The following is a 72,089-nucleotide window of genomic DNA, read 5'->3' on the forward strand; positions in this document are numbered from 1 at the left end:
ATTAATTAATTATACAAGTTAATAATTCAGTGAGATCAAGTGAACTGTATGCCTAGCTAGAAGCCGCTTCAGTTGAAGTGTAATTAATAATATGAATCCACAACTTACTCTTGACTAAACCCGTAGGGTCACACAAATAATACGTGAACGGATCAAGATTTAAAGGAATTAAATACTCCATTTATGGATATTCGGAATCGACGAATCTCGGTTCCAGTGGGAGCTGAAATCGTTAAAGGCAAATTATGAATACTCCGGAAACGATGATATTACCGGAAACGGAAATATGGATCGTATCGGAAATATAAATATTATCCAAAGTCGTAGATGTTGCTGGAAACGGAAACATGGTACGTATCGAAAAATATTAACGGAAATGGAAATGTTGCCGGAATCGGAAATATTGCTGGAAACGGAAATATTATCGGAATCGAAAATATTATCGGAATCGGAAAATAATTCCGGAAACGGAAATATTAAATATTTGTTCGAAACGGAAATTAATTCCAGAATCAGAAATATTAAATATTGTTCGAATCGCAAATGAATTCCGGAATCGGAAAATTAATCGGAAGCGCGTCGTACGTAATAAACATCGGACGAGCTTGCTAGACGCAAGGCCCAGCATGAAGCCAGGCCTGCACCTAGAAAGCCCATGCGCGCAAGGCAACACAACAGCAAGCCAAGGCACGCAGGCCCAACCAAGCAGCACGCAAGGCCAGGCCCAACGCGCAAGGCAACTGGCGCGCCCAAGCAATGGGCTGCGCGCAGCGCTGTGGTCCGAGCTGCTCCGTGCGCGCGCGCGCCCAGCGCCCCTCGTGGGTTGTGCGTGCGTGTGTGCATTGAGTTCGTGCATACGTCGAATCCTTAAGCAATTAGGATTAGATTAAAGATTAAATTTCCTAAAGTTACTAGAGTTAGTTGTTTAATTAAACAATAACTTATTAGTTTTAATTAATGTCTAATTCTAATAGGATTAGATTAATTGAAACCTAGTAGGCTTCTAAATCCATTATTCCAACCCTATAAATAGGTGATGGCATTCATAATTTATAAACACACAATTCAAGTATTCATATAGTATTTAGGTTAAAACTAAGATAATAATTTGTCACAATTATATTCGAATAACATAATACCTTAGGCTAAATTCTAGTTAATTGAATCTAAGGCGGATCCGAACCTGCTGTGGACTATCTACAGAGGGACTACACTTGGAGTCCTAAACTTGTTCTTGTTCGGTTCGGGAGCAACTAGGGAGGGCACGCTACAAATGTATGCATCCTAAATTATGCTAATAGTTATGTGGCAATTACACTACAAGAAATTGTACTATTAACGACGGGAAATCCCGTCGCAAAAGGCCAATACTTGTTGACTAACGACGGAATTTCCTGTCGGGGACCCCTCATAAAAGGGGGCCGTCGTTAATAGAAAATCCCGTCGATAACCCGTCGTAAAAGACATTTACAACGGTTATCCCGTCTTTGTTAGGTTTTTAGACCCGTCGCAAAAAGCTTTTGCGACGGGATTTTTGACCCGTCGTAATTAGGTTGTCATTAATGATACAAATTCTTGTAGTGTTAATTTGGATTCCTAGCTTTATGGTTTTTCAACATGAAATATATATGCTTTATATGTATCATAACCTAACAGTGGTATCACGAGCCTCTAATTAATTCCGTAATCAATTATAGTTAACATGGTTAAATTTTATAAATTTGCAATGAATTAAAGGGGTGATTAATTTCGTTTTTTGTAATTAATTGCAAATTCGTGCGATTATTTAATTATATGTTCGCAGAATTTTTGGCAGCTTAGTCAATAATGGTATAATTTTATAGTGAATTTCGCATGTAAACGGCGTTTTAAAATTTTGACTAAAATCAAAGATTTGATACCGAACCCAGAATTCCCAAATTCGAAGCCTAACTATGACTTTTCGGAGGTTTTAGTTTTTCGAAAGCAAAATTTGTAATTTTAAGATGTTAAATTAAATATTTGCGATTCTTGTTTTTAAGTCTTGAATCTATGATTGACCTACTGTATATGTTTAACAATTTTAATGCCTAAGCTTGTTAATTATACAACCTAATTTGTAATTGTAATTAATTTGTTGAAATTCGAATAATTTAGAATTTGATTTGTTTTTCATAACTAATTGACAATTTAATTAGGTATCCATGACTAAAAACCACCATAAAATTTGTTGAATTTGGTAAATTTTTAAATTTTATGACCTAGATTTGAATCCATGAAAATAAACATGATCGGAAATTAATTTGAATAATAAATTTTCGAATTTTCGCCCTAAATTTATGAAATTAATATGATTTATTAATTCGTCTATAAATTTAAATTAAACAGTTTTGATTTTTATGTAATCCTCTCATGAATCTTGCACGCACAAAGCAATGGACGCTAAGTGTTACCCTTAAGGGGAGTTTTATAGTGCGAGCATGCGACGACGAGCAAGGGAGCTCGTCGCCCATGCGGTACGTATGCAGCGAGCAAGCGAGTGGCACACGAGCATAAGGCAGTAGCCCTGCCTTGCGTCGAGTGCTGCAATGAGGCATGGGCGGATGGGCGAGAGGCAAGGCACACACGCGAGACGATGCTGCGTGCGGGCAGCGAGGGATGCCTCGCCCACAACGAGCGCTGCCTCGCTAAGCCAGCTGCTGCGCTACGACACAGCGAGCAAGCTGTTGCGCGCAAGCGTGGCTTGCTTGGCTTGCTGCGTTTGCGCGTGGCTGCTGCTCGTGCCTTGCTGTGCGATCACTCGTGAGGGGCGATGCTGCCTCGGGGACTCGACGGGGCATGGGCGCAAGCCCATGGCCTCGTCTTGACCCGATTGATACGCTTTGAATTTAATTTTAATTTTCAGTTGGAAAAACGATTTTAATTAAATTTAAAATTCGTAATTTAATTTTTTCTTGGAATTTAATTTTGAATAATTTAATTATTATAAATTTTATTTATACTAATTATTTTATTAAAATTAAAACCTTGATTAAATTTAAATAAATTAATTTAATAAACTGAAAATAAATTAAAGGATTCAAATAATAATTTATATGAGCTTTAAATTTTAATTAAATTTGTATGTTTCTGGTTAGACAAGGAAATACAATTTTAAGTTTAAAATTAGTAAAGCATGTAAATTTATTGGTTTAAGTGGGAGCGTTTTAGTCATAAACTCTTGATTAGGTCTACATTCCTTTGAGGTGAAAACAACTTGATTAGAATTAATAAGGATTGAATAATTGGTAGATTATTGGAACCCTTGATTAATTGATGCAAATATTTATGTGATGCATAATATGTTCTATTAACCAGTTGTGTGGGCCATTCATTGATAAATGAATGGGTGAATGGTATATTGTAAATGTACTGTTTTGCAGGTTATGAAAGTGACTAGTATGGCCCAAATAGGATAGAAAATATGGTCTACGTACCATTTATTTGAATGTAAAATTGATCTAATGCACCAAAGTTTTTATTTTAAAGATGGTCTGCGTACCATCAAATAGTTGTAATTAGTTTAAATTATAGCTTATCCTATTTGAAGAAAATGGTGCCTCCCATGGTAATATTCAAGACGGAGTTTCCAATCCATTTTCAAGACAGAGTTTGAAGTTGAAACTTCAAGATGAAGTCGGGCCATATATACTAGATCACAATTATATCCTATGCATGCTTTAAGTTATTTATTGCTTTAAATATGTCTTAATTATGCATGAGATTGTGGCTTGATTATGTTGCATGATTAAGGATTTTAGTTCACTTAAAATCTAACCAACATAGTAAGAGCCTTAAGTTCCAAACTTTAAAAATTGAGTTAAAAGGTGCCATGCCAAAATAACACTTACTTGGATAACCTTTACATCAATATTAGTACTCCATCCGTCCCTTAATACTTGACCTGTTTTCCTTATCGGGTCGTCCCTTAATACTTGACCTATTTCTAAAAATTGAAATATTTAACAATATTATATTATTTCTCACTCCCCCCTTATTAACCCACCTACCCCCTACTCCATACAAAAAATAATAAAAAAATTCAACCCATACTCTACCCCTTTACACATTTTCCACTAACTACATTAAAATAATACCCCACTATCTATTAAACTAATAAGTCAATTCAAGTCCCTTAAACTCTATGCCAGTCAAACCGGGTCGAGTATTAAGGGACGGAGGGAGTAATAGTTTTCCGCCTAAGCGATGTGTTACTTACTGATCCTAAAGGGGTAAGGTACACAAATAATTGTGAGTACATGTTAGTTTTGGTAATACTCAACGATATAAGTAAAGAGTCCTTTTATGTCGTGGAAAACGGGATAGGTTTACCTAATAAGTTTTTAGACGTGCCTATCAACCAAGAGTAGTTTCTAGACTATTAGCAACCGATTTGCTTACCTAAAATATTTTAGAATTGAGTCTAAATACATAATGTGCTTAATTCTTCAATGATTTAAGGATCTTGGATTCATTTTATTCACACCTGCCGGAACAATAAATTCGAATAAAATGCCAATGACTTGTTTAAATTGCATGATTGCTTTAATTGTCAAGTTATTACTCATGATAAATGTTTAGACTTTGCATGCTTCAATGTATGTTTTAATTATTCACTAGTAGAAAAAACCCTTATTGCAGCGGGCTTTTAGACCCCTGTTGCAGCGTACATCGTATGCTGCAACTGGGGGGCCTGCAACAAGTCTGAACTTGTTGCAGCGTACAAGTTCGCTGCAAAAAGTGATTTGTTGCAGCGGGCTTTTAGATGTACGCTGCAACAAGTGCCAAAAAATTGGCAAAATTTTGGACTTGTTGCAGCGTACATATAAAATCCCGCTGCAACAGACTCAACTTTTTGCAGCGTACATTTATTTGTACGCTGCAACAAGTCTGAATTACTCAATTTTTTGCAGCGTACATTTATTTGTACGCTGCAACAAGTCTGAATTTTTGCGAAATTTTTTTCCCTTGTTGCAGCGTACAACATATTTGTACGCTGCAAAAAAGCACTTTTGGCGGGAAAATTCTAATTTTGTTTAGGGATACCTAGAGTGCCTTGCACTAAATATAGAAACCTGTCAAAACAATAATAGAATAACGCAACCTGTATAACAAATATAAAAACAACAACTGGAGTTTTGTATATATCCCAAAACCAAAAGTGCACATACCGATACATTTAAATATATTTACGTTCCAATTTCAACGTACGCATACATTTTAACATAAAAGATTGTTCTATAACATCTAAACCAACACGATCAAGCGCCCTCAGGTCAATAATAAATACTTGGTGGTAAAAAACTTCGCCCATTGCTCACGAACCACATCAATTTCCTCACTAGCATAAGGCGCAGTCCTCGGAGTATAGACCTTACAAAAACAAAAAATTGATGGAGCATTAGATCGATTAAATGCAAATGAAATGTCACATTTTAACATTCAAGCAACTAATGACAATGTATTAATAGTCTAGAATACGAATCAATTAGTTACTTAATTACCTCATCTAGCCGGCCTTCATAGTCATGTTGTAACGTGACTATCTCTAACATGAACTTCATAACGTAATAGCCACACTCAGTTCCGCCGATTTGTTGAGCACACTGATTAAGAAACATAATACTTTATCTTGCAAGGCCAATAATTAATAAAAACAAAGCAAAAAGCTAATTAAGAAACATGTTATACCTCTATATGAATGGGTTTACACGACTTAAAACTCGTTTTATTCGGACAATGCCCACCATTGCACTTATAATTAAATATCTTGCACTGCAGTAAATCCTTTTAGAAAGGTAACAGTAATTTCCTCGATTGGTAGTTAATCCAAGAACGATTCACGGAAATGAGAGAAAGTGAGCAATTTAAAATGTACGTTTCTTATATCGACTTTTATGGTTGTTTTCGAGTATCAAAGTCGAATGGCAAACCGATTGGTGCTTGTGATTTCAAAATACAATGTAGTTTTGAGATCATAAAGCATTGAGCTTAAACGCTCAACTTTACCAATGGTTAACAACCTAATATCTTTGTCCATTTAATTCTCGAATGAGTCTAGTCCCTAGACATTTGAATAGATTGATGCTTAGAGAACTTTAGAAGCTTCTAGTAAGATCATCAAGTTGAAACAAAATATTTAACATATATAAAATGGTAAGAACTTTGTTGGAGTGACATTGGACATGTCTAACAAAGTATAAAAGTCAACACTAGAGAAGTCAATTCTTAAGACTATAAGAAAGGGTACAAAAAATAGGAAAGCAAGGAACAAATGAAAGGAATTTACGATTCCGTTTCTACCTAAAAGTTTATGTTTAAAGAGAAGTGAGCTAGCAATCAAACTTCCTTGGTATCATATACCGGCAACACTAATGACCTACAAGTGGGAAATGAAGCATGGCAATGCTACATTAATTGTAGGGTCATCTAGTTTGTTTTAAGTCCTTTCAAGGCTGGAACTTAATGGCTATTTTGTTCCATAATCAACATACCTAAACTTCTGTTTCAAACACAGAAAGACTCACATTCAAGAAAAACGAAAACAATGTTTGTTTTTTTTATTTGGATGAAATGGTCATTTACGGCTGAGTCAATATGCTTGATTAAAACAAACAAATCTTTAACAATAAGAACTTTACTAGGTTCAAATCAATCTCTTGATTTGAGTTCCACAAACCTTTAGCATTGTTGCTTAGACTATGTCAACAAGTTAACATTCAAAAGCTCTATTTTATGGACTTTTGAAAGTTGGTTGATTTCTAGATAAATTCAAGACAAGCTAGTATTACTTGTTGAAATTAAAGTAACAAGGGATATGAACTATTGTTAGAACGCCTAGACAATAGAGTTCAAAGCTAGAGAAAGATTTTATGACTTTATCATTTCACATGGACTTAAGTGAATATAGGTTTATTTACTCAAATGTGATATAAGTTTGAATCTGTTTGGCTAGTTCAAAGATTCAAAAGTATAAAACCCACTTGGCAAGAAATCATAAAGATCAAGGTTAGATCATGTTGATGATTACTTAAGTCAAGAATATATGATCATCAATGATTGTGTGTTGTAATTTCACGATCTAGCTCCATAAGATATGGCATATCTAAGTTGGAATGATCGAAGTCAATTAGTGCTTGATTCGATCAATGATGAATCATAAAGAATTTTTCTATAATTTCTAAAACAAAATGCTCAACTACCACCAAACTAAACCAAATTCGTCAAAGTTATTGAAAAGTAATTTCAGAATATCTTTTCAATAATATATAATATATCTAAAGAGTTGCTAAACTCAGTGGGAGCTTAGTGTTTGTTATTCAACAAACTAAGGCCCAAGAATAGATATATGTTTCATTGTTATTTATTCAAATGAGACACAAGGGTATTGTTTCTACCACGAATTTTTGAGAACATAATGTTTGTTTGCTCGAAATAATGTCCTTTTGGAGATTCGTATCCAAAATGACAAGTGGGAGAAAATAGACCTCGAAAGTATTCGAGGCAAACAACAAACATAAAACGGATATTCCGGAGGCTTTTCGAAGTTCTTTAGAAAATCCGAACACGTATTCTTTAAGGACATTAGAAGTGGCTTTAAATAATAGACATCTGTTAGAAGATTTTACAAGTGCTTCAAGGAGAACAGAATATTCAAAGGACTCTCAAAGTGCCTGTTGATATTCTATTGTTTGATGTTCTATACCTAAGTAGGCATAAAGTTCAAGTCACTGAAACTATGAGATTCTTCTTTAGATACTGAAGAAACATAGAGTTCAAGTCACTGAAACTATGAGATTCTTCTATTAGATAGTGAAGAAACCTACAACTTGCAGTCAAACTATTATCAAGATAAAAATGATACGTGACTTGTAAGAAAGCTATGACGAAATATAGATTCCCTAAAATGGTTTGAGGCCATATATAGACTTAATGTTTAATTGGTTAAAGGCCATAAAAAAATACTCAATGTTCTGATGACAAAATTGAAATTTTGTTGATTTGCAAGAATGATTTACATCTACTGGTTGCAAATTGGTTTTAAGGATAAAAACCATCAAACATGGAATTGTGTTCACACACAAAGCTAGATTATTTGCTAAAGGTTACAAGCAAATTCACGGCGTGGATTGTGTTGTAGCCTCATGCAAAATCGTAATGCTCAAGTCTATAAATCAAGCAATGATTGCATATTGGTACATATGGCAATTGGATGACAAAACATCTTCCTCAATAAAATGTTGGAAGAAACTATGTACATGGTATGTCATAGGATTTGTGGATCCAAATAAATACTTGAAAAGGAAAGCTAGCTTATGAAATCTAAGTACAGATTTAAGCAAGCAATTGGGAATTAGAATTGTATTTTAGTGAAACTAATAAAAAAATTTAGTTTCATAAAATGTACATAAATCTTATAGATGTATAAGAAGTTTAGTGGTAGTACATAAAACTTAATTGGTCTTATGTGTATCACACACATATCTCTCTATTGTGAAATAAACATTCAAATACTAATGACTTAGATTTGAAAATATTAATCAATGATGGACAAAGGCGAAACTTAGTGCATACTGGGTAATAAGATCTACTTACAAAGATCTTAGAATATTGTTTTAGATTAAGTAATGGCATTTACTAAATCAAACACGAAAGACTCCTTTGGAGATATTCGACCCATATGAATAAATCTAAGTAAAGAATGTTTGAACTATGTATAAGCATTTACTAAGTTAAACATCAAAGGATCTAAGTGAGATTCTTAAACTATATTATATGTCAAAGAATTTAGCTGGATTTAGTATATACTGAAACTAGATGAGCTAAAAGTTACATGAATAGAATTCAATTGGGAATTATTCTGCAAAAGAATTTATCATGTATGATATAATATGAAGATCGCCAAAATCGTATCGTATGACTTTAGGCATGACGAACATATACCAATCTCTATTGATCTAAGTGAAGATCAACTAGATTGAGATCAAGAATACTTATGGTACTTGAAAAGGTACGTAGGAATAGTTCTTGATTCAAGGAAATAAAGATATGCTTAATATTGGTGCTACACGCATAAACACTGGCAAATAATCAAGCAAGATCCCTTTGGAGTTAACCATTGGCAAGAACGAGCTATAGAGCATCGTGTTTTGAAATGGCAACATGGATTAGATACTATGAGTTGTTGCGTGGGAAATGAAATATTAATTTCTATGTTCTAAGATACAGCTAGAAAGTCTTCCACATATCCATGAACTGCTTGCATAAGCAAATCCAAACAAAAGCATCACTAGCAACCTATACAGTTGAAGTAAAAGTACTTATTGCCTAAGAAGAAATAAAACAGGGTACTTTATGTTAAGAGTTCTTCACTGAACTTGGGTAGATCACCTGTCTGCTGGCTTGAAGGTTCTTCATTACAAAATGCATAGAACCACTCTTGAAGCAAGAAAGACGTATGCTAACTTGATGGTTCTTCATTGCAGAATGCGTATAACCACTATTGTATCAAGAAAGACTAGATCACAAAATAAACATACTCAAAAGATCTTATCATCATATCTCGAAGAACATTCGACGAAAAGGATATTAAGATTGGCAAAGCATGGTAACTAAACCTATGCAACAAGTGAGAAACAACACTCACATTGTGGCACTGGAAATCAAGCATAGTTTTGAATTCCACTAATTGTTTTAAAGATGGGTTCAAGGCCCATGGTTGTAAAACATTGGGGTTGAACATTTATCATATATGAAATGTATTTTCATATTCCATTTAATCTTGGTTTAGTATTAAATGATGAGTCCCTTCAATATGACGATATATTCAAGATAGACTGTCAGGACCAATCCTGTGACTAAGAAATGTCTATCAAGTGAACTTGAATGTCAAAAGTTGAAAATGGTCCCTGGTCGGAGTTTTCTATAAAGATGGACGCATAGAAAATGCTAGACGACTAGAAGGCAAGATGACTAGTAGTTCTGTTTCTTGAACTATGTGGACATGGCAATGTCGCAATCATTTGCATAGATACTTACTTTGGGAAGACTAGTATCGGACAGACCTCTGGAACTTTACTGTAAGAGATGAAAATCTTTCATAAGTAAATTTCATATAAATTATTAGACACTAATCCTCAATACCTGAGTGATTTGAGATTACTTGTTTGAGAACTGCTTACTTTGACGTTGTCAACCGCCGCACCGTAAAAGGAGGCTATAACGGCAACGCTCGGTTAATCACCTATCAAACGAAGTCTAATCTCAAGATCGCAAGATTGAGATTGTCCTCCCATAAATCGGGATGAGATGCTGAAAGTTGTACAAGGCCACTCGGAGAGCTAGAAACTGTACAATGCATGGCCGTGCTCAGATGAATCATAGGCTATGATTATCTGTTTATTTGATCAGTTGAACTCTGAAACCGAGAAACACCTCTGGACATAATAAGGATGACAACTCTTACCTTATGTTCATGAGCAAGCATCAAGCGACAAAGGAATTAGGCAATGCACACTTGTTCCTAAGGACAAGTGGGAGACTGAAGGAAATAATGCCCTTGGTCCAAGTATGCATTCAATGCTAAGTCTAATAAATGCGGTTCAGTATTAATTAATTATACAAGTTAATAATTTAGTGAGATCAAGTGAACTGTATGCCTAGCTAGAGGCCGCTTCAGTTCAAGTGGAATTAATAATATTAATCCACATCTTACTCTTGACTGAACCCGTAGGGTCACACAAATAGTACGTGAACGGATCAAGTATTTAAAGGAATTAAATACTCCATTTATGGATATTCGGAATCGACGGATCTCGTTTCCAGTGGGAGTTGAAATTGTCAAAGGCAAATTATGAATAGTCCGGAAACGATGATATTACCGGAAACGAAAATGTGGATCGTATCGGAAATATAAATATTATCCAAAGTCGTGTATGTTGTTGGAAACGGAAACATGGTACGTATCGGAAAATATTATCGAAAATGGAAATATTGCCGGAATCGAAAATATTGCCGGAAACGGAAATATTGTCGGAATCGGAAATATTGTCGGAATCGGAAAATAATTCCGGAATCGGAAATATTAAATATTTGTTCGAAAAGGAAATTAATTCCGGAATCGGAAATATTAAATATTGTTCGAATCGGAAATGAATTCCGGAATCGAAAAATTAGTCGGAAGCGCGTCGTACGGAATAAACATCGGACGAAGCCAGGCCTGCGCCTAGCAAGCCCATGTGCGCAAGGCAACACAGCAGCAAGCCAAGGCACGCAGGCCCAGCCAAGCAGCACGCAAGGCCAGGCCCAACGCGCAAGGCAACTGGCGCGCCCAAGCAATGGGCTGCGCGCAGCGCTGTGGTCCGAGCTGCTCCGTGCGCGCGCGCCTAGCGCCCCTCGTGGGTTGTGCGTGCGTGTGTGCGTTGAGTTCGTGCATACGTCGAATCCTTAAGAAATTAGGATTAGATTAAAGATTAAATTTCTAAAGTTACTAGAGTTAGTTGTTTAATTAAACAATAACTTATTAGTTTTAATTAATGTCTAATTCTAATAGCATTAGATTAATTGAAACCTAGTAGGCTTCTAATTCCATTATTCCAACCCTATAGATATGTGATGGCATTCACAATTTATAAACACACAATTCAAGTATTCATATATTTCAAAGGTTAAAACTAAGATAATAATTTGTCACAATTATATTCGAATAACATAATACCTTAGGCTAAATTCTATTTAATTAATTGAATCTAAGGCGGATCAGAACGTGCTGTGGACTATCTACGGAGGGACTACACTTGGAGTCCTAAACTTGTTCTTGTTCGGTTCGGGAGCAGCTAGGGAGGGCACGCTATGCATCCTAAATTATGCTAAATGTTATGTGGCAATTAATTTGGATTCCTGGCTTTATGGTTTTTCCGCATCAAATATATATGCTTTATATGTATCATAACCTAACAAACTTTATGGATTGCTCTGGGATCCTTCAAAACTACTGAAAAAGAGTTAACACCCGAGTTCCAAAGAATGGTGATACCACCCGCGACTCCCACTAGGTCAACTGTATCAAAAGAATTGAAAGGTAACCCCTCAGCAATTTCTTCAGCACTGGACCTAGACACCCTAGTTTCAGTAATGATAGCCATTTCTGGACCATGGTCGCTCATAAGCTGCATAAAATCCCTGGTAAACCATTTTCTCGCCATCCCTCTAGCATTCCATAGCAGAATCGACATAGGGTGGTGAATTGGGGGGTACCCTTGCTAACTCTTTCCTCGTATTGTAGGAGCAATTGTTGTCCAAAATCACCATCTTCTTCAGATAAGGGCTGAACTTCTCGAGTCCGTTGCTCTTGATTTTTACTCCATACATTGTTTTCCCATTCTTCCTTGCTTTCCCCCAAGCACAACATAGGGACAACTGACTTTCCTCTCATTCCAGTAGAAATAGTTTTATATTGTCTGTCCCTGCCTCCCATTCCGCCATTCGCCAATCCCAAGTAATCAACAACATTTTTCTTTCTATTGGAAGCACGGGTTCTGGATCCGATAGAAAATGGAGTTCCCGTGGGAATACCAAGGGTGAGTACCCTTTTTTGAGTTGTGTCATCCACCATCTCAACAAAATCGCCGCCACTTCGCTCATTGCCTCTACATCCTGTAGATTTGCGATGTATGCTGGAACTAATCTCCCCGACTATTCTGGGTGCACCATCTTCATATCGGTCGTATAGTGTGGTGCTTTATCTGGATTAAGAATAGATTCCCTCATCAATCCGGGCCATACTCGGCCTCATTCCCCCATAATTCCCTGGTAATAGAAGTTTTTCAAATTTATCTTCGTCGACGGGTGGGTCAGCGTCAGTGGTGTCCTTGTTAATTGTAATTGAGTTCGCCTGGGTTTGGAGGATAAGGATTTGAAATGTAGGTGGAAAGGGGAAAGGGATATAATCCGTAATTCTGTTGGGTATTTCCAGTTCTAAGCAATCCATCTTCACTGGTTAGGTTTGTTGAGTTCGTATTTAGTGTGTGTTGAAGGAGTGTTGTAGCTTTCCGTGTTGGTGAAAACGGCTTGTTCTGTTTCAAGTGGAAGGTGGATAGTGGAAGGTTGAAGGTGAAAATTAGGTTACAAACTATGAAATCAAACACTTCATATTGTCTTTTTTCTAACCTTGACCAATATACTATGGTTCTAGGTTGTTACCTTTTTTTCTTTAGGTAGTGACCATCTTACATAAATTTACGACCCTTCATATGTATTTAATGAACTGAACCTTTAAGTGTACTTCCCGATGTTACAGCTTTCCAATGTACTGTTTCCCCATGTACTGAGCCCCCTTCCACTCGAATAATCTCTATGAGACCCAACGGATCCCCTCAAAATATTTCGTATTGTATTTTTCCTAACCTTGACCCGTATACTATGATTCTAGGCCGTTACCTATAACCTTGACCAGTATACTATGATTCTAGGCCGTTACCTTTTAGAAATTAGGCAGTGACCATCTTACATAAATCTACGTTTCTTCATATCTATTTAATGAACTGAACGACTAAGTGTACTTCCCGATGTTACAGCTTTCCAATGTCATGTTTCCCCATGTACTGTGCCCCCTTCCATTCGATGAATCTCTATGAGACACAATGGATCCCCTCAAGACACTTAACAAAATTGATAACAAACACATCCCTTAAAAACCATTCAAAAATACAAAAAGGAATATTACGGTGATATTGAAACAGTCTCTGAACCTTTCAGGAGAATTGAACAGGAATATTACAGTGATATTCAACCGATTGAACGGGAAACAAGTATTCCTAAGTGGATGGATCCAACAACGGTAGCTGTTGTCAGTGAAGGACCAGACAATCTAGCATCTGAAGTAGCATCCATGGTCAGTATCATAGAACCATATGTGTTCAGCAAACTAGAAAACGACAACAAGAAATCATGCACACTGGTTTGCAAGGCTTGGGCTACTTGGTTACATCTCCCCTGGTACGCACCGTTGCCCCAGCACGAAGCCTAGACGCATAGTCTAGTGTTGAGGTGGTTTGATTGTTGGTATTTCAGTTTCGTTGGTAGTTTTGTTTTTTTAATAATTTTTGGGGGATTTATGTTGTTTCTTTGGTTAATTGACTATAAAGACTACAGACACTTTCTCGTAAAGCACCTATTTCGAAATACTTACATCTACATAAGTGTTATGGTAACTGAAGTTGTTTCCCAGAGACTACCAAACGCATGTTAGGTAACTACCAACAAAACTGTAGTTTTTTTAACTAATCAATACTCTTAATAAAAGTTCTAAAATATCATTGGTTCTAGACGCATATGTTAATAATAAGCTCACTTCAAGAAGCATATGATAATAAATGATCCACCAACCTAAGATAGCAAAATTAACCACTTCCTCTGCGTTGGACATTACCTAGACGGATTGAAAAGACAACCATAACCTACTTTCTGTTAGGTTATGATTCATATGACAAAACATAAATCATGCGGAAAAACCATAAATCCAGGAAAGCATATTATTTACACATAATCATTTAGCATAGTTTAGATGCATACACTTTGTTGCGTGCCTTCCCTGGCTGCGCCCGAACCGAACAAGAACAAGTCTTTAGGACTCCAAATGTCGTCCCTCCGTAGATAGTCCACAGCACGTCCGGATCCTCCTTAAGCTTGACCAACTAGGATCGCCCTTAAGGTACTTAGAATTTTCGGCTAATGTAGGCAATTGTATGACTGAATTTTTGCTCACAAAAATCACTTTGAATACTTGAATTGTGTTTATAAATTATGACCCTAGGCACCTATTTATAGAGGTATGGAAAAGGAACTGGAATCCTATTAGGATACGAATTAATTAAACTAGAATCATAATAGAATTCTTATTTAATAAATTCATCCTTTTAGGTTTAGGAATTTAATCATATGTCGAAACCTGATAGCTTTAGGATTCGTATAGCACACAAACACACACACACGCACGCACAGCAGCCCACGAGGGGCGCCATGCGCGCGCGCAGCCCGCGAGCTCGCAGCCCATTGCCACGAGGCCCACACGCTGCAGCAGCCTTGGCGCGCGCTGGGCCTGCCTTGCGATGGGCCTGGCGCAGCCTTGGCTGGTGCGTTGTGGCGTGCTGGCTTGCTGGGCGATGGCCCGACTTCGTGTTGGGCCTTCTTCTGGCAGGCCTCGTCCGATGCTAATTCGTACGATACGCTTTCGATTAATTTCCCGATTCCGGAATTCATTTGCGATACGAACAATATTTAATATTTCCGATTCCGGAATTAATTTCCGTTTCGAACAAATATTTAATATTTCCGTTTCCGGAATTATTTTCCGATTCCGATAATATTTCCGATTCTGACAATATTTCCGTTTCCGGCTATATTTCCGATTCCGGCAATATTTCCATTTCCGATAATATTTTCCGATACGTACCATGTTTTCGTTCCCGGCAACATCTACGACTTGGATAATATTTATATTTCCGATACGATCCATATTTCCGTTTCCGGCAATATCATCGTTTCCGGAGTATTCATTTCTTGCCTGTGACGATCTCAGCTCCCACTGAAACCAAGATCCGTCGATTCCGAATATCCATAGATGGAGTATTTAATGCCATTAAATACTTGATCCGTTTACGTACTATTTGTGTGACCCTACGGGTTCAGTCAAGAGTAAGCTGTGGATTAATATCATTAATTCCACTTGAACTGAAACGGCCTCTAGCTAGGCATTCAGCTCACTTGATCTCACTGAATTATTAACTTGTTAATTAATACTGAACCGCATTTATTAGACTTAACATAGAATGCATACTTGGAGCAAGGGCACTATTTCCTTCAGTCTCCCACTTGTCCTTAGGGACAAGTGTGCATTTCCTAATTCCTTTGTCGCTCGATGCTTGCTCTTGAACATAAGGTAAGAGTTGTCATCCTTATTATGTCCAGAGGTGTTCCTCGGTTTCAGAGTTCAACTTATCAAATAAACAGATAATCATAGCCTATGATTCATCCGAGCACGGCCATGCATTTCACAGTTTCTAGCTCTCCGAGTGGCCTTGTACAACTTTTAAGCATCTCATCCCGATTTATGGGAGGATAATCCCAATCTTGCGATCTTGAGATTAGACTTCGTTTGATAGGTGATTACCTGAGCGTTGCCTTTATAGCCTCCTTTTACGGTGCGACGGTTGGTCAACGTCAAAGCAACCAGTTCTCAAACAAGTAATCTCAAATCACTCAGGTATTGAGGATTTAGTGTCTAATAATTTTAGTGAAATTTACTTATGACAGATTTTCATCTCTTACAGTAAAGTTTCATAGGTCTTGTCCGATACTAGTCTTCCCAAAGTAAGTATCTATGCAAATGATTATGACATTGCCATGTCCACATAGTTCAAGAAACAGAACTACTAGTCATCTTGCATTCTAATCGTCTAACGTTTTCTATGCGTCCAATTTTATAGAAAACTCCGACTAGGGACCATTTTCAACCTTTGACATTCAAGTTCACTTGATAGACATTTCTTAGTCACAGGAATGGTCCTGACAGTCTATCTTGAATATATCGTCAAATTGAAGGGACTCATCATTTAATAAACCACAAATTAAATGGAAAAATGAATTCTTTTCATTTATTGTGAATGATTAACCAATAATGTTTTACAAACTTTTAAACTCTAAAACTTTAAAACATTAAAAGGGATATCAAAGCCATTCTCCAATATGCTTGATTCCCATAGCTGCAGTGTGCGAGTTGTGCTTCGCCTGCGGCAGAGGTTTAGTCAATGGATCTGATATGTTGTCATCAGTTCCAATCTTGTTTATCTCGACTTCTTTTCTTTCAACGAACTCTCGTAGAAGGTGAAATCTACGAAGTACATGCTTGACTCTCTGGTGGTGTCTAGGCTCCTTTGCCTATGCAATAGCTCCGTTATTATCACAATACAGGGCTATTGGTCCTTTAATGGAGGGGACTACACCAAGTTCACCTATGAACTTCCTTAGCCATATAGCTTCCTTTGCTGCTTCATGTGCAGCAATGTACTCCGCTTCAGTTGTAGAATCTGCAATGGTGCTTTGCTTAGCACTTTTCCAGCTTACTACACCTCCGTTGAGGCAGAAGACAAACCCAGACTGTGATCTGAAATCATCTTTGTCGGTTTGGAAACTTGCGTCTGTATAGCCTTTAACAATTAATTCATCATCTCCACCATAGACCAGGAAGTCATCTTTGTGCCTTTTCAGGTACTTCAGAATGTTCTTGGCAGCAGTCCAATGCGCCTCTCCTGGGTCTGACTGGTATCTGCTCGTAGCACTGAGTGCGTACGCAACATCCGGGCGTGTACATATCATAGCATACATTATTGAACCAATCAATGATGCATATGGAATCCCATTCATTCGTCTACGCTCATCAAGTGTTTTTGGGCACTGATTCTTGCTTAGAGTTATTCCATGAGACATGGGTGGGTAGCCTCGCTTGGAGTCTGCCATTTTGAACCTATCAAGCACCTTATTGATATAAGTGCTTTGACTAAGTCCAATCATCTTTTTAGATCTATCTCTGTAAATCTTGATGCCCAATATGTACTGTGCTTCTCCTAGATCTTTCATCGAAAAACATTTCCCAAGCCAAATCTTGACAGAGTTCAACATAGGAATGTCATTTCCGATAAGTAATATGTCGTCGACATATAATACTAGGAAAGCAATTTTGCTCCCACTGACCTTCTTGTATACACAAGATTCGTCTGCGTTCTTGATGAAACCAAAGTCACTGACTGCTTCATCAAAACGTATATTCCAGCTCCTGGATGCCTGCTTCAATCCGTAGATTGACTTCTTTAGCTTGCATACCTTTTTAGCATTCTTTGGATCCTCAAAACCTTCAGGCTGTGTCATAAACACAGTTTCTGTTAAAACGCCGTTTAAGAAAGCAGTTTTGACATCCATCTGCCATATTTCGTAATCGTAATATGCAGTGATTGCTAACATTATCCGAATAGACTTTAGCATTGCAACTGGTGAAAAGGTTTCATCGTAATCCACACCGTGGACTTGCCTGTAACCTTTTGCAACCAATCTAGCTTTGAAAACTTCAAGTTTCCCATCCTTGTCCTTTTTCAGTTTGAAAACCCATTTGCTTCCAATGGCTTGGTAGCCATCTGGAAAATCGACCAAATCCCATACTTGGTTTTCAGACATGGAGTCTAATTCAGATTGCATGGCTTCTTGCCATTGCTTGGAGCTAGGGCTCGTCATAGCTTGTTTGTAAGTCGCAGGTTCATCACTTTCAAGTAATAGAACGTCATAGCTCTCGTTCGTTAAAATACCTAAGTACCTTTCCGGTTGAGATCTATATCTTTGCGATCTACGCGGGGTAACATTTCTAGATTGACCATGATTCTCACCAGATTCTTCTAAAGATCTCTGAGTTTCATCCTGAATGTCATCTTGAGCATTCCCTAGAGTTTGTTGTTCGACTCGAATTTCTTCGAGGTCTACTTTTCTCCCACTTGTCATTTTGGAAATGTGATCTTTCTCCAAAAAGACACCATCTCGGGCAACAAACACCTTGTTCTCAGATGTATTGTAGAAGTAATACCCCTTTGTTTCCTTTGGATAGCCCACAAGGATACATTTGTCAGATTTTGGATGAAGTTTGTCTGAAATTAATCGTTTGACGTATACTTCACATCCCCAAATCTTAAGAAAAGACACATTTGGAGGCTTTCCAAACCATAATTCATATGGAGTCTTTTCGACAGCTTTAGACGGAGCTCTATTTATAGTGAGTGCAGCTGTATTTAGTGCATGTCCCCAAAATTCTAATGGAAGTTTGGCCTGACCCATCATTGACCTGACCATGTCTAGCAAGGTTCTGTTCCTCCGTTCCGACACACCCGTTCCATTGTGGTGTTCCAGGAGGAGTCAATTCTGATAGAATTCCACATTCTTTCAGATGGTCATCAAATTCATAGCTCAGATATTCACCGCCTCTGTCAGACCGCAGTGCCTTAATCTTCTTGCCTAATTGATTCTCTACTTCACTCTGAAATTCCTTGAATTTGTCAAAGGATTCAGACTTATGCTTCATTAGGTAGACATAACCATATCTACTGAAGTCATCAGTGAAAGTGATAAAGTAGCTGAAACCACCTCTAGCATTTGTACTCATTGGTCCACATACATCTGTATGGATTAAACCCAATAGTTCATTTGCTCTTTCTCCAACTTTAGAGAAAGGTTGCTTTGTCATTTTGCCAAGTAAACATGATTCGCATTTACCATAATCCTCTAAGTCAAATGGTTCTAGAATTCCTTCCTTTTGAAGTCTTTCTAAGCGTTTCAAGTTTATATGGCCTAATCGACAATGCCACAGATAGGTGAGATCTGAATCATCCTTTTTGGCCTTTTTGGTATTTATGTTATATACTTGTTTGTCGTGATCTAATAAATAAAGTCCATTGACTAATCTAGCAGATCCATAAAACATCTCTTTAAAATAAAACGAACAACTATTGTCTTTTATTAAAAAGGAAAATCCCTTAGCATCTAAGCAAGAAACAGAAATGATGTTTTTAGTAAGACTTGGAACATGGAAACACTCTTCCAGTTCCAAAACTAGCCCGGAGGGCAACGACATATAATAAGTTCCTACAGCTAATGCAGCAATCCGTGCTCCATTTCCCACTCGTAGGTCGACTTCACCCTTGCTTAACTTTCTACTTCTTCTTAGTCCCTGTGGATTGGAACATAAGTGTGAGCCACAACCTGTATCTAATACCCAAGAAGTTGAATTAGCAAGTATACAGTCTATAATGAAAATACCTGAAGATGGAACGACTGTTCCGTTCTTCTGATCTTCCTTTAGCTTTGGACATTCTCTTTTGTAATGGCCTATTCCATCACAATAAAGACAGCTTGATGTGGACTTGTCCTGCTTTGATTTAGCATTGCCCTTGGACTTTCCACTTTTCTTGAACGGTCTCCTTCTAGCCTTGAGTAAATCTTTGGCTTCACAGTCCAGTATTATCTCAGCCTTTCTGACAAGGTGAACAAATTCTGCAACTGTTTCTTCTCTTGGTTCACTTAGGTATAGTTGCTTGAAGCGACCAAACCCACTGTGTAGTGAATTGAGCAAGATAGAGACTGCCATCCTTTCGCTTACTGGTGTTCCTAGTAGACTTAGGCGATCAAAGTATGAACGCATAAGATCCACATGGAACCTTAGTGGGACGCCTACCCTCTGTTTAGTGCGAAGGAGCTGAACATGTGTTTCTTGGACTTCCATCCTATAACACCTGTTGGGAGAACTAACCTTTAGACCAGACATTGATTCAATCAACTCATGGACGTTCAGGTCCCTGTCCTCCGTGCTTCCACGACAGATATCCCTCAGATTCTTGATGAGCGTAAAAGGTTCATAGGCTACAAACCTTCTAGCCCAATCATCAGGGATATTGTTCAGCATGAGACTCATAACCTTTTTGAGATCCGCATCCCAGGCGAAAAATCTCTCAGGGGTCATGTCTCTGGCATAGTAGCTTGGCATGGGATGTGATAGTACATACTCAAGTCCATTGAGTTTGACTATTTCAACTAGCTTAACTTCCCATTCAAGAAAATTTGCCAGGTTCAGCTTGACCATAAGCTCAGAACCCATGATGATGTTTTGATTGTTGTTTGCCATAGTTAAAACTACAATTGAAAAGAATAAACAAATAAATAACCATTCACAGTTTCTCTTAATAAACTTAAATTCTAGCATACATGCATAATTCAATGTTCATTAAGCATTTTATTCAAGTTATGTGTTCCGGCAGGTGTGAATAAAATGATTCCAAGATCCTAAAATCATTGAAGAACTAAGCACAGTTTGTCGACTTAGTCCTAAAACATCTTAGGTAAGCAAAAGCCTTTTGCTAATAGTCTAGAAACTATTTTTGGTTGATAGGTACGTCTAAGAACTTATTAGGTAAACCTATCGATTTTGCCACGACATAAAAGGACTCCTTACTTATATCGTTGAGTTTCACCAAAACTAACATGTTCTCACAATTATTTGTGTACCTTGCCCCTTTAGGACCAATAAGTAACACCTCGCTGAGCGAAAACTATTACTAGATTGATGTAAAGGATATCCAAGCAAGTGTATATTTTGACATGACACCTTTTAACTCAATTTTTAAGTTTGGAACTTAAGGCTCTTACTATGTTGGTTAGATTTTAAGTGAACTAAAATCCTTAATCATGCAACATAATTAAGCTTTTGATCTCATGCATTTTAAGACATATTTAAAAGCAATAAATAACTTAAAACATGCATAAGATAAATGTGATCTAGTATGGCCCGACTTCATCTTGAAGCTTTAACTTCAAAGTCCGTCTTGAAAATCTCCGTGGGAGGCACCATTTTCTTCAAATAGGATAAGCTATAATTAAAACTAATTACAACTATTTGATGGTACGCAGACCATATTTGAATTGAAAAACAACTTTGGTACTTTAGACCAATTACATTCAAATTAATGGTACGCAGACCATATTTTCTATCCTATTTGGGCCATACTAGTCACTTCATAACCTGCAAAATAGTACATATATATACAATATATACCATTCACCCATTCATTATCATGAATGGCCCACATAGCTGGTTAGTAAAACACATTATGCATACATAAACATTTGCAGCAATTAATCAAGGGCACCAATAATCTACAAATTATTCAGTCCTTATTAATTCTAATCAAGTTGTTTTAACCTTAAGGATTTGTAGACCTAATCAAGAGTTTATGACTAAAAAGGACTCCCACTTAAACCAATAAATTCATATGCTTTACTAATTTTAAACATAAAAATGTATTTCTAGTCTAACCGGAAACATACAAATTTAATTAAAATTTAAAGCTCATATAAATTTATAATTGAATCCAAAAATTTTAATTTAATTTCAGTCGTATTTAAATTAATTCATGATTTTAATTTTAGTAAAATAATTAGAATAAATAAAATTTATTATAATTACAATATTCAAAATTAAAATCCAAGAAAATAATTTAAATTATTAATTTTAAAATTAATTAAAATTACGTAAACTGGAAATTTCAAATTAAAATTTCAAAACAATCTAATCGCAACGCAACAATCCCACGCAACGCACGCCCATGGGCCACACGCACACAGCCATCGCTGGCCATGTGCGCGCAGCCCATGCGCTGCGTCGCATCGCTGCTGCTCACCATCGCAAGGCATCACGCGAGCTGGTGCTCGCTGCGCACGCCAGCGCTCGATGCACGCGAGCCATCGCTCGCTGCGCTCGCTCGCCAGCGCTCGATCCATGTGAGCCATCGCTCGCTGCGCGCCTGCCTTTCCCGCACGCGAGCTTGCGCTCATCGCACGAGGCAACAGTATGCGAGCTGGCGCTCACTGCGCGTGAGGCATGGACGCTGTGCGTAGCGCTCGTGGCACGCGAGCTTGCGCTCGCTGCGCGCGAGGCTCCGCATGCTTGCGCGAGGCAGTGCGCGCTGTGGCGCAGCACGCTTGCTGCCCACACGCGACTGCTGTGCCTTGCTTTCGCCCCTGCCCACACGCCCATTGCTCACAGCCCACGACACAAGGCAGGGTTGCTGCCTTGTGCTCGTGCACCATGCCCTTGCTCGCTGCATTCGTACCGCATGGGCGACGAGCTCCCTTGCTCGTCGTCGCATGCCCGTACTATACAACACCCCTTAAGGGTAACACGTAGCGTCCATTGCTTTGTGCGTGCAAGTTATATGAGCGAGTCGCATAAAAATTAAAATTTTATATTCAAAATTAATGACAAATTAATAAATAAGATTAATTTCATAATTTTAGGGCGAAAAATCTAAAATTTATTATTTAATTGATTTCCGATTAACATGGATTCAAGTCTAGGTCATAAAAATTTAAAATTTAACATAAATTTACAATTTTTATGGTGGTTTTCAATCATAGGTATCTAATTAAATTATAACTAATTATGAAAATCAAATTAATTCTAAACTATTCCAATTTTCAACAAATTAATCATAATTACAAATTAGATTGCATAATTAACAAGGCTAGGCATTCAAACTTGTTAAACATATACAGTAGGTCAATCAAAAATTCAAGATTTATCAACAAGAATCGCAAATATTTAATTTAACATCTTAAATTTACGAAATTTTGCATTCGAAAAACTAAAACCTCCGAAAAGTCATAGTTAGGCTTCGAATTTGAGAATTCTGGGTTCGGCCGAAAAATACAATTTTTGTCAAAATTTTAGAATGCCTTTTACATGCGGAATTGCCACAAAAATCACTCGATTAGGATGAGTAACGAAGAAACTGCCGAAAAACTGCGTACGTATAATTAAATAAACGCAATTTGCAATTAATTAACAATTACGAAAATTAATCACCCCTTTTAATTCTTGCAAATTTGTAATATTTAACCATGTTCATGCAATTTAGATTATGAAAATAATAAGAGGCTCGTGATACCACTGTTAGGTTATGATTCATATGACAAAACATAAATCATGCGGAAAAACCATAAATCCAGGAAAGCATATTATTTACACATAATCATTTAACATAGTTTAGATGCATACACTTTGTTGCGTGCCTTCCCTAGCTGCGCCCGAACCGAACAAGAACAAGTCTTTAGGACTCCAAATGTCGTCCCTCCGTAGATAGTCCACAGCACGTCCGGATCCGCCTTAAGCTTGACCAACTAGGATCGCCCTTAAGGTACTTAGAATTTTCGGCTAATGTAGGCAATTGTATGACTGAATTTTTGCTCTCAAAAATCACTTTGAATACTTGAATTGTGTTTATAAATTATGACCCTAGGCACCTATTTATAGAGGTATGGAAAAGGAACTGGAATCCTATTAGGATACGAATTAATTAAACTAGAATCCTAATAGAATTCTTATTTAATAAATTCATCCTTTTAGGTTTAGGAATTTAATCATATGTCGAAACCTGATAGCTTTAGGATTCGTATAGCACACAAACACACACACACGCACGCACAGCAGCCCACGAGGGGCGCCATGCGCGCGCGCGCAGCCCGCGAGCTCGCAGCCCATTGCCACGAGGCCCACACGCTGCAGCAGCCTTGGCGCGCGCTGGGCCTACCTTGCGGTGGGCCTGGCGCAGCCTTGGCTGGTGCGTTGTGGCGCGCTGGCTTGCTGGGCGATGGCCCGGCTTCGTGTTGGGCCTTCTTCTGGCAGGCCTCGTCCGATGCTAATTCGTACGATACGCTTTCGATTAATTTCCCGATTCCGGAATTCATTTGCGATACGAACAATATTTAATATTTCCGATTCCGGAATTAATTTCCGTTTCGAACAAATATTTAATATTTCCGTTTCCGGAATTATTTTCCGATTCCGATAATATTTCCGATTCTAACAATATTTCCGTTTCCGGCAATATTTCCGATAATATTTTCCGATACGTACCATGTTTCCGTTTCCGGCAACATCTACGACTTGGATAATATTTATATTTCCGATACGATCCATATTTCCGTTTCCGGCAATATCATCGTTTCCGGAGTATTCATTTCTTGCCTGTGACGATCTCAGCTCCCACTGAAACCAAGATCCGTCGATTCCGAATATCCATAGATGGAGTATTTAATGCCATTAAATACTTGATCCGTTTACGTACTATTTGTGTGACCCTACGGGTTCAGTCAAGAGTAAGCTGTGGATTAATATCATTAATTCCACTTGAACTGAAGCGGCCTCTAGCTAGGCATTCAGCTCACTTGATCTCACTGAATTATTAACTTGTTAATTAATACTGAACCGCATTTATTAGACTTAACATAGAATGCATACTTGGACCAAGGGCACTATTTCCTTCACTTTCGATAGTTACATACGTTTTTAAGACAAATGTAATTCCCACTCCGCAGTTACCACAATACATTAATTCGACCAGACTTAAAAATAACATAATCTGAATTCTTGTCAATTATCCTACAACATAATATTTAATTTATTTCTTGCCTGGACGAAACAACTCAAGTAACTTGTCATATCCATCGCCTTCCCGGGGAGACCCCATGCCGGTAGCTCCACAATGAGTCAGTGCTTTATCCATTTTACGAAACATTTCAGCAATATTGTGTGTCTTGATGGAAGAACTTAAAATACTACTAACCTTTGTGGGGTCGAATGCAAAACGAAGTGCCTTCATGAACATGAAACAGTCATGTTTGAAGGATGCGTATTTCGTTGTAGCCTCATCCAACCGTAGGAGGTAATGCTTGTCATCATCATAATCAACCTCTGTAGAGATATTACCTTTGATTGCACTTAGAAGTAGCCTTTTACGATCACACTTGTGGAGTACGACATCTAAAACGGGCTTCCATCCAAATTCTATGGCAAGAACTTGAAATGATTCATACAATCCATCTTCTAGTACATTCAGCTTTTCCAACTCTTCTTCGAATGTTCGCTTGCAAACTGACCCTTGGTCAATATCTTCCATAGTGGACATTAAGGTTAAAATTAGATGAAGTTTGAGCCTTCTTAATTAGGAATTTTCACAAACCAAAAGGAAGAAGAAAGGGAGTTTTTTCTAAAATAAAGGATGGAAAAAGAGAGTTGGGAAAAAATAGAGGAATACGGAAACTTTTAGTAAAGGTCTTTATTTCGCATTAAACACTCAACTACCCATTCGTATTGAATTAATTATAACAACCAATAACTATTAGGACATTCGGTAGTCCCGAATCTTGATGTTTCTGACAGGTACCTACGAACATTGTATTAGTTAGTTACCAATTCTTGCCTATCTACGATGCGTCAGATGTATTAATTGACTTCAACCAACACGGATAAAGGGTGTACTTCCTAATCAAAGACCTCATACATTAAGGAAGATGTCCTCCTTATTGGGTTTTTCATGGTACCATTTTCGACTTATTAAGGTTTAATTTATAAATCCATTTACTTTAAATAATGTGGAGGATAACTACCAAACATAAAAAATGGACATTACAATACATCATTCAACAACAATCTCAATCTAATTTTGACAGTGTCCATCTACATTAATGGTCGTTACCTAAATTTGTAAAAATTTGTAGTTGAATATACACAAGGCTAGACTACTCCAAATACACAAGGCTTGACTACTCCAAACTCTACTTTTGTTTCGCACATGCTTCTACCATCTTTAACACCTCATCTTTGATGTAGTTGTTTTCCCAGCCCATTAACCATGCCAACGTCTTAAGCCGACACACATCCAAATTCTACAATCATAAAAATGTGAAAATAAGTACGTGCAGAGTATGAACATACACTTTAAAATAGTACAAATGGAAAGGTGTCATTACTTGGTAGTATTCCCATTTGTTGTACTGAGAACTTGTATCCATCAATACCTTAATCACATACATTCCGCAATCGAACCTAAAAATTGGCAATACCATGATTACATTAGTGTATATGAGAAATACAAATCTGAATTTAAAATGAGTTCAGAATATTACTAACGTACTCGTTTGTTTGTTGTGGGAATAAGGGATTTGGAATGACTGCCCACGTCCGCATACTAGTGAATCTGTTGCGCTTGGGGTGTTGTTTCCAGTTGCATGACAAGATATTTGAGCAATTTTTCATCTGCATTACAATTTAATGAACGTGCATTATAATTTTTTCATCTGCATTACAATTCAAATCGAAAAAGTCCTCACATGAAATACTTGCCCCCTTGCAATCTTGATCCGGTTTAAGGAAAGTATATCATCAATACACGAGTCATACAAATACCCCTGACATGATATCATGTTTACAACGAGTAGGACCAATGATCTGGATTTTCGAAAAAACACGGGATTAATATCTGCAAAGAAAGAGAAAAAATTTAAATAACATGAACATAATTCTGGTAACAACGGTGTAAACGCAGTGCGCTGAAAATTACGGTATGGCACAGGTCTGGGTCAGTTGGCAAGTACTCTGAGTTCACAGGGTTCTTGTATGGAAAGTAAGTGTCTGATTTCCCAATGGAACCTTCGGCCTTCAGTTTGGTATAATCCATGTCCTACATGTATAGTTAAATCCAAGGTTAGATAGTGAATATGTTAACTTGGCCCATTTGCGTATTCAGAATTACTCCGTACATTACCTTGAGGTGTGTGGGAATATACCACACACAAGGATTCATTTCCGTAATTCTAATGCCAACGCAGTTCATCGCCTGTTAAGTATGAGGTCAATACCTAAGTAATTATGCCAAATGGTAGCACACTGAATTGTATACAAATACGTACCGTTTCTGAAATTGTGGTCCAGGGATAGAAATCGCGTAACTCAAGCAGCGTCGTTTTAATCCACCGGTTCTTAATTAATAATTCACGGTGTAAACAGAGGGGCACACGTTTCAAAAATATTTCTCAATTACTTTTAGCCGCGGAAGGTAAATTAGAGTTTACCCATATCTCTGTCATCGTCTAGCACATATGCAGCTATGTTACACTCGGTTTCCGTGCAACTCTCTATGATTGGAATCAATCTCTCCTTATCAATGTCGAAGCGTTTAATACACAGACTTCCTGTATCATCATTAACCTGCACAGATGGTAGAAACCAGTCCTGTTTCAACTGAATACAACCCATTATCTCTGTTGTTGGTCGCTACCGGATATAGGTAAGGACACTACCAAGAACGTATAAGAGAGAATTAATCTGGATGTTACCCTTTGGTGGGTACCGAATAAAGTTAAAGGACATTACCTGTGAGGGGGTCGAAAATGCACGAGGCTAATGCATGACCTCGTCCCTCGTCGGCGTGATGTCGTCAGATCAAGTGTAGTTAGATTTCCTGTGAGTTTACACCCAATCGACTAGTAATATAGGAGTCGCCATTCAGTTTTTAATGACAATGAGAAAAACTGACAAAACCCGGTTATCGTGACATAAAGGGAGTGCACTTATGTTCGACCACGACGGCCATAGGTTCCCTTGTGATCCCTGGTGTGGGGATCGCTCAACGTACACCCGCAGGGCAGAGATTGAGTGTTCGGGGGACTGTAACTACCGAGAGGAGTGCTCATCGATAACTCTAGAGGCAGTTTATCCTTACTAGCTCAGCATAAATAATTGAAGGGACATGCGTTAACTATTAAACTATTCTGAATTGATTTTAGCAATATGCAACACATAATACTAAATCGATCGTGATTATCTTGTTTAGATTGATTTAAGGTACCTAGCATGATAGTTCAATTGTCCAAGGTATTATCTTTATTAGGCGTGATAGATCAATCAAATTAATAGTTTAACAATTTTATAAAAGGATGATGAAAGCGATTAAATCATAAGAAGGGATCGACACATTACGACGCACCCTTGAGAGGTGCGTCACGGTTCTCAGAAAACTAACCACTTGGCTTTGCTATTTCTCCTTTTATTTAACGAATCTCGAGTTTCTGAGCAGTGTTCCAGTATTTAGGCTTAATTCATCAGCTACAAGGGACATGATACGTTCTGTTCGACTTTTGGGTCGATTGCGACAGAACGCTGGATCAATTTCGCAGCGTGAGGCTTAGGCTTAGGGTTGGAGTCAATACTCAGATTATGAATTGTGTGTGTGTTGTTCTTTTCACGTCGTCTTTAGGGCTCTATTTATAGGAAAAAGTGGCGTAGAAAGATAGATTTTCAGGAATATGAATACGAAACGGATTAGGAAAAGAATCCGTCCCAGGTATTTTCGACGCCCAGCACTGGGCGTCAAAGATTTCGGCGCCCAGGACTGGGCGTTGATAATAGGATCTGGGCAGAATTCTTTGTCAGATTGGACTCTAGAGTACGGAGTCCATTAAGAGACTTAATCCGAGTTATTTGGTGCGTATCAATTTACGACGGAATGTGTCTGGGCCCTTTACGAACTCTAGGTTCGTTATGAGTTTAATTAATACGTTACCTCTTTTATCGAATTGCGATAGAAATAGAATTCCTTTTACAATTTCTATCTCTTTTAGGATTTATGTTGGAGTGCAACACCTGATTCTGACAGGTTTCTATCTTTTTATTCTTACTACTTTTAGCAATTACCTTTTACGGCAGCTACTATTTTTAGCAGGTTTCTATAAATAGCGGTTTTGGCTGAAATGAAAGGGTGATTGAGATTCTTTATTTTATAGGAGATGCTTTGCCAAGTGGAGATTTATGTTCTCATCATCGAACCTTCCCTTTCGGGAATGGGGACAAAAGTAGGTGTCTACAGTTAGCCCCCACTTTGACTGAGTCTTGGAGTAAGACGATGGTCAAAGTATCAGACGGAGTGCGTCATACAAGCCATGGTATATGTGACCTGCTTTGCGAGGGTCTCACGAGCCCCCGAGTGATAACATTTGACTTAAGGGTCATCACTTGAAGTGTTAACACATTCCTCACGTGTCATTGGAATTTGTTAAGTATAGAAACTCCCTCACTTTGTCATTGGAAGTACCTACAAATGTATAGAAACTCCCTCACTTTGTCATTGGAAGTATCTACAAACGTTTACGAAATCAAAGCTATAAAGTGTAACCAGGCCTGGCCAAGCCCGATCACGAGGTAAAAATGTTTTTAAAGATTCTCATTTTTAGGGTTAGCTAAACGAGAAAACCCCCTTGTTTTTATAGGACGTAAAACGAAGGAAAATCCAACACATCGCTCTTTTTTGGAAAAGCGGAAAACCAATTTTTTGATTTTTTTGAAAAGAGAAACCATCTTTTGATTTTTGGAAAAAGATAAACCATCTTTAGATTTTTGGAAAAAGATAAACCATCTTTTGATTTTTGGAAAAAGATAAACCATCCTTTGATTTTTGGAAAAAGATAAACCATCCTTTGATTTTTGGAAAAGGATAAACCGGGAAAAGTTATCGCTGCAGCGACTAAGGACCTGCGTGGTTAGTGACGCAGACCCCGCCCGCTGAAGGTGGGCGAGCCTGTCCGCTGAGGGTGGAAGCCCCGTCCGATAGAAGTGGACGAATCTGTTTTGATGTTTTGAAAATAAGGACCTGCGCGGTTTGTGACGTAGACCCCGCCGGCTGAAGATGGCGAGCCTGTTTTGTGTTTTTGAACATTTCATTTTTGAAAACTGAGGACCTGCGCGGTTAGTGACGCAAGCCCCCGCCCGCTGAAGGTGGGCGAGCCTATTTTTTTTGAAGATTCTATTTTCTTTTCATTTTCGAAAACTGAGGATCTGCGCGGTTAGTGACGCAGACCCTGCCGGCTGAAGATGGCGAGCCTGTTTTTGTTTTTTGACAGATTTATTTTCTTTCGAGGGATGCTCGGATTTAGTTGCAACCTGAATGTGAGTTGACAACGTGCTTAGACGGACCATTGTCTCGTAGTCATCATCTTTCATGGTTTTGAGCTAGTCTTTACGGCTCAATTTTGCCACTACCTGGGTCCTTGATTAGGGGACTATGTGTAAGTATCAACGGCGACCTTTGTCTTTGAGGTCGTAATCCGGTTTTATCTTTTGAGATTATCCAAACACGGGACTTCGTACAACGTAGTCTGGGAATATTGTTTTAACTTTGCATACTCTCTTTTGAAATATATATTTTCTTTTGAGCCCCCAAGCATTCCTTCTTGACGGTCATTTCTTGTCAAAGAGGTTCCTTGGGGATACGCATTTTGTAATGTCCTTGATCGTGTTTGGGGATCGTGCTCGTAAGTGCGAGCAATCTTTGTAGTGGTATGCTACTTTGATGAAGTCGTGGAGTGCGACTTTCAGTGAAGAAATCGGCAATTTTCGGGTCGAACGGATACGGCAGGGCCCTATAGAAGTTAGGGCCTTTTTTGAGCCTGGGTTCATTTCGGGCGCCCAGGCCCGGGCGTTGAAATAATTATTGCCCTAGGTTGGGCGTTGAAAATGTTGTTTGGGCTGGTCTTTTGATGACACAGTTGGCCTCTTGTTCGTTCGTTTATTTCACTTGGAAATTCTATGTATTCTCTTCTCTTTAGTTTTTCTTTATTTTTGGGACGTATAATTTTAGAGATCACAATGAGATGAGCTGATTTTCAGCGCCAAGAGCTGGGCGTCGGAATATCTGGCGCCTGATCCTGGGCGTTGAAAGTGCGTCCCAGGCCGGACTTTCTCGTGATGATTTCTCGAGAAGCCATAGCCGATTGGTGGACTACGGTGTTTGTCGCTTTGGGGCGATTATTTAAAGGAACTGTTGCTCTTAAGGCGTACAGGTATTGCAATAGTCGGGCGAGTCTATATGACCCGAGGAACATACCTTGAGGCGTAAGACTTTGATCGCTCTTGTTGTTATTTTGAACTTATATTTTTTTCTTTTGAACGTGTTCGTGAGTGTTCGATACTTAGAACATATGTGCGAACGAGCGTTCATAGAATGGCCGTTGCGTGCGGTCCATTAATCAGTTCGCTTGAATCATTTTTTTTTTAGCATTAACAGATGTTGAATAGTTTGCTTAGAAGCTTTATAGGGTTCCGGCTCATTCCTGAAGTGGGACCAAACATCGTGCCCTTTTGATCATTCAAACATTTGCTTTGAGACTTTTTTTTTCGCTATGGTCATTTCGTAGCTTGGAGCCCCCAAGTATGCATGTTGGGATGCTTCCTTTTGGCGTACGATTTTTGTAGGTTCTTTCGAGAAAGATACCTTGGGGTTCCGCTCGTGTAGGTGCGAGCTATCCCTTCCGTGGTAGGTAATGTTTTGCTACCTTTAATCCTTAATGTAGAAGTCGTGTGGCTTGCATTTTGAATTTGGGCGATAAGTAGTCTTTGCCTCTTTTACACATGCTCTTGGTCGTGCCTGCATTAGTGCAATATGCCTTACTCTTTTTTTTAGACTTGTACCGTGGGATGGTTAAACTTATGGTGCGACGTAGGCTTGTGTGGCCTAACATCGTGTCTTAGATCATACCTCCAGGTGTTGGGACATTATTATTATTTTTTGCATTGGAGTACTTCATCACGCCTCGTTCAGGTGCTTGAACAAGTGTAGCACCTTCTGCGTGGGTGTGCATGGCTTATTACTTCGTTCGATGCGAGGATTCATAGATGTTTTTTTTTTTTTTTTTATCCTTGATTTTTCTTTCGCTTTTGCTTTGGAACGACGTAGACTGTGTAACGGGCGCTTGTAGGGCGAGCGTTATGTGCAGTAGTCTGATCGGAGTTTTGGTGACTCGCGATTTTCAGTTACCCTTGTTAGTGGGGTGACTTTATATATTCTAAGTAACGCTTAGAACTTGGGAGGGGTTGTAGCCATTCTAAAGTTCGTTTTACACGATCAAACCTTAGGATTGTGCCCCTTTGACGTGTGTATAGCATTAGCGTCGAGAATTTGTGATAAAATCGTCATTTCGAGCATTTTTAGAGTGTTTTTCTCAAGCCCCCAATTGTAGCTATGGGATTGGCTTGGTGCTATAATGCTTGGCATACGTTTTTATGCATTCATGGTGACATGGATCATGAATAGTTTGAACCAGACTCGTTTAGTGCGAGGTACGTTCGAGTAGTGATTTGCTACTTCTCTTGTAAATGTCGTATTGTGCGACATTGCCATGGTCAAGGTAGTCACATGTTGAAGTGTGCCTTGACCAAAAGCTAGGTGCCTTTCTTTACCCATAATCATATTTAGAAATCTTTTTGACTCACTTGCAACATCGAGATAAACGCATACTTAGCTTAAACCAACGACACTTTATTATGTTCGAAGAAGTCTTTGAAAATTATTTGAAATCCGAGTCCTATTGTGTAGAATCCGAGGTGTCCTAGGTAAGTTGACTTATAGAAGGGTTCTTACAGGATTACGTGAGTGAATCAAAATACTGTTACGATTTTTGGAATGCTGTCTAAGGATTTGCTGGAAGCCAGGGTGCAGGCGTCAAGATATTACTTGTGCCCGTGTGGCATATGCTTTAGGATTTTAGGGCCATCTTTTCCAGGATTGCGGAAATATAAACCGCTTTCAAATTGATTTAGATTTACTTGGTGTATGTCTGTACAAAAGGTCAAGGTATACTTAGTTCTTTCCCTAGCTCTTTCATTTCAATTTTTAGCCCCCAGTTGCTATTATGTCTTCTCATTAGTGATGCTTTCAGATTTCGATTTTAGATGCCCGTGTCATTTGTCTAAGTAGGGTGAGCCCTGGTTAAGTGCCAAGTCCTATTGACAATGTCTGATTTTTTCAAAGGGGATTAGCAAGCATTCGAATTACCATGAATGGGTGCCCTGTGTTCGAAGGAACGATGGGGCGAGGTCGTAGAATAATCCTTTTTATTGCAAGCTTACTGCCTTTACTACTTGTTGGCGATTATGACTGTGTCTAGTGGTGAAAGAAGGTCTTTGAGTGAGTTACTTTGCTTTAGGGAGGGTCAAGTTGAGTACTTTAGAGGTCATGGATGCTCGCGCTAGCCCCCATTCAATTGAGGCAAAGCGATCTTTTGAGTATTGGCTAAGTGCCTAGGAGTGTGAGTGCTCTTTCTGGCAAGGGTACGTGCCCTTATTATTTTTCGGTGTGTGCTCATTTTGGCATCTTGATGACTTGGATTCTTCCTTTGACTTAAATTTTTTTTTTCTTTCGACCTGGATTTCAAGTAATTAAATTTCAGTAAGGGACTCTATTTTTTATTCTTGTTATTCTATAGGCTCTAACATTTTTGCAAATTGGTTGGACCGAATCATGGATTGCCTACGTATCCGCCTTAAATAGATTTAATTTGGAATCAGGTCTTGCGTAGTTCTTAACCAGAAAATGGTTTCTTAGAATGCCGATTTTAAACAAGTACGTTCGAGTGGAATCGTAATGTTTGAAATAGGGTGAAATAAGTGTACGAAAATTTTGGAGTGCGCGTATTTTGCGTATTTTATATGATCTTCTACCTCCCAAGTGTTCGTTATTCTTCCGCATGTATATATGAAAATATACGGACACTTTTAGGAATTGGGAGTTGAAAAGTGATAAGCAAGAGCGGCGCCCAGGGCTCGGCGTTATTATTTTTGGCGCCTAGGCCTGGGCTTTGAAAACGTGTTCTGGGCTGCCTTTTTGCGCTGCTCCTTTTCGTTTTGTGCCAAATATTTGCGAATCTTTTTTGTGCGCTAAATGCTTTTTTTTTCTTTTTAGACGAACTTTAAAGGCGCTTTGCAAAGTTTCTTTTTCATCATTTTTTTTTTTTACGTTAAGCGTAGAATGTACTTTTCATTTGTCTTTTTTTTTATTCGTGACTCAAGACGGCTTGAAAGATGGGTTCAATGAGATATGATAATTTGTATAGGTATTAGTCAAGCATGAGGATTGGAAAGGGTAGAAGATCGTAGAACTTTATGTAGTTTCTGTGGTATGATTCGGATTGGTTGACTCAATTCTTTTCCTTCGTTTACTTGGGTAAATTTCGCACTTTGGGAGGTACGGGCTAAGTATTTCATGGCTCGCTCTTTTCGCTCTCCCTTTTCTCTTTCTCTTTAAGTATTTCATGGCTCGCTCTTTTCTCTCTCCCTTTTCTCTTTCTCTTTTTTTCTTTTTGCTTGGGATTTCTCCCCAACATAAATCCTTCAATTTTTTTTAATTTGGGCTAAAAGGTAGATGGTTGTGGTCTTTGAGTCACGAGGCGAGACTGAGTGAGCCTCGTTTGGTAGGCCTATAGTGGACCTTTAATTTTAGTAGGCCTAGGGTGGACCTTTAAATTGTCTTACTTTGCAAGCGTATTTAGTCGTTTCTTAAAATGTGCAAATAGCGTAGATTCAAAATATTGTTTTTACTTTATTGAAATTTAACGAAAGAATTACATCGAAAATAATTTTTTTGCTTCTTTTCAGATTCCAGTTTCCGGGATTTAATTGGAAGTTGTGATTTAGACTCGAACTTTCATTAATTTTTCTGATTATAACCCGTGTACGAATACAAGGAGGTGGCCTAGACTCAAAATAATGACTTGACCAAGCGACTCTCAGACTTAGGCTAATTGGACCATAACTTTCGTTGGTTGACACTTTAGATTTTAACCCTTGGGTGTTCATTTGTCATGCGCCATTTTGCTTAATGTTGGCAAGGTAGTTAGTTGGGGAGATCGAATTTTCATTTTTGCAAGACTAGAATCATTAGTGCGGCTTCCCTCTTAGTGTGTATTGCTTTACCCCAATGGTAGCCTTATGGTATGCCGATTTGGGTATTTTCATGGTTCGTCATGTTGCATTCCTGGAAAATCTTTTAGTCCGTACTTAGGGGTATTTCAAGGAGCGAGTGGCTCGAGAGGACTATAATAGTCGTGACCCAATGTGATCATAAGCCTTGAGGCCATTAATTTTTTTTTTTTGCCAATGGTATTGACATCTTAGTTTCACTTTGGGGGTTGTGCGACTATGGAGGAATGATTTTCAGAATGTGACTGTTTCCATTTTGCAAATACTTTGAATTACATAATATATTCTTTTTATTGGTGAGAGAGAGTATTGAGGCCGTAGATTCTTAGCAAGGGATGAAAATTACATATGGGTGCTTATTGATTTCTTTTAAATGTTGGGAAGGGAGACTCAATATGGTTTAACCTTTTAACTTGCAGAACGACACCAAGCATTAGGACCGATTCTATGTATAAGACAACTAAGACTTATGATTTAGATTGTACTTTGGCATAGCCTAGTCTAGACTCGGATTTATTTATTTTTTATTCGAACATTATTTTTTCTTGAAAACTTTATTTGAACATTATTTTTTGAATACTTTTCCCATGTGACATTCAAGGTCATTTTAATTAGCATGCTCGGTTTTGGTGCCGAACATAGTCGTCATAGGAGGCCTAGTGACGACACAAGGAGTTATTTATTTTATAAGTCGTTCTTAGAATCGAGTGCCTTTTTCCATACGTCCTTGTAGCAAATTTGTTGCGAATTTTTTTTATTGCTACGTATATTTTATGCGCGGGCACCGAGGCTGCGGTGCCTGGCCAAAAGGCCAAGCAGCAACTTCAGCGCCCAGCAGGGGCGTTGAAATAATTGGCGCCCAGCCAGGGGCGCTGAAAATGCGTCCGTGACTGGTACTCGTATTCTGTTCGTCTATTTTTTTGTACATACGACTTAATTTTGCGTGGTTGCTAATAACGTCCTTTACGCATTGTGCAGCGTTGTGGGATCCGTTACAGGCCGTCCTGGGCGTCGCTTATTTTTGTGGCGATCGCCCGGGACTGCGGGACACGTATTTAGGTATAACTCTTTGGCCAATTGGTGTTTATGAATGTTTGGGAAATTTTTAGGGTCGTTGGTTTTCTAGCGTTATTTGTCACACACAATCACAACACAATCACGTAATTCGCTACACATAACTAGCATTACAACATGAAGCAAAAAAAATAAAATGTCATGTAGTTTATGATAGGCTTCTATGAGTAACATTTACGCCAGCTTGGTACCGCTTCTATCGTAGATCCAACACATGCCCCGGTCGAGGTAGTGCATTCAACAGACGAATTTCGTCCCAAGAGGCCAATCACGATGTAAGCCAAGGGGGCATGCATCAATGAGAGGGACCTTAGTGGGCGAGCGATTGGGTTTGGGACGGGTGTACTACTAGCGAAAAGTGCCGAGTGGACAACATTCGAAGCGTATGCACCCCCAGTTGGCGATGGGCATCCTTAGTCCCAACTCCCGAGATGAAACATGCCAAGGGAGCCGGATTTGTTATGCGGTTCTGTCCGTTCACATTAATATGCTGATTTTCAGGTCGTTCCAACTTGATAAGGAAATAAACGTGGAGTAGGATCGTTTCACCCTTCGGCTATTTTGATTACCTACGAGCACGAGTTTTCATTAAGTATCCCTAGTGGAGTCGCCACTGTGAGGGGGTCGAAAAAGCACGAGGCTAATGCATGACCTCGTCCCTCGTGGGCGTGACGTCGTCAGATCAAGTGTAGTTAGATTTCCTGTGAGTTTACACCCAATCGACTAGTAATATAGGAGTCGCCATTCAGTTTTTAACGACAATGAGAAAAACTGACAAAACCCGGTTATCGTGACATAAAGGGAGTGCAATTATGTTCGACCACGACGACCATAGGTTCCCTTGTGATCCCTGGTGTGGAGATCGCTCAACATACACCCGCAGGGGAGAGATTGAGAGTTCGGGGGACTGTAACTACCGAGAGGAGTGCTCATCGATAATTCCAGAGGCAGGTTATCCTTACTAGCTCAGCATAAATAATTGAAGGGACATGCGTTAACTATTAAACTATTCTGAATTGATTTTAGCAATATGCAACACATAATACTAAATCGATCGTGATTATCTTGTTTAGATTGATTTAAGGTACCTAGCATGATAGTTCAATTGTCCAAGGTACTATCTTTATTAGGCGTGATAGATCAATCAAATTAATAGTTTAACAATTTTATAAAAGGGTGATGAAAGCGATTAAATCATACGAAGGGACACATTACGACGCACCCTTGAGAGGTGCGTCACGGTTCTCAGAAAACTAACCACTTGGCTTTGCTATTTCTCCTTTTATTTAACGAATCTCGGGTTTCTGAGCAGTGTTCCAGTATTTAGGCTTAATTCATCAGCTACAAGGGACAGGATACGTTCTGTTCGACTTTTGGGTCGATTGCGACAGAACGCGGGATGAATTTCGCAGCGTGAGGCTTAGGCTTAGGGTTGGAGTCAATACTCAGATTATGAATTGTGTGTGTGTTGTTCTTTTCACGTCGGCTTTAGGGCTCTATTTATAGGAAAAAGTGGCGTAGAAAGATAGATTTTCAGGAATATGAATACGAAACGGATTAGGAAAAGAATCCGTCCCAGGTATTTTCGGCGCCCAGCACTGGGCGTCAAAGATTTCGGCGCCCAGGACTGGGCGTTGATAATAGGATCTGGGCAAAATTCTTTGTCAGATTGGACTCTAAAGTACGGAGTCCATTAAGAGACTTAATCCGAGTTATTTGGTGCGTATCAAATTACGACGGAATGCGTCTGGGCCCTTTACGAACTCTAGGTTCGTTATGAGTTTAATTAATACGTTAACTCTTTTATCGAATTGCGATAGGAATAGAATTCCTTTTACAATTTCTATCTCTTTTAGGATTTATGTTGGAGTGCAACACCTAATTCTGACAGGTTTCTATCTTTTTATTCTTACTACTTTTAGCAATTATCTTTTACGGCAGCTACTATTTTTAGCAGGTTTCTATAAATAGCAGTTTTGGATGAAATGAAAGGGTGATTGAGATTCGTTATTTTATAGGAGATGCGTTGCCAAGTGGAGATTTATGTTCTCATCATCGAACCTTCCCTTTCGGGAATGGGGACAAAAGTAGGTGTCTACACTACCAAAGCATGAAATATTCATTTTACCAAGTATTAATCTGGATGTCACCCTTTGGTGGATATACCGAATAACGGTGAAGGACACTACCAAAACATGAAATATTCATTGTACCAAGAAATTATTAATCTGGATGTGACCCTTTCCTTTGGTGGGCACCAAATAAGGGTTAAGGACACTGCCCTATTGTGAGGGGGTCGAAAAAGCACGAGGCTAATGCGTGACCTCGTCCCTCGTGCGTGTGACGCTTCTTTTTGTCAAATCAAGTGTAATTGGATTTCCTGTGAGTTTACACCCAATTGACTAGTAATATAGGAGTCGTCATTCAGTTTTTAACGACAATGAGAAAAACTGACAAACCCGGTTATCGTGACATAAAGGGAGTGCAATTATGTTTGACCACGACGGCCGAAGGTTCCCTTGTGATCCCTGGTGGTGGGGATCGCTCAACGTACACCCGCAGGGTAGAGATTGAGGGTTCGGGTGACTGTAACTACCGAGTGGAGTACTCGCTCTTCGATAACTCCAGAGGCAGGATATCCTTACTAGCTCAGCATAAATAATTGAAGGGACATGCGTTAACTATTAAACTAATCTGAGTCGATTTTAACAATATGTAACATATAGTACTAGATCGAACGCGATTATCTGATTTAGATTGTTTTAAGGGATCTAGCATGATAATCCAATTTCCCAAAAATATCATATTTATTAAGCGTGATCGAACAATCAGATTTTAGTTAGTTTAACAGTTCATAAAAGGGCGAGGAAAGCAATTAAACCATGGAAAAGGGACACATTACGACGCACCCTTGAGATGTGTGTCACGGTTCTCAGAAAACTAACCACTTTGACTTTGCTATTTCTCCTTTTATTTAACGAATCTCAAATTATGGGACGGGATACGTTCTGTTCGATTTATGGATCAATTGCGACAGAACGCGTGATCGGTTTTGCAGCGTGAGGCTTAGGCTTAGGGGTTCAGAGTCAATACTCAGAAATATAATTGTGTGTTGTTGTGTCCTTTTCACGTCGAACTTAAGGCCCTATTTATAGAAAAGAGTTCGTGGAAAGATAGAATTGCAGAACTCTAATCCACGAGGAATTAGGAAAAAACACGTACCAGGTATTTTCAGCGCCCAAGCCTGGGCGCCGAAGATTTCGGCGCCCAGAGCCAGGCGTTGAAAATAGGATCTGGGCTGTTTTTTCTTAGTCAGATTCGGATTCCTAGAATCCGGAGTATTTGAGATTTAATTGAGTCTTTTAGTGCGTATTAACCTTATGACGGAATGCGTCTGGGCCCGTTACGAACTCTAGGCTCGTTAGGATTTTAATTAATACGTGACTCTTACTTTTGAATCATATTAGGAATAGGATTCTCTCGTAATTTCTATCTCATTTATGATTTATGTTGGAGTGCAACACCTAATTCTGACAGGTTTCTATATTTTATGATTTGCCACTTTTAACAACTGCCATTACGGCAGTTACTATTTTTAGCAGGTTTCCATAAATAGCAGGTTTTTGGTGAAATGAAAAGGGGAATTGAGATTCGTTATTTTATATGAGATGCGTTGTCAAGTGGAGATTTACGCTTTCATCATCGAACCTTCCCTTTCGGGAATGGGGACAAAAGTAGGTGTCTACACCTATATTTTTTTAAGCAAGACTATACCAATGACTACAATGATTTACTAATTTAATTTGGTACCTATGCTTCGCCTGATGATCTTATTTCGAATATAATGGTAGAAACAAGTCATGTTTCAACTGAATAAAACTCATTAACTCTATTTTTGGTCGCTACCGGATATAGGTAAGGACACTACTGAGAACGTATAAGAAATCATTAATCTGGATGTCACCCTTTGGTGGTTACCTAATAAAGTTAAAGGACACTACCAAAGCATGAAATATTCATTGTACCAAGTATTAATCTAGATGCCACCCTTTGGTGGGTACGTACGAATAACGTTGAAGGACACTACCAAAGCATGAAATATTCATTGTACCAAGAACATATAAGAAAGCATTAATCTGCATGTCACCCTTTGGTGGGTACCGAATAAAAATAAAGGACACTACCAACGCATGAAATATTCATTGTACCAAGTATTAATCTGGATGTCAGCCTTTGGTGGGTACCTAATAACGTTGAAGGACCCTTCCCTATATTGTTTTAAGCAAGACTATACCAATGACCACAATGAACTACTAATTTAATTTGGTATACCTTTGCTTCGCCTGATGATCTTTTTTCGAGTATAGAAGATAATCTTTCCCTCTTCCTTGTAACTATTTTACTCGTTTTCACCGGTTTAGACTCTATTACGAGATATTCATCTTTTTCAATGTCATCGATTTGTTAGGTTATGATTCATATGACAAAACATAAATCATGCAGAAAAACCATAAAGCCAGGAAAACATATTATTTACACATAATCATTTAGCATAGTTTAGACGCATACACTTCGTTGCGTGCCCTCCCTAGCTGCGCCCGAACCGAACAAGAACAACTCTTTAGGACTCTAAGTTTCGTCCCTCCGTAGATAGTCCACAGCACGTCCGGATCCGCCTTAAGCTTGACCAACTAGAATCGCCCTTAAGGTAGTATAGATTTCGGCTAAATAGGGGCAAGAGAGTGGCTGATTTTTCTTGAAAATCTTACCTTTGAATACTTCAATTGTATCTATAAATTATGACCCTAGGCACCTATTTATAGAGGTATGGAAAAGGAATTATAATCCTACTAGGATTTGGATTTATTAATTAGAATCCTATTTGAACTCTAAATAATAAATTTAATCTATTAGGGTTAGGATTTAATCAATACACGAATTCCGATATGATTAGGATTCGTTACGAACATGAGCATCGTATGGGCACGAGCATCGCACCAACCGCGTAGGCCTTGCGGCCCACACGAGCAGTCGCTGCTCGCAGCCCAACAGCACGCTCAGCGTGCACGCGCCAAAGGCCTCGCTGGGCCTGGCCTTGCGCTGGGCCTGACGAGGCTGTGGCAGCTCCATGTTGGGCGCTCGGCTTGCTGGGCGCGGGCCTGGCTTCGTGTTGGGCCTTCGTCTAGCAAGCCTCGTCCGATGCTAATTCGTACTATGCGCTTCCGATTAAATTCCCGGTTCCGGAATTCATTTCCGATACGAACAATATTTAATATTTCCTATTCCGGAATTAATTTTCGTTTCGAACAAATATTTAATATTTCCGTTTCCGGAATTATTTTCCGATTCCGATAATATTTCCGATTCTGACAATATTTCCGTTTTCCGGCAATATTTCCGATTCCAGTAATATTTCCATTTCCAATAATATTTTCCGATACGTACCATGTTTCCGTTTCCGGCGACATCTACGACTTGGACAATATTTATATTTCCGATACGATCCATATTTCCGTTTCCGGCAATATCATCGTTTCCGGAGTATTCATTTCTTGCTTGTGACGATCTCAACTCCCACTGAAACCAAGATCCGTCGATTCCGAATATCCATAGATGGAGTATTTAATGCCATTAAATATTTGATCCTTTTACGTACTATTTGTGTGACCCTACGGGTTCAGTCAAGAGTAAGCTGTGGATTAATATCATTAATTCCACTTGAACTGAAGCGGCCTCTAGCTAGGCATTCAGCTCACTTGATCTCACTGATTTATTAACTTGTTAATTAATACTGAACCGCATTTATTAGACTTAATATTATATGCATACTTGGACCAAGGGCATTATTTCCTTCACGATTTGTGTAGCGTCATCATCATCCTCATCGGTTTCATCTTCATCGTTTGTTGCAATGATGACAGAATCCGGGTCAGCCTGAAATATCTCCTTCACACGCATATCAAATCTCACTCTCTTTTCCTGTCGAATCCTCCGCTTGTCCTCCTTTTCCTTCTCCTCCTCATGATATGAGTTTAACTTCCCACGCAGTAAAGGTGTTCTCCTTATCAGACTGCTAAGTTTATCCTCAGTGTCATCCTCAGTTTCAGTGTAATCTTCCTTATTCTCCGCGCTAAGTTCCCTACACTGTCTTCGCACAGTGTTGTTCACTGCCTTGCCACCGGCACTCTTCACCTCCCTTGGGAGCTTACTCGTCTCCTCCATTGGAAACCTACTCTCCACCCCACTTGGAATGTTGTTGGGGTCATTCTTATCTTTGGGAGGGGAGGATTCAACTACATTGGTGTCTTCGTCATCTTCCCCACCGTGGTATATGTGAGGGGGTCGAAAAAGCACGAGGCTAATGCGTGACCTCGTCCCTCGTGGGTGTGACGATTCTTTTTATTCAATCAAGTGTAATTGGATTTCCTGTGAGTTTACACCCAATTGACTAGTAATATAGGAGTCGCCATTCAGTTTTTAATGACAATGAGAAAAACTGACAAAACCCGGTTATCGTGACATAAAGGGAGTGCAATTGTGTTTGACCACGACGGCCGTAGGTTCCCTTGTGATCCCTGGTGTGGGGATCTCTCAACATACACCCACAAGGTAGAGATTGAGGGTTCGGGGGACTGTAACTACCGAGAGGAGTACTCGCTCGTCGATAACTCCAGAGGCAGGATATCGTTACTAGCTCAGCATAAATAATTGATGGGGGACATGCGTTAACTATTAAACTAATCTGAGTTGATTTTAGCAATATGCAACATATAATACTAGATCGATCGCGATTATCTGATTTAAATAGCATTAAGGGACCTAGCATGATAATCCAATTTCCCAAAAATATTATATTTGTTAGGCGTGGTAGAACAATCAGATTTAGTTAGTTTAACAGTTCATAAAAAGGGCGAGGAAAGCAATTAAATCATCGAAAAGGGACACATTACGACGCACCCTTGAGAGGTGCGTCACGGTTCTCAGAAAACTAACCACTTTGACATTGCTATTTCTCCTTTTTATTTAACGAATCTAAATTATGGGATAGGATACGTTCTGTTCGATTTATGGATCGATTGCGACAGAACGCGTGAACAATTTCGCAGCGTGAGGCTTAGGCTAGGGGTTGGAGTCAATACTCAGAATATGAATTGTGTGTTGTTTTCACGTCGAATTTGGGGCTGTATTTATAGGGAAGAGTTTGTGGAAGGATTGAATTGCACAGCTCTAATCCACAAAGAATTAGGAAAAAACACGTACCCAGGTAATTCCAGCGCCCAGGCCTGGGCGCCGAAGATTTCGGCGCCCAGAGCCAGGTGTTGAAAATAGGGTCTGGGCTGTTTTCTTAGTCAGATTCGGATTCCTGAAATCCGTAGTGTTTGAGACTTAATCGAGTTTTTTAGTGCGTATTAATTTCATGACGGAATGCGTCTGGGCCCGTTACGAACTCTAGGCTCGTTAGGATTTTAATTAATACGTAACTCTTATTTTCGAATCATATTAGGATTAGGATTCTCGCAGTTTTCTATCTCATTTAGGATTTATGTTGGAGTGCAACACCTAATTCTGACAGGTTTCTATCTTTTATGACTTGCCACCTTTAGAAGCTACCCTTTACGGCAGTTACTATTTTTAGCAGGTTTCCATAAATAGCAGGTTTCTATAAAAAGCAGGTTTCGGGTGAAACAAGAAGGGTGATCGAGATTCGTTATTTTTATAGGAGACGCGTTGTCAAGTGGAGATTTATGTTTTCATCATCGAACCTTCCCTTTCGGGAATGGGGACAAAAGTAGGTGTCTACAGTTAGCCCCCACTTTGACTGAGTCTTGGAGTAAGACGATGGTCAAAGTATTAGACGGAGTGCGTCACACAAGCCATGGTGCATGTGACCTGTTTTGCGAGGGTCTCACGAACCCCCGAGTGATAACATTTGACTTAAGGGTCATCACTTGAAATGTCGACATATCCCTTACGTATCATTGGGATTTGTCAACGGATAGTATAGAATACTCCCTCACTTTGTCATTGGAAGTATCTAAAGAGGCGTAGAAACTCCCCCACTTTGTCATTGGGAGTACCTACAGATGTTTTCGAAATCAAAGCTGTAAAGTATAATTGGGCCTGGTCAAGACCAATCACGAGGTAAAAATGTTTTAAAAGATTCTCATTTTTAGGGTTAGCTAAACGAGAAAACCCCCTTGTTTTTATGGGACGTAAAACGAAGAAAAATCTAGCACATCGTTCTGTTTTTGGAAAAAACGGAAAACCAATAATTTAATTTTTGGAAAAAAGGAAAAACTACTCACATCGCTCTTTTTTGGAAAAAACGGAAAACCAATAACTACTCACATCGCTCTTTTTTTAAAAAACGGAAAACCAAAAGCTACTCACATCGTTTTTGGGAAAAACGGAAAACCAAAGGCTACTCACATCGTTTTTGGGAAAAACGGAAAACCAAAAGCTACTCACATCGTTTTTGGGAAAAACGGAAAACCAAAGGCTACTCACATCGTTTTTGGGAAAAACGGAAAACCAAAAAGAAGTTATCGCTGCAGCGACTAAGGACCTGCGCGGTTAGTGACGCAGACCCCGCCGGCTAAAGATGGCGAGCTTGTCCGCTAAGGGTGGACACCCCGTCCGATAGAAGTGGACGAATCGGTTTTGAAATTTGTTTGTGCTTTTTTTGAAAATAAGGACCTACGCGGTTTGTGACGTAGACCCCGCCGGCTAAAGATGGCGAGCCTGTTTCATTTTGTTTTTTGAAGATTCTATTTTTCGAAAACTAAGGACCTGCGCGGCTAGTGACGCAGACCCCGCCCGCTGAGGGTGGGCGAGCCCTGTCCGCTGAGGGTGGACGTCCCTGAATTTGTTTTTTCGATTTGGGAACTCGCGTGGTTCGTGACGCGATCTTGCCAACTGAAGATGGGCAAGTTCCTTTTTTTTTTGTTCTTTGTGATTTCTTTTGAGAATTACTTTTTATTCATTCTTGTAAGAGCGAATTCTTTCGAGGGATGCTCGGATTTAGTAACAACCTGAATGTGGGCTGACAACGTGCTTAGACGGACCATTGTCTTGTGGTCATCATCTTTCATGGTTTTGAGCTAGTTTTTACGGCTCAATTTTGCCACTACTTGGGTCCTTGATTAGGGGACTATGTATCAGTATCAACGGCGACCTTTGTCTTGAGGTCGTAATCCGGTTTTATCTTTTGAGGTTATCCAAACACGGGACTTCGTACAGTGTAGTCTGGGAATATTGTTTTAACTTTGCACACTTTCTTTTGAAATATATATTTTCTTTCGAGCCACCAAGCACTCGTGCTTGGCGGTCAATTCTTGTCAAAGAGGTTCTTTGGGGATACGCATTTTGTAATGTCCTTGATTGTGTTTGGGATCATGCTCGTAAGTGCGAGCGATCTTCGTAGTGGTGTGCTACTCTTGACAAAGTCGTGAGGTGCGACGTTCAGTAAGGAAATCGGCAACTTTGGAGTCGAATGGATGCGGCAGGGCCCAATAGAAGTTAGGGCCTTTTTTGAGCCTGGGTTCGGCGCCCAGACCTGGGCGTTGAAATAATTCACGCCCAGGTGGGGCGTTGAAAGTGTTGTTTGGGCTGGTCCTTTGATGACACAGTCGGCCTCTTGTTCATTCGTTTATTTCACTTGGAAGTTCTATGTATTCTCTTCTCTTTTGTTTTTTCTTTATTTTTAGAACGTGATGATTTTCTTGAGAAGCCGTAGCCGATTGGTGGACTACGGTGCTTGTCGCTTTGGGGCGATTATTTTAAGGAACTGTTGCTCTTAAGGTGTACAGTTATTGCGATAGTTGGGCGAGTCTATATGGCCCGAGGAACATACCTTGAGGCGTAAGACTTTGACCGCTCTTGTTGTTGCATATTTTTCCTTTTGAACGTGTTCGTGAATGTTCGATACTTAGAATGATGATATGTATGTGCGAACGAGCGTTCATAGAATGGCCGTTGTGTGCGGTCCATTAATCAGTTTGCTTGAATCATTTTTTTTTTGAGCAATGACTGATTTTGAATAGTTTGCTTAGAAGCTTGATAGGGTCCAGGCCCATTTACGAGGTGGGCTCAAACATCGTACCCTTTCGATTGTTCAAACATTTGCTTCGAGATTTTTTTTATTTCGCTATGGTTGTTTTGTAGCTTGGAGCCCCCAAGTATGCATGTTGAGATGCTTCCTTTTGGCGTACGATTTTTGTAGGTTCTTTCGAGAAAGATGCCTTGGGGTTCCGCTCGTGTAGGTGCAAGCTATCCCTTTCGTGGTAGGTAATATTTCGCTACCTTCAATCCTTAATGTAGGAGTCGTGGGGCTTGCATTTTGATAAGTAGTCTTTGCCTCTTACCCTTGGTCGTGCTTGCATTAGTGCAATGTTCCTTACTTTTTTAGACTTGTAATGTGGGATGGTTGAACTTATGGTGCAACGTAGGCTTGTGTGGCCTAACAGCGTGTCTTAGAACATTCTCCAGATATTGGGATATCATTATTTTTTGCATTGGAGTACTTCATCGCGCTGAATCGTTCAGGTGCTCGAACAAGTGTAGCACCTTCTGCGTGGGCGTGCACGGCACTTCGTTCGATGCGAGGATTCATAGATATTTCTTTCTTATTTTTATATCTGGGCAAAACTTGGCTAGCAGAAATATTCAGCGCCCAAGCTGGGGCGTTAAAGATATTGGCGCCCAGCTCTGGGCGTTGAAAATGATTTCTGGGTATATTTGGCAGTTCTTATCCTTGATTTTTTTTCTTTCGCTTTTGCTTTGGAACGATGTAGACTGTGTAACGGGCGCTTTATAGGGCGAGCGTTATGTGCAGTGGTTTGATCGGAGTTTTGGTGACTCGCGATTTTCAGTTACCCTTGATAGTGGGGTGACTTTACATACTGTAAGTAGTGCTTAGAATTTGGGAGGGGTTGTAGCCATTCTAAGGTTTGTTTTACACGATCAAATCTTAGGATTGCCCCTATGACGTATGTATAGCATTAGCGTCGAGAATTTGCGATAAAATCGTCATTTCGGGCATTTTTAGAGTGTTTTTCTCAAGCCCCCAATTGTAGCTACGGGATTGGCTTGGTGCAATAATGCTTGGCATACGTTTTTATGCATTCATGGTGACACGGATCATGAATAGTTTGAACCAGACTCGTTTAGTGCGAGGTACGTTCGAGTAGTGATTTTGCTGCTTCTCTTGTAAATGTCGTATTGTGCGACATTGCCATGGTCAAGGTAGTCACATGTTGAAGTGTGCCTTGTCCAAAAGCTAGGTGCCTTTCTTTACCCATAATCATATTTAGAAATCTTTTTGACTCACTTGCAACATCGAGATAAACACATACTTAGCTTAAACCAACGACACTTTATTATGTTCGAAAAAGTCTTTGAAAATTATTTGAAAATTATTTAAAATCCGAATCCTACTGTGTACAATCCGAGGTGTCCTAAGTAGGTTGACTTATAGAAGGGTTCGTACACGATTACATGAATGAATCAAAATAATGTTACAATTTTTGGAATGCTGTCTAAGGATTTGCTGGCAGCCTGGGTGCAGGCGTCAAGATATTCTTGTGCCCGTTCGGCATATACTTTAGGCTTTTAGGGCCATCTTTTCCAGAATTGCGGGAATATAAACCATTTTCAAATTGACTTAGATTTACTTGGTGTATGTCCGTACAAAAGGTCAAGGTATACTTAGTTCTTTTCCCTAGCTCTTTCATTTCAATTTTTAGCCCCCAGCTGCTTGTTATGTCTTCCCATTAATGATGCTTTCAGATTTCGATTTTAGATGCCCGTGTCATATGTCTGAGTAGGGTGAGCCTTGGTTAAGTGCCAAGTCCTATTGACAATTTCTGGGTTTTTTTTTTTTCAAAGGGGATTAGCAAGCATTTGAATTACCATGAACGGGTGCCCTGAGTTCGAATGAACGATGGGGCGATGCCGTAGAACAATCTTTTCCATTGCAAGCTTACTGCCTTTACTACTTGTTGGCGATCATGACTGTGTCTAGTGGTGAAAGAAGGTCTTTAAACGAACGACTATGTCTAGTGGTGAAAGAAAGTCTTTAAGTGAGTTAGTTCGCTTTAGGGAGGGTCAAGTCGAGTACTATAGAAGTCATGGACGCTTGCGCTAGCCCCCATTCAATTGAGGCAAAGCGATCTTTTTGAGTCTTGGCTAAGTGCCTAGGAGTGTGAGTGCTCCTCCTGGCAAGGGTATGTGCCCTTATTATTTTTCGATGTGTGCTCATTAATTTTGGCATCTTGATGACTTGGATTCTTCCTTTGACTTAAATTTTTCTTTCGACTTGGGTTGCAAGTAATTAAATTTCAATAAGGGACTCTATTTCTTATTTGTTATTCTATAGGCTTTAATAAAATTGGTTGGACCGAATCACGGATTGCCTACGTATCCGCCTTAAATGGATTTAATTTGGAATCAGGTCTTGCGTAGTTCTTAGCCTAGAAAATGGTTTTTTAGAATGCCGATTTTAAACAAGTACGTTCGAGTGGAATCGTAATGTTTGAAATAGGGTGAAATAAGTGAAGTTTATTATTATTTTAATCTGTCGCTTTGTCGTAAGTCAAAATTTTGTTTTATGTTTTTTTTTTTGAGTAAATGTATATTTTGGTGGTACGTATATCTGAATACGTGTTGTACCCCCCCAAGTGTTCGTTATTGTTCCGTGTATGTGCGGATAAAATGACGAGCACTTCTGGACAAATTTTAGCAAGCAGAGAGATTCGGCGCCCAGGCAGGGGCGCTAAAGATTTCGGCGCCCAGCTCTGGGCGCTGAAAATGACATCTGGGCGGATCTTTTTTGGTGTGCTAAATGTTTCTTTTTCTTTTTAGACTAACTTTTAAAGGCACTTTGCAAAGTTTGCTTTTTTACATTTTTTTCTTTTTTTTCATTTTTACGTTGAGCGTAGAATGTACTTTTCATTTGTCTTTTTATTTATTTATTTGTGACTCAAGACGGCTTTGAAAGATGGGTTGAATGAGATAGGATAAGTTAGGTATTGGTCAAGCATAAGGATTACATCTGCTAGGATTCACATTTTACGGCCTCAGGCTAGTGTCACGAGTTTACATCAATCAAGGCCAATGAGTAGTATGGGGACGGCTCAAGGGTATATCAACAGGATGTATCCACACAAGTTATATGGTCATTATGCTAATGGTGGTGTAAGAACAGGTTTTGGGCTTTGGAAATAATGGGTATGACGCACGTGTCAATGGCCGTACGTGGTTTGTAGTTGACAACAAGTTCAGGAAAAAGAGTCGAGTTAATGGTTTCTTGGGTTATGGCGATGAGAACATGGATGGGTTAAATGAGCTGAACAGGGGCCCCAGAGGGAAGGCGTCTAAGAACATAAGGATTGGAAAGGGTAGACATCGTAGAACTTTATGATTTGGATTGGTTGACTCAATTCTTTTCCTTCGTTTACTTGGGTAAATTTCGCACTTTGGGAGGTACGGGCTAAGTATTTCATGGCTCGCTCTTTACGCTCTCCCTTTTCTCTTTCTATTTTTCCTTTTTTGCATGGGATTTCTCCCTAACATAAATCCTTCAAAAATTTTATTTGGGCTAAAAGGAAGATGGTTGTGGTTTTTGAGTCACGAGGCGAGACTGAGTGAGCCTCATTTTGTAGGCCTATAGTGGACCTTTAACTTTAGTAGGCCTAGGGTGGACTTTTACCTTTAGTAGGCCTATGGTGGACCTTTAAATTGTCTTACTTTGCAAGCGTATTTAGTCGTTTCTTAAAATGTGCAAATAGCGTAGATTCAAAATGTTATTTTTACCTTATTGAAATTTAACGAAACAATTACATCGAAAATAATATTTTTTTGCTTCTTTTCAGATTCCAGTTTCCGGGATTAAACTGGAAGTTGTCATTAATTTTTCTGATTATAGCCCGTGTATGGATACAAGGAGGGGGCCTAGACTCAAAATAATGACGTGGCGTAAGCCTATGATACTTGACCAAGCGACTCTCATACTTAGGCTAATTCGACCATAACTTTCGTTGGTTGACACTTTAGATTTTAACCCTTGGGTGTTCATTTGTCATGCGCCATTTTGCTTGATGTTGGCAAGGTAGTTAGTTGGGGAAATCGAATTTTCATCTTTGCAAGGCTAGAATCATTAGTGCGGCTTCTCTCTTGGTGTGTATTGCTTTACCCCAATGGTAGCCTTATGGCATGCCGATTTGGGTATTTTCATGGTTTGTCATGTTGCATTCATTGAAAATCTTTTAGTCCGTACTTAGGAGCACTTCAAGGAGCGAGTGGCTCGAGAGGACTATGATAGTCGTGACCCAATGTGATCATAAGCCTTGAGGCCATTAATTTTTTGCCAATGGTATTGATACCTTAGGTTCACTTTGGGAGTTATGCGACTATGGGCGAATGATTTTCAGAATGTGACTGTATCCATTTTGCAAATACTATAATATATTCTTTTTATTGGTGAGAGAGTATTGAGGCGTAGACTCTTAGCAAGGGATGACAATTACATATGGGTGCTTATTGATTTAAATGTTAGGAAGGGAGACTCAATATGGTTTAACCTTTTAACTTGCAGAACGACACCAAGTATTAGGACCAATTCTATGGATAAGACAACTAAGACTTAGGATTTAGACTGTACTTTGGCATAGCCTAGTCTAGACTCGGATTTATTTTTTTTATTCGAACATTATTTTTCCTTGAAGACTCTATTTGAACATTATTTTTTGAATACTTCGCCCATGTGACATTCAAGGTCATTTAATTCGCATGTTCGGTTTTGATGCCGAGCATTGTCGTCGAAGGAGGCCTAACAACGACACAAAGAGTTATTTTTTTTTTTATGTAAGTCGCTTTTGGAATCGAGTGCTTTTCTTACGCCCTCGTAGCAATTCGAACGTTTTTTTGTGCTACGTATTTTCCTTTTGCGCGGGCACCGAGGCTGCTGCGCCTGACCAGATGGCCAAGCAGCAACTTCAGCGCCCAGCGTAGGGCGTGAGAAATTCTGGCGCCCAGCCAGGGGCGTTGAAAATGCGTCCCTGGCTGGTTCTCGTTTTCTGTTTGCGTCTACTTTTGTTTATGCGACTTTGATTTTGCGTGCTTGCCTAATAACGTCCTTTACGCGTTGTGCAGCGTTTGTGGGATTCGTTAGAGGCCATCCCGAGCGTCGCTTATCTTTGTGGCGATCGTTCGGGTTTGCGGAACACGTATTTTGGTATAACTCTTTGGCCAATTGGTTTATGAATGTTTGGGCAATTTTTTAGGTCGTTGGTTTTCTAACGTTGTTTGTCTAGCATTATTCGTACGCACAATCATAACATAGTCACATAGTTCGCTACACATAACTACATTACAAACATGGATTTGAAAATTAAATATGTCACGTAGTTTATGATAGGCTTCTATGGGTAATATTTGCGCCTGGCTTGGTACCGCTTCTATCGTAGATCCAACACATGCCCCGGTCGAGGTAGTGTCTTCAACAAACGAATTTCGCTCAAGAGGCCAACCCGCAAGTGCAAGCCAAGGGGGCATGCAGGCGAGAGGGACCTAATGAGCGAGCGATTGGGTTCGGGATAGGTGTACTACCTGCACAAGTACCGAGTGGGCAACATGCGCGGCGTATGCACCCCCCTATTAGCGAAAAAAGGTATCCTTAGTCCCAACTCCCGAGGGAGCCGAGATTCGTTATGCGGTTCTGCCCGTTCACATTAATATGCTGATTTTCAGGTCGTCCCAACTTGATGGGGAAATAAACGCGGGGTAGGATCGTTTCACCATTCGGCTATTTTGATTACCTACAAGCACGAGTATTTCCTTCACTGTCCCCATTAGAGTCGCCACTGTGAGGGGGTCGAAAAAGCACGAGGCTAATGCGTGACCTCGTCCCTCGTGGGTGTGACGATTCTTTTTATTCAATCAAGTGTAATTGGATTTCCTGTGAGTTTACACCCAATTGACTAGTAATATAGGAGTCGCCATTCAGTTTTTAACGACAATGAGAAAAACTGACAAAACCCGGTTATCGTGACATAAAGGGAGTGCAATTATGTTTGACCACGACGGCCGTAGGTTCCCTTGTGATCCCTAGTGTGAGGATCTCTCAACATACACCCGCAAGGTAGAGATTGAGGGTTCGGGGGACTGTAACTACCGAGAGGAGTACTCGCTCGTCGATAACTCCAGAGACAGGATATCCTTACTAGCTCAGCATAAATAATTGAAGGGACATGCGTTAACTATTAAACTAATTTGAGTTGATTTTAGCAATATGCAACATATAATATTAGATCGATCGCGATTATCTGATTTAAATAGCATTAAGGGACCTAGCATGATAATCCAATTTCCCAAAAATATTATATTTGTTAGGCGTGGTAGAACAATCAGATTTAGTTAGTTTAACAGTTCATAAAAAGGGCGAGGAAAGCAATTAAATCATCAAAAAGAGACACATTACGACGCACCTTTTAGAGGTGCGTCACGGTTCTCAGAAAACTAACCACTTTGACTTTGCTATTTCTCCTTTTTATTTAACGAATCTCAAATTATGGGACAGGATACGTTCTGTTCGATTTATGGATCGATTGCGACAGAACGCGTGAACAATTTCGCAGCGTGAGGCTTAGGCTAGGGGTTGGAGTCAATACTCAGAATATGAATTGTGTGTTGTTTTCACGTCGAATTTGGGGCTGTATTTATAGGGAAGAGTTTGTGGAAGGATAGAATTGCAGAGCTCTAATCCACAAAGAATTAGGAAAAAACACTTACCCAGGTAATTCCAGGGCCCAGGCCTAGGCGCCGAAGATTTCGGCGCCCGGAGCCAGGCGTTGAAAATAGGGTTTGGGCTGTTTTCTTAGTCAGATTCGGATTCCTGAAATCCGTAGTGTTTGAGATTTAATCGAGTCTTTTAGTGCGTATTAATTTCGTGACGGAATGCGTCTGGGCCCGTTACGAACTCTAGGCTCGTTATGATTTTAATTAATACGTAACTCTTATTTCCGAATCATATTAGGAATAGGATTCTCGCAGTTTTCTATCTCATTTAGGATTTATGTTGGAGTGCAACACCTAATTCTGACAGGTTTCTATCTTTTATGACTTGCCACCTTTAGAAGCTACCCTTTACGGCAGTTACTATTTTTAGCAGGTTTCCATAAATAGCAAGTTTCTATAAATAGCAGGTTTCGGGTGAAACAAGAAGGGTTATCGAGATTCGTTATTTTTATAGGAGACGCGTTGTCAAGTGGAGATTTATGTTTTTATCATCGAACCTTCCCTTTCGGGAATGGGGACAAAAGTAGGTGTCTACAGTATACACCTACGCCTTTTAACTTTGCCTCTGCATAGTCACGACTAGGCAAATTTTAAAATTCTGTGGGGGACGACATATTTTTTTTAAAAAGGCTAAGGATGACTTACTAATCACAGAATACACAGAGTTAAAATTATTTCGTAGCCCTTCACACCTGCCTTTGACAAGATCAAACAAGAACTCCATTTTTGTATCATGGCCCATGGTCACCTTCTTGGTGATCACCTCCTTCCTTTCCTCGGTATACTGCATTAGCTAAGAAAAGTTTCGCCAATTAACACTAATAAAAATTGTAAGTTCGACAGCACTGAAATATGTCTTTTACATTTCCACATATGTTCTTTGTCATGTAGCCATCCGGGGAGGATAAAACAAAAGTATCCAACAATTTGGTAGATTTATCATTCCAGTCGCTAATCGTAGGTGTTGCATAACTCCAACGGGGCAATTGAGTTGTGTTAGAGTACTCACAAAACAGGGCCTACAAAGAACAGATGAAAGTTTAACTGACCCTAACATACACATGGAAACACAAATGCATCATCATATATTAGTGAGTATTACAGTTAGATATTAGATGGACAGAACCATATGCACAGTTCGTGGTATCCAACTAAATCTCAAAACGTAACCTGGGAGTAACAAGGAAGGACCTTACCATCAATAATAGAGGGCACCCTCCCAACTCAGTTTTCCTATCAGCACCTTTAAATCCTGCAACTGCAGCCAACGTATTGTCAAGAATGAACTTTGCCCAATTCCAGGACCAACATTGCGTGGGAGAGCATAAGGGTGTTCATTACCGGGTACCTGACTTTTCGGGTACCCGCTTTTACGGGTAGTTGAAAAGTTAGCCCATGACCCGACCCGGTAAGAGCGGGTACCCGATTTTTGGGTACCGCTTTTACCGGGTCGGGTAATAGGGTACCTGTTTATTTTGAAAGGGTAAATGAGCCGTCAAAAGCATTAATAATCACAAAATTTGATACAGGGTAATACTCTTATTAATTAGATAAAGAATGAGATTAATTTGACATATAGTAATCTAATAAATTATGCCACAAACTAACAAACACTAATGAATTGATGAATCAAATAACCCAAGTCATTCACCATCGTTTGTAACGAAAACTAAACCGTGTGTATTAGGAACATAACAAATCAGTTTTATAAAAAAAATTAAGAAAGTAGAAGCAAATTACCAATTAGAACCAGGACTCGTACCCAATTTGAGTTCATAAATCATTTAAAATCCAAAGAACATCAACTAAAACCCAAACAAAGTACGGTAGAAAGAGAAGGAGATGAAGATGAATTGAATAAAGCGAGCAGCTGCTAAACTACCGATTTTGGTGGTTCGGAGTAGCCAAGAAAGAGACTCGCGAGAGATGAGATTCCGGTTAGGGTTTTCATTGCAATTAGCCAAAGAAGAGAGAGAGAGAGAGAGAGAGAGAGAGAGGAGAGTTTGCGGGAGAGGAAAGAGTGAATTAATTGCAGTGAATGGCAGTTCAGAGTTTCAGACCCTTAAAATTACATTAGTTGACGGGTTTACGGGTACCCGCGTTTGCCACAAAATGCCCCATGACCCGACCCGGATGTATGCGATTTTTACCGGGTCGGGTACCCGACCCGTTATTTTCAGAAAATTTTCAAATTTACCCGACTCATTTGAAGCGGATCAGCGGGTTTTCGGGTCGGGTCAAGCGGGTCGGGTACTTATGAACACCCCTGGGTGAGCAATAAGGTGCAGTACACTCTCTCTGGATCTTTTATAAGGCAGAGAAAACGTTGCAATGAAGAACATAGTAAACGCTTGTTTGAAAAGCTTATCCGTGTGTTCCAATCTCCTAACATCGGTGGACTAGTCGGTAGTGGTCTTAGTGGCAAAAGAAATGAACTCTTCATCCCATTCACCTGGAAGTTCTTTCTCCAAGATATCAAACCCAGAGTCTTGGAAACCAAGTAGGTACTCTACATGCCTTGGAGCCACTACTGTTTTAACATTGTCAATAGCTAGTGTGCTACTGTCCGGATCAAAGCAGTCTATGATCCATTTGCACATTGGTTTTCTTACAGTTCTACATTTCAATTCATGCAAAGCTCCAAAACCGTAATTAGTAATAAGTTCATTTTTCTCTGGTGAAAGTCCCTTCACAACATCTACAGGCGTATCCAAGTTAGACAGTACAGACCAAGGTTCCTGCGTGCAGAGATGACGACCAAACAATGCATGATACTATTGTTTACAAGTAGTGGATACGTTCATAAAGCATGTTATGGTTGTTGCGTACCGTGTTTAATTTGTTGGCCGATTAGAACTGGACATACCCTTGTCCTGCTTCACCGACTTATTCTTTCTTGAGGACATGCTCTAACCCTAACTTCCTGAAAAATGTAACTTACATCAACAAGTTTACTATTCCAATTGCATTCTTTCAAGATCCAAAGCATACACGATAGATAGATATGCGGTGGTAGTTATAAAATCATAACAATTCAATTACCAATCGAAAAAACTACTTGTTTCTTCGGTCATTCTTTGACTAACAATTAAAACCCAGCCATTAATCAAACCCATACACAACAGAATAATGGAAAAATTGATTCTAAAAATACAACCTTTAAGCTATCTGCATAAAAAGGGATGACTTTTCGTTTAACTAAGAATAACACAACCTTTTAGACCTGTCTTCTTTTAAAGGGCTCCCCTCATATATGACTTGCTACAATAGGTAATATGAAAACCAACCTCACAAATTAAACATTTTTTCTTTGTATAATTAACAAGAAGATTAAAACATGTTGTAGCATATAACCTATTTTAACAAGTTATTGTAGAGGGGAGCCTTTTAAAAGAAGATAGGTCCAAAAGGTTGTGTTATTCTTAGATAAACATAAAGTCAGCCCTTTTTAAGTAGAACGCTTAAAGGTTGTATTTTTAGAATTATTTTTTCCCAGAATAAATAGAAGCTCTCACATCCACATTAACCCATGAAATAAAACGACTCAACACTTCAGATAGTAACAAAATTGAACAATCATTGTTGAACATAATCGAATTAAAAGTACAGCAAATTACCAAAATTAAACAATCAATTTTCAACAAAATCGAATTAAAAGTGCAGAAAAGTACCAAAATCGAATTAAAAGAACATAAATTTACCGAGTTTTGGATTACCACAATAACAGTACCGGACGGTCAGTGGTGCTGTATTGATGGTCGTCCTGTTAGGTTATGATACATATGACAATTCATAAATCATGCGGAAAAACCATATAGCCAGGAAAACATATTATTTACACATAATCATTTAGCATAGTTTAGATGCATACTCTTTGTTGCGTGCCTTCCCTAGCTGCGCCCGAACCGAACAAGAACAAGTCTTTAGGACTCCAAGTGTCGTCCCTCCGTAGATAGTCCACAGCACGTCCGGATCCGCCTTAAGATTGACCAACTAGGATCGCCCTTAAGGTACTATTATTTTCGGCACTTTTAGGCAAATGTGTGACTGAATTTTTCTCTCAAAAACTCACTTTGAATACTTGAATTCTCTCTGTAAATATGTGACCCTAGGCACCTATTTATAGAGTTATGGAAAAGGATTTGGAATCCTATTAGGATACTAATTTATTTAATTATAATCCTACTACGACTCTAATTAAATAATCATTATCTAATAGTTTTAGGATTTAATCATATTTCGAATCCCGATTGCTTTAGGATTCCCGCACAAGCATTGCACGAGCACCGTACACCCGCGCAAGCCTTGCGGCCCACGCTAGGCGCACAGCGCTCGGCCCACTGCTGCTGTGCTCTCGCGCGCGCGCCCCAGTCCTTCGCTGGGCCTGGCCTTGCGCTGGGCCTGGTCGAGGCTTGGCATGCGATGGTGCGTGTTGGCTCGCTGGGCGATGGCCTGGCTTCGTGCTGGGCCTTCGTCTAGCGGGCCTCGTCCGATGCTAATTCGTACGATACGCTTCCGATTAAATTCCCGATTCCGGAATTCATTTCCGATACGAACAATATTTAATATTTCCGATTCCGGAATTAATTTCCGTTTCGAACAAATATTTAATATTTCCGTTTCCGGAATTATTTTCCGATTCCGATAATATTTCCGATTCTGACAATATTTCCGTTTCCGGCAATATTTCCGATTCCGGCAATATTTCCATTTCTGATAATATTTTCCGATACGTACCATGTTTCCGTTTCCGGCAACATCTACGACTTGGATAATATTTATATTTCCGATACGATCCATATTTCCGTTTCCGGCAATATCATCGTTTCCGAAGTATTCATTTCTTGCCTGTGACGATCTCAGCTCCCACTTAAACCAAGATCCGTCGATTCCGAATATCCATAGATGGAGTATTTAATGCCATTAACTACTTGATCCGTTTACGTACTATTTGTGTGACCCTACGGGTTCAGTCAAGAGTAAGCTGTGGATTAATATCATTAATTCCACTTGAACTGAAGCGACCTCTAGCTAGGCATTCAGCTCACTTGATCTCACTGAATTATTAACTTGTTAATTAATACTGAACCGCATTTATTAGACTTAACATTGAATGCATACTTGGACCAAGGGCATTATTTCCTTCAGTCTCCCACTTGTCCTTAGGGACAAGTGTGCATTTCCTAATTCCTTTGTCGCTCGATGCTTGCTCTTGAACATAAGGTAAGAGTTGTCATCCTTATTATGTCCAGAGGTGTTTCTCGGTTTCAGAGTTCAACTGATCAAATAAACAGATAATCATAGCCTATGATTCATCCGAGCACGGCCATGCATTTCACAGTTTCTAGCTCTCCGAGTGGCCTTGTACAACTTTTAAGCATCTCATCCCGATTTATGGGAGGACAATCCCAATCTTGCGATCTTGAGATTAGACTTCGTTTGATAGGTGATTACCTGAGCGTTGCCTTTATAGCCTCCTTTTACGGTGCGACGGTTGGTCAACGTCAAAGCAACCAGTTCTCAAACAAGTAATCTCAAATCACTCAGGTATTGAGGATTTAGTGTCTAATAATTTTAATGAAATTTACTTATGACAGATTTTCATCTCTTACAGTAAAGTTTCATAGGTCTTGTCCGATACTAGTCTTCCCAAAGTAAGTATCTATGCAAATGATTATGACATTGCCATGTCCACATAGTTCAAGAAACAGAACTACTAGTCATCTTGCATTCTAATCGTCTAACGTTTTCTATGCGTCCAATTTTATAGAAAACTCCGACTAGGGACCATTTTCAACCTTTGACATTCAAGTTCACTTGATAGACATTTCTTAGTCACAGGACTGGTCCTGACAGTCTATCTTGAATATATCGTCAAATTGAAGGGACTCATCATTTAATACTAAACCAAGATTAAATGGAATATGAAAATTCATTTCATATATGATAAATGTTCAACCCCAATGTTTTACCACCATGGGCCTCAAACCCATCTTCTAAAACAGTTCATGGAATTCAAAGCTATGCTTGATTTCCAGTGCTACAATGTGAGTGTTGTTTCTCACTTGTTGCATAGGTTTAGTTATCATGCTTTGCCAATCTTAATATCCTTTTCATCGAATGTTCTTCGAGATAGATGATAAGATCTTTTGAGTATGTTTATTTTGTGATCTAGTCTTTTCTTGCTTCAAGAGTGGTTCTACGCATTTTTCCAATGAAGAACCATCAAGCCAGCAGACATGTGATCTACCCAAGTTCAGTGAAGAACTCTTTAACATAAACAACCCTGTTTTATTGCTTCTTAGGCAATAAGTATTTTTACTTCAACTTTATAGGTTGCTAGTGATGCTTTGTTTGGAATTACTTATCCAAGCAGTTCACAGATATGTGGAATACTTTCCAGCTGTATCTTAGAACATAGAAATTAATATTTTAATATCCCACGCAACAACTCATGGTCTCCAATCCATGTTGCCATTTCAAAACACGATGCTCTATAGCTCGTCCTTATCAATGGTTAACTCCAAAGGGTCTTGCTTGATCCTTTGCCAGTGTTTATGCGTGTAGCATCAATATTTAGCATATCTTTATTTCCTTGAATCAAGAACTATTCCTATGTACCTTTTCAAGTACCATAAGTATTCTTGATCTCAATCTAGTTGATCTTCACTTAGATCAATAGAGATTGGTATATGTTCGTCATGCCTAAAGTCATACGATACGTTTTTGGCGATCCTCATATTATATCATACATGATAAATTATTTTGCAGAATAATTCCCAATTGAATTCTATTCATGTAACTTTAGCTTATCTAGTTTCAGTAGATACTAAATTCAGCTAAATTCTTTGACATATAATATAGGTTAAGAATCTCATTTAGACTCTTTGATGTTTAACTTAGTAAATGCTTATACATAGTTCAAACATCCTTTACTTAGATTTATTCACATGGGTCGAATATCTCCAATGGAGACTTTCGTGTTTGATTTAGTAAATGCCATTACTTAATCCAAAACAATATCATAAGATCTTTGTAAATAGATCTTAATACCCAGTATGTACTAAGTTTCGCCATGGTCCATCATTGATGAATAATCTCAAATCTAAGTCATTAGCATTTCAATGTTATTTTACAATCGAGAGATATGTGTGTGATACACATAGGACCAATTAAGTTTTACGTACCCCCACTAAACTTCTTATATATCTATAAGAATTATGTACGTTTTATGAAACTAAAATACTTATTAGTTTCACTAAAATACAGTTCCAATTCCCAATTGCTTGCTTAAATCTGTACTTAGATTTCATAAGCTAGCATTCCTTTTCAAGCATTTATTTGGATCCACAAATCCTATGACATACCCTGTACATAGTTTATTCCAACATTTTATTGAAGAATTTGTTTTGTCATCCAATTGCTGTATGTACCAATATGCAATCATTGCTTGATTTATAGACTTGAGCATTATGATTATGCATGAGGTTTCAACACAATCCACGCCGTGAATTTGCTTGTAACCTTTAGCAACTAATCTAGCTTAGTGTGTGAACACAATTTCAGGTTTGATGGTTTTTATCCTTGCAACCAATAGGTGTGAAACTATTCTTGCAAATCAACAAAATTTCAATTTTGTCCTCAAAACATTGAGTATGTTTTATGGCCTCTAACCATTTAAAACATTTGAGTCTATATATGGCCTCTAACCATTTTAGGGAATCTGGGTTTCGTCATAGCTTTCTTACAGGTCACAAACTCATTAATCTACATGATAATAGTTTGACTGTAAGTTGTAGGTTTCTTCACTATCTAATAGAAGAATTGCATAGTTTCAGTGACCTGAACTCCATGTTTCTTCACTATAGAAGAATCTCATAGTTTCAGTGATTTGAACTCTATGCCTACTTGGGTATAGAACATCAAACAACAGAATATCAATAGCCACTTGAAAGTCCTTTGAATATTCTGTTCTCCTTGAAGCACTTGTAAAGTTTCTAAGAGAAGTCTATTCTTTAAAGCCACTTCTAAAGTCCTTAAAGAATAAGTTCGGGTTTTCTGAAGCACTTCGAAAAGCCTCCGGAATGTCCGTTTATGTTTGTTGTTCGCCTCGAAGACTTTCGAGGTCTATTTTCTCCCACTTGTCATTTTGGAAACGAATCTCCAAAAGGACATCATTTCGAGCAAACAAACATTATGTTCTCAAAAATTCGTGGTAGAAACAATACCCTTGTGTCTCATTTGAATAAATCACAATGAAACATATATCTATACTTGGGGCCTTAGTTTGTTGAATAACAAACACTAAGTTCCCACTGAGTTTAGGAACTCTTTAGATATATTTTATGAAAAGTTATTCTGAAATTACTTTTCAATAGCTTTGACGAATTTGGTTTAGTTTGGTAGTAGTTGAGCATTTTGTTTTAGAAATTATAGGAAAAGTCTTTATGATTCATCATTGATCGAATCAAGTACTAATTGACTTCGATTATTCCAACGTAGATATGCCATATCTTATGGAGCTAGATTGTGAAATTACAACACACAATCATTGATGATCATATTTGGTCCCAAGTAATCATCAACATGATCTAACCTAGATCTTTATGATTTCTTGCCAAGTGGATTTTATACTTCTGAATCTTTGAACTAGCCAAACAGATTCAACTTATATCACATTTGAGTAAATAAACCTATATTCACTCAAATCCATGTGAAATAATAAAGTCATAAAACCTTTCTTTAGCTTTGAACTCTATCGTCTAGGCGTTCTAACAATAGTTCATATTCTTTGTTACTTTCAACAAGTAAGACTAGCTTGTCTTAAGTTGATCTAGAAATCAACCAACTTTCAAAAGTCCATTAAAATAGAGTTTGTGAATGTTAACTTGTTGATATGGTCTAAGCAACAATGCCAAAGATTAATGGAACTCAAATCAAGGGTTTGATTTGAACCTAGTAAAGTTTTTATTGTTAAAGAGTTGTTTGTTTTAATCAAGCATATTGACTCATCCCGTAAATGACCATTTTATTCAAATAAAAAAACAAACAAACATTGTTTTTGTTCTTCTGAATGTGAGTCTTTCTGTGTTTGAAGCAGAAATTTAGGTATGCTGATTATGGAACAAAATAGCCATTTAGTTCCAGCCTTGAAAGGACTTAAAACAAACTAGATGACCCTACAACTAATGTAGCATTGCCATGCTTCATTTCCCACTTGTAGGTCATTAGTGTAGTCTACCTTCCATTGTTTGAGTTATTACCGAAGTAAGAACCTCAAGCGGTATATGATACCAAGGAAGTTTGATTGCTAGGTCACTTTTCTTTAAACATTAACTTTTAGGTAGAAACGGAATTGTAAATTCCTTTCATTTGTTCCTTTGTTTTCCTATTTCTTGTACCCTTTCTTATATTCTTAAGAATTGAATTATTTAGTGTTGACTTTTATACTTTGTTAGACATGTCCAATGTCACCAACAAGGTTCTTTACCATTTTAATTTATGTTGAATATTTTGTTTCAACTAGATGATCTTACCAGAAGCTTCTAAAGTTCTCTAAGCATCGATCTATTCGAATGTCTAGGGACTAGACTCATTCGAGAATTAAATGGAAAAAATATTTTAGGTTGTTAACCATTGGTAAAGCTGAGCGTTTAAACTCAATGCTTTATGATCTCAAAACTACATTGTATTTTGAATTCACAAGCACCAATTGGTTTGCCATTCGATTTTGATATTCGAAAACAACCATAAAAGTCGCGAAAAGAAACGTACATTTTAAATTGCTCATTTTCTCTCATTTCCGTGAATCGTTCTTGGATTCACTACCAATCGAGGAAATTTACCGTTACCTTTCTAAAAGGATTTATTGCAGTGCAAGATATTTAATTATAAACAATAATTAAAACATACATTGAAGCATGCAAAGTCTAAACATTTATCATGAATAATAACTTGAAAATGAAAGCAATCATGCAATTTAAACAAGTCATTAGCATTTTATTCGAATTATGTGTTCCGGCAGGTGTGAATAAAATGATTCCAAGATCCTAAAATCATTGAAGAACTAAGCACAGTTTGTCGACTTAATCCTAAAACATCTTAGGTAAGCAAACGCCTTTTGCTAATAGTCTAGAAACTATTCTTGGTTGATAGGTACGTCTAAGAACTTATTAGGTAAACCTATCGATTTTGCCACGACATAAAAGGACTCCTTACTTATATCGTTGAGTTTCACCAAAACTAACATGTACTCACAATTATTTGTGTACCTTGCCCCTTTAGGACCAATAAGTAACACCTCGCTGAGCGAAAACTATTACTAGATTGATGTAAAGGATATCCAAGCAAGTGTATATTTTGGCATGGCACCTTTTAACTCAATTTTTAAGTTTGGAACTTAAGGCTCTTACTATGTTGGTTAGATTTTAAGTGAACTAAAATCCTTAATCATGCAACATAATCAAGCTTTTGATCTCATGCATTTTAAGACATATTTAAAAGCAATAAATAACTTAAAACATGAATAAGATAAATGTGATCTAATATGGCCCGACTTCATCTTGAAGCTTTAACTTCAAAGTCCGTCTTGAAAATCTCCGTGGGAGGCACCATTTTCTTCAAATAGGATAAGTTATAATTAAAACTAATTACAACTATTTGATGGTACGCAGACCATTTTTGAATTGAAAAACAACTTTGGTACTTTAGACCAATTACATTCAAATTAATGGTACGCAGACCATATTTTTCTATTCTATTTGGGCCATACTAGTCACTTCATAACCTGCAAAACAGTACATATAAAATATATACCATTCACCCATTCATTAACATGAATGGCCCACATAGCTGGTTAGTAAAACACATTATGCATCACGTAAACATTTGCAGCAATTAATCAAGGGCACCAATAATCTACCAATTATTCAGTCCTTATTAATTCTAATCAAGTTGTTTTAACCTTAAGGATTTGTAGACCTAATCAAGAGTTTATGACTAAAAGGGCTCCCACTTAAACCAATAAATTCATATGCTTTACTAATTTTAAACATAAAAATGTATTTCTAGTCTAACCGGAAACATACAAATTTAATTAAAATTTAAAGCTCATATAAATTTATAATTGAATCCAAAAAATTTAATTTAATTTCAGTTGTATTTAAATTAATTCATGATTTTAATTTTAGTAAAATAATTAGAATAAATAAAATTTATTATAATTACAATATTCAAAATTAAAATCCAAGAAAATAATTTAAATTATTAATTTTAATAATTAATTAAAATTTCGTAAACTGAAAATTTCAAATTAAAATTTCAAAACGATCTAATCGCAACGCAACAACCCCACGCAACGTACGCCCATGGGCCACACGCACACAGCCATCGCTGGCCATGTGCGCGCAGCCCATGCGCTGCGTCGCATCGCTGCTGCTGCTCTCCTTCGCAAGACATCACGCGAGCTTGGTGCTCGCTGCGCGCGCCAGCACTCGATGCACGCGAGCCATCGCTCGCTGCGCTCGCTCGCCAGCGCTCGCTTCTTGCGAGCCAGCGTTCGCTGCGCGCGCTCGCCAGCGCTCGCTGTGTGCGGGCCATTGCTCGCTGCGCGAGGCATCGACGCTGGGCGTAGCACTCGTGGCACGCGAGCTTGCGCTCGCTGCGCGCGAGGCTCCGCACGCTTGCGCGAGGCAGTGCGCGTTGTGGCGCAGCTCGCTTGCTGCCCACACGCGACTGCTGTGCCTTGCTTTCGCCCTCGCCCATTCGTCCATTGCTCATGGCCCACGACACAAGGCAGGGCTGCTTCCTTGTGCTCGTGCACCATGGCCTTGCTCATTGCATTCGTGCCGCATGGGCGACGAGCTCCCTTGCTCGTCGTCACATGCCCGCACTATACAACACCCCTTAAGGGTAACACGTAGCGTCCATTGCTTTGTGCGTGCAAGTTATATGAACGAATCGCATAAAATTTAAAAAATTTATATTTAAAATTAATGACAAATTAATAAATAATATTAATTTCATAATTTTAGGGCGAAAAAATCGAAAATTTATTATTCAATTGATTTCCGATTAACATGGATTCAAGTCTAGGTCATAAAAATTTAAAATTTATCATAAATTTACAATTTTTATGGTGGTTTTTAATCATAGGTATCTAATTAAATTATAATTAATTATGAAAATCAAATTAATTCCAAATTATTCTAATTTTCAACAAATCAATCATAATTACAAATTAGATTGCATAATTAACAAGGCTAGGCATTCAAACTTGTTAAACATATACAGTAGGTCAATCAAAAATTCAAGATTTATCAACAAGAATCGCAAATATTTAATTTAACATCTTAAATTTACGAAATTTTGCATTCGAAAAACTAAAACCTCCGAAAAGTCATAGTTAGGCTTCGAATTTGAGAATTCTGGGTTTGGCCGAAAAATTTTAGAATGCCTTTTACATGCGGAATTGACACAAAAATCACTCGATTTGGATGAGTAACGAAGAAACTGCCGAAAAACTGCGTACGTATAATTAAATAAACGCAATTTGCAATTAATTAACAATTACGAAAATTAATCACCCCTTTTAATTTTTGCAAATTTGTAATATTTAACCATGTTCATGCAATTTAGATTATGAAAATAATAAAGGCTCGTGATACCACTGTTAGGTTATAATACATATGACAATTCATAAATCATGCGGAAAAACCATATAGCCAGGAAAACATATTATTTACACATAATCATTTACCATAGTTTAGATGCATACTCTTTGTTGCGTGCCTTCCCTAGCTGTGCCCGAACCGAACAAGAACAAGTCTTTAGGACTCCAAGTGTTGTCCCTCCGTAGATAGTCCACAGCACGTCCGGATCCGCCTTAAGATTGACCAACTAGGATCGCCCTTAAGGTACTATTATTTTCGGCACTTTTTGGCAAATGTGTGACTAAATTTTTCTCTCAAAAACTCACTTTGAATACTTGAATTCTCTCTGTAAATATGTGACCCTAGGCACCTATTTATAGAGTTATGGAAAAGGATTTGGAATCCTATTAGGATACTAATTTATTTAATTATAATCCTACTAGGACTCTAATTAAATAATCATTATCTAATAGTTTTAGGATTTAATCATATTTCGAATCCCGATTGCTTTAGGATTCCCGCACAACCATTGCACGAGCACCGTACACCCGCGCAAGCCTTGCGGCCCACGCTAGGCGCACAGCGCTCGGCCCACTGCTGTTGTGCTCTCGCGCGCGCACCCCAGGCCTTGGCTGGGCCTGGCCTTGCGCTGGGCCTGGTCGAGGCTTGGCATGCGATGGTGCGTGTTGGCTCGCTGGGCGATGGCCTAGCTTCGTGCTGGGCCTTCGTCTAGCGGGCCTCGTCCGATGCTAATTCGTACGATACGCTTCCGATTAAATTCCCGATTCCGGAATTCATTTCCGATACGAACAATATTTAATATTTCCGATTCCGGAATTAATTTCCGTTTCGAACAAATATTTAATATTTCCGTTTCCGGAATTATTTTCTGATTCCGATAATATTTCCGATTCTAACAATATTTCCGTTTCCGGCAATATTTCCGATAATATTTTCCGATACGTACCATGTTTCCGTTTCCGGCAACATCTACGACTTGGATAATATTTATATTTCCGATACGATCCATATTTCCGTTTCCGGCAATATCATCGTTTCCGGAGTATTCATTTCTTGCCTGTGACGATCTCAGCTCCCACTGAAACCAAGATCCGTCGATTCCGAATATCCATAGATGGAGTATTTAATGCCATTAAATACTTGATCCGTTTACGTACTATTTGTGTGACCCTACGGGTTCAGTCAAGAGTAAGCTGTGGATTAATATCATTAATTCCACTTGAACTGAAGCGGCCTCTAGCTAGGCATTCAGCTCACTTGATCTCACTGAATTATTAACTTGTTAATTAATACTGAACCGCATTTATTAGACTTAACATTGAATGCATACTTGGACCAAGGGCATTATTTCCTTCACGTCCACGCTTTCAAACTTGCAGCTGGCGATGAAATTACGAGGAAAGAGAGAGAGAGAGAGAGAGAGAGAGAGAGAGAGAGAGAGAGAGAGAGAGAGAGAGAGAGAGAGAGAGAGAGAGAGAGAGAGAGAGAGAGATTCCTTTATGTTTGAGAGAGCGGGGGAGACAGAGAGACGAGCAGTTAAATTAGAGAGAGAACGAAGAGCAACTACTAAACTTTAAGGGGGGGGGGGGAGTTGGGCAGTTGAGTTTATTTATATTTGAATATAGTTCCTTAATCTCATTTCAAATTTGCGTAATTATACTACACTAAAAGAACAACAAAATGTACGGGTGCGGGCATTACCAAGTTTTGTAACGGTAGTTACCATCAGCGTTCTCCCCAAGTCATTCGTAGGTTTACTAGTATTTGTAATATATTTCGATGTCAATTTGTTTAAGTTGCGAGCCGAGTACTTTAATAAAAGGGATAGAATTTAATACCTTAGTTTTATATAATTATAACGTACAATAAAATATGGCCTAGTGGTTACGTTATTTCACAAAATACACTACATTACACAGAGGTTGGTAGCTACCAACACAAGCAGTAGCGTTCCAACTACACGTTTTAGGGAATACTAATACATAATAAGCACATAATACATTGATGTTTTTTTTCAATTGTTTTTTTTCCGATATACATAGTCATATTGTTAGCCAGACATGAAGAAATCCTCTCGGCCACCTCTTCTTTGAGTTCGTTCTGTTCCCAATCAACAAACCTTGCCAGCATTTCGAAACGAAATCGACACATTTCCTGAGATGATGCAACAATTGAGCATATATGTACACCAATCAATTTCTTGAATTTAGTTAACGGTATTATTAAGGCATGCATATATGTACACCAATCAATTTCTTGAATTTAGTTAAGAGTATTATCAAGGAACTATACCTTATAGTTTTCTATTTTTTTCCAATTCTCTGGATTTGAACTACAACAAAAACATTAATTAACAGCGCCTAATTAATAGCGCTTATCAAAAAGTGCTATTAATTGTATCAAATAACAGCATTATATTTTATATTGCTGTTAAAAGAAACAATATTAATTTCCAGCTTAATATTATACAGCGCTTTTCTTTAAACGCTATGATTAATTTAATTACTAGCAAGTCTTATTTCGCAAAATTAGTAAACTTATTTACTCATAAAAAATCTTATCTCCCATCAAAGGCAGTTTAGTGTGCCAAGAAGTAGGAGAAGAGAGAGAAACAAACTAAAAAAACTTTGAGAGGGAAAGAGAGGGATAACTTAGGGTTTTATTTTTTTCCCGATTGTAAATTTCAATTCATGGAATCGAAGCCCTAAGTCTAATAATCTCGTCATGGATGGCGCACGTTTGGGTGAATTACTAGCGTGCACCACCTAGAGTTCCATGGAAAAAAGGGGTCGGCCGAGGAAGAATCCGGCGCCTCCGAGCAATGGCCAGTCTTCGTTGAAGGTACCTGCTACTGCTCAGCCTCAAGTGACACCAGTCGGTGTTTCTCCAGTTGAAGCTTCGCTGAATGGGTCTACTGCCGGAGCTGTGCGAAATTCGATTCAGCCTCCGTCAGTTCGTCCGCTTGATCTGCCTGTCACTCCACCGATTCCAGAACATCAGCCCATATCAAGGAATGGAGCGTGTTCACGAGGTATGAGATTATCTTTCATACCCCCAATTTTGAAGAATGGATAACCTGTGGCTTGTTTACAGAAAGAGATTGTTAATCTCGTCATGGATTACTCCATTTCAAACCAATTCGAAATCTTTGATATCTGTCAACGATTATGCGGTAATTTCAATTTCAAATTCAATTTTATACGATTAATGAACCTTTTCTGGATTATGTTATGTTGTTCTTTGTCGAATTGCTTTCTGCTGATTGTTGATTTTCTTGATGATTAATCTATTTGTTCATTGATATTTTTTTTTTTTACCATTTCTGTGATTCTGAATTTCTTGAGATGGTTAATTTTGCTTTATGTTGATTCGATGCCTTAGTGTTCTCATAATTTGGTTTGATTTCATAATTCCGGTTTGTTTGCTTATCTTGGGTGAAATGTAGGGTGAAGTGGTGTATGTCTAATTGTTTGGGAGATTTACTGGTTTAAAGAACTCTTTTATCATTTGCGATTCTCTGGATTTTCTAGGTTTCTTATAATATGATTTTAGAAATATTCTTTTAGGAATTAGAAATATCAGTTGTGAACATTAGTTGTCTTTCCTGTTAAGAAATTAATATATACCTTTTGCATTAATCCACCAAAAATAATGTTTCACTAATTTCAATAGTTCTGATTTTATTTTCTCAGCTTACCTACTTACTCAACATTTTGATCCGTAATTAAAATAAGAACAAGCTGATGAAAGAATGGCTTTCTAAACATAACAGTATCTTACATCTCAATTATACAGTTGGTTGTTGCTAAGTTTTTGTTTGTTATTATCCTGATGAGCTAATTCATATTTGTGGAAGATCAGACCATACAGTAACTTGGATACCTGACTCAGACACAGCTCTGGTCTAAGTATTAAATTCGGCTATATTTGATGACACGTTTTCCATGTTTTTTGTCCAAAATGAAATGTTCATTGTCCATATCCAAGTTGGGAGTCAAGACTTTGACATGTGTACTTGAGGTTGAATTAAGAATTTGAGTTACTAAGTTACATAAGCTGTTGTGGTCCTTGTAGTTTTCTTGAACAGCCAGTTCTACTTGTTAATTTTGTGATCTGGAACTTATATCGTTGACTGCAAATGAAATATACACTATTTTCAATGTTTTTATCACCGTACGATGAAACGAAGGTGTGCTTAGCAAGGTCGGATCAAGAAAATTATTTAGTAGCAATGAGATCAAATTGCCACAAACCTTCCTTATGCTGCATTTCGAGTCTGCAATGGTGGATATGTATACGTTTGTTTATACTTGTCGCTATTTCTTACAGTTTCGTGTGTAACCAAAAGGACGCTACACAAACACAGTAATGTCTCGCTCTAGTAAAATCATTCACTATATATATAACCGACTTTTAAGAACACAATTCAACACTAACAATATGTCAAGTCTGTTTGACAATAATTATTCATCTAAACGAAATATTTAGGAAAAATGCTGTAACAAACAAGAATTTTTACTTTATTGAATGTGACGCCGTACAACATAATTTACCTGAGCCAATTTACAGCTCTATCTCTCTCTATAAAAGCAGCAACTTCTGCTGCTGTCACTGCTGTTAAATATGATGTGCTACTTCCACCCACATCAACGTACTACAATGTCGTCGAAGGGTTGATCCATTTACATTAATGTTGATTTTTCCGCAGCTTTTTCTCAGCACACAACAAACTTTGTTATCTACTTCCACCATTTCTTCTTACACAAAGATATCAGCTGCAAACAGGAGCGCAAACTGAGTTATTGTTGCAAATATTCACATAGACAGCTGAGGTAAAACTGTAACAAGATTTCACTTTCTGTTTCGGACCCTTCAAGAATAATCCCCTCTTGGCTTACAACATCCGCGTCAGCGGATTCTCTTCTACTGAAAGAGGAAGCATGGAATGCATATCAAAAATGCAAATCAGGTAACCTTTAATTTATAACCCTGTTTTCTTCTGATAGACATTTTATTCTCATAACATATGCTGATATATTTGTTCTGTCTATCTGAAACTGGACATGAACATCTAGTGATCAAGGTAAATTTTCTTACTGCTCACAGAAATATTCCATATTGTATTTTGCTCCGCTGATTTATGTGCTTACTAATTACTAATTATGCAGTGTTCACGCTTAAGCAAGCTGCTTCTTTCTATAGATACTATTCACGTGGCGGATAATGGAAAATAAGAAAATGTAGGTGATTGAATTTATTGTTAATTTCATTTCCTCTGCATTACATCATATTTCAGCTGTTTGTTTCATATGCTCAATTAACCCTTGTTCAAAGGAAAAAGAGAAAGAAAAAGAGGATAAATAAGTAGGAAGATAAAACCAAAACCAACTAAAATCTCCCCCAAATAACAAAGAGTCAGACCCACTCCCAATTTCCAATTTTATATTTGTTGCGTTCCCTGGGATTCCAAACCCCCCATGAAATTGAAAATCTGAGCATATGTGATTCGAAGAGCATATGTGATGAAGCGCACAACTCAACTAAGTTCTGCTCCACTGAGGTAAGTGGTTCTGTGATTCGAGAGCATATGTGATTCGAAGACCTTGCCTGTATTGCTTCAGTCATCTCTGTTATTAGTTAACTTGTGTCACTTGGATCAATCATTATATCGACATATTTTTTTTAAACATAGTGATTAATTTGTAGGATTCAAACATATTGCAAATTTAGTTTTGGAATTAGAAACTAAGAATGAAAAGAAGCCTATGTTGTCTTATGAATGTGCAGAGTGCCGACACAGCTTCTAGTTGAGCTTTGATTATGTACTCATAATCAATGAATGAAGTCTGACCTATGTTGTCTGAATAGTGAATTCTGCAAACAAAACTTCTAGTTGAGCTCAGATTATATATTCTGATTAACACTGAAGTATAGATGTATAATATATGTTGTCTAACAGTGTGTAGACGCAGCTGTTAGTTGAGTTGTGCGCTTCTTCTCCTCTAATGTTCCTTTTACTCTGTTTCTGCCAACTTTAATTTCTCTACAAACTTTGGATTTTGTTCTTTGATACTACATTGTTCACAGGCATAAGCTCATATTAAATATGGATTTGAAAGTAATTTCTATTTATTTTTTAAAGTATTCAAAAGTATTTATGTTTATTGTATTTTGCTTGTGTAGTGTCCTCGGCAAAAGAATGTCATGGATTCTGGATATTATGTCATGAGATACATGAAAGAGATCATCGTCCATAAGCAAACTCGGATATTTGAAGATGTATGTATTTTTCTTTGTTCAATTAAGCTTAGACATTATTATATGCATTGTTACTAATTATGTTAATTTTCTCATTTTGTAGT

At 38.6% G+C, this 72,089-nt stretch overlaps 2 protein-coding genes across 9 annotated transcripts; one reads left to right on the forward strand and one right to left on the reverse strand.

Moving 5' to 3' along the window:
• Positions 1-25,979: 25,979 nt before the first annotated feature.
• On the reverse strand, positions 25,980-41,635 carry LOC130466062 (uncharacterized). Of its 3 annotated transcripts, none has more exons than XR_008926093.1 (7): positions 27,352-41,635; positions 27,207-27,278; positions 27,003-27,122; positions 26,773-26,890; positions 26,577-26,698; positions 26,413-26,488; positions 25,980-26,328 (listed from the first exon to the last, which is right to left on the reverse strand). XR_008926093.1 is itself a non-coding variant. In XM_056834803.1 (6 exons), exons 3-6 carry the CDS (start codon positions 26,863-26,865, stop codon positions 26,218-26,220), a joined length of 402 nt encoding a protein of 133 aa, XP_056690781.1. In that variant the 5' UTR covers positions 26,866-26,921; positions 27,003-27,122; positions 27,207-27,323; the 3' UTR covers positions 25,984-26,217. The 3 variants fall into 3 exon arrangements, 1 of the variants encoding a protein (XP_056690781.1); XR_008926092.1 differs by having other exon boundaries at positions 25,981-26,328; positions 26,773-26,921; positions 27,352-41,633; XM_056834803.1 differs by lacking the exon at positions 27,352-41,635 and having other exon boundaries at positions 25,984-26,328; positions 26,773-26,921; positions 27,207-27,323.
• Positions 41,636-68,291: 26,656 nt separating this feature from the next.
• On the forward strand, positions 68,292-72,067 carry LOC110776149 (uncharacterized). Of its 6 annotated transcripts, none has more exons than XM_056834809.1 (5): positions 68,292-68,758; positions 70,436-70,558; positions 70,642-70,696; positions 70,803-70,967; positions 71,911-72,067. In XM_056834809.1, exons 1-4 carry the CDS (start codon positions 68,503-68,505, stop codon positions 70,885-70,887), a joined length of 519 nt encoding a protein of 172 aa, XP_056690787.1. In that variant the 5' UTR covers positions 68,292-68,502; the 3' UTR covers positions 70,888-70,967; positions 71,911-72,067. The 6 variants fall into 6 exon arrangements, 2 of the variants coding, with proteins under 2 accessions (XP_056690787.1, XP_056690790.1); XM_056834812.1 differs by having other exon boundaries at positions 68,293-68,758; positions 70,896-70,967; XR_008926111.1 differs by having other exon boundaries at positions 68,293-68,899; positions 70,436-70,810; positions 70,896-70,967.
• Positions 72,068-72,089: the final 22 nt, after the last annotated feature.

Source organism: Spinacia oleracea, chromosome 1 (assembly GCF_020520425.1).
Source record: "Spinacia oleracea cultivar Varoflay chromosome 1, BTI_SOV_V1, whole genome shotgun sequence".
NCBI lineage: Eukaryota > Viridiplantae > Streptophyta > Magnoliopsida > Caryophyllales > Amaranthaceae > Spinacia > Spinacia oleracea.

Bases quoted from the DNA above. Each gene is read 5' to 3' on its own strand.
- LOC130466062 (XM_056834803.1), bottom strand. From the start codon at position 26,865: ATGATATCATGTCAGGGGTATTTGTATGACTCGTGTATTGATGATATA. The intron at 26,699-26,772 runs GTGAGGACTTTT...ATTGTAATGCAG, and splicing joins CAAGGGGGCAAGTATTTCAT to ATGAAAAATTGCTCAAATAT. The intron at 26,329-26,412 runs GTAATGACACCT...TTATGATTGTAG, and splicing joins ACAAATGGGAATACTACCAA to AATTTGGATGTGTGTCGGCT.
- LOC110776149 (XM_056834809.1), top strand. From the start codon at position 68,503: ATGGAAAAAAGGGGTCGGCCGAGGAAGAATCCGGCGCCTCCGAGCAAT. The intron at 68,759-70,435 runs GTATGAGATTAT...ATTTTTCCGCAG, and splicing joins GAATGGAGCGTGTTCACGAG to CTTTTTCTCAGCACACAACA. The intron at 70,559-70,641 runs GGTAAAACTGTA...TCCGCGTCAGCG, and splicing joins ATATTCACATAGACAGCTGA to GATTCTCTTCTACTGAAAGA.